The sequence below is a fragment of the Cornus florida genome, unplaced genomic scaffold (genome assembly GCF_030987335.1).
Source record: "Cornus florida cultivar Cherokee Brave unplaced genomic scaffold, ASM3098733v1 CherokeeBrave_3.0.0_Hap2_Chr03, whole genome shotgun sequence".
NCBI lineage: Eukaryota > Viridiplantae > Streptophyta > Magnoliopsida > Cornales > Cornaceae > Cornus > Cornus florida.
This window is the reverse complement of record NW_026775573.1, coordinates 52,958,535-53,030,623: the sequence shown is the minus strand read 5'-3', so window position 1 is coordinate 53,030,623 and position 72,089 is coordinate 52,958,535. Positions and strand designations below refer to the sequence as shown.

At 33.8% G+C, this 72,089-nt stretch overlaps 1 protein-coding gene, 2 long non-coding RNA genes and 1 pseudogene across 5 annotated transcripts; 2 read left to right on the top strand and 2 right to left on the bottom strand.

Annotated features, from left to right (window-relative positions):
* Positions 1-25,167: 25,167 nt before the first annotated feature.
* Positions 25,168-25,623, bottom strand: LOC132301611 (uncharacterized). Its single transcript, XM_059798851.1, has one exon. It carries the CDS (start codon positions 25,621-25,623, stop codon positions 25,168-25,170), a length of 456 nt encoding a protein of 151 aa, XP_059654834.1.
* A 12,700-nt stretch (positions 25,624-38,323) lies between these two features.
* Positions 38,324-56,595, bottom strand: LOC132300538 (uncharacterized). Of its 3 annotated transcripts, XR_009480481.1 has the most exons (4): positions 56,354-56,595; positions 56,018-56,123; positions 43,341-45,407; positions 38,324-39,653 (listed from the first exon to the last, which is right to left on the bottom strand). It is a non-coding gene; the product is annotated as an uncharacterized LOC132300538 (long non-coding RNA). The 3 variants fall into 3 exon arrangements; XR_009480483.1 differs by lacking the exon at positions 43,341-45,407; XR_009480482.1 differs by lacking the exons at positions 38,324-39,653; positions 43,341-45,407 and adding an exon at positions 51,344-51,419.
* Positions 53,753-55,072, top strand: LOC132300539 (uncharacterized). The gene is made up of 3 exons (XR_009480484.1): positions 53,753-53,816; positions 53,910-53,962; positions 55,012-55,072. It is a non-coding gene; the product is annotated as an uncharacterized LOC132300539 (long non-coding RNA).
* A 10,495-nt stretch (positions 56,596-67,090) lies between the features above and the next one.
* LOC132301610 ((R,S)-reticuline 7-O-methyltransferase-like) lies at positions 67,091-68,530 on the top strand (annotated as a pseudogene).
* The last annotated feature ends 3,559 nt before the right edge of the window (positions 68,531-72,089 follow it).

Below are 72,089 nucleotides of genomic sequence, written 5' to 3'. Positions count from 1 at the left end.
ATAAACTCAAAACTCTTATTTTCTTTCAAAAATTTAATCTTTATACATATGAATATATGCATATATATTCCACCACAACTTCATTCATCTCTTCTTCAATAGTATTATTATATATCTATATAAACTTTATTCATTTATTATTAATTATCTAATATATATACACTTCAGGACGTTACAGTGGAAACTCTAGAAAAGGGTTTCCTAATTAACGTGTTTCGAAAAAGGATTGCCCACCTTGCTTGTCTCTATACTGGAAGCTTTTCAAGAGCTGGGCCTTGACGTCCTCGATGCTAGGGTTTCTTGTTCAGACAATTTTCGTCTAGAAGCTGTTGGAGGAGGAGATGTAATTTCTTTTTCTTTTTCTTGTATTGTTATTTATTGATCAGTTAATTAATTTATTTGTCCTTCTTGTTTTTTTGGGTTAATTTCACTGACACCCTGTTCAAATATCATCTTAAAACAACTTTCAATCATGTTATAAATGTTTGTAATTGTCACCTCTAAATCCTTAACACCATGTAAAATGACTTAAATACTCTTTCACTTTGCCAAAAAAAAAAAAAAAATTGAATATACTAAAAGACTAAAGTATTTCTAAATGTTTTACAAATTTACGATTAATTATATATATACATATATATATATATATGTATGTATATATATATTTATGAGCATATATTTGATAGAGCAGCATAGGAAGTGTCCATAGAAAAAAAAAAATGAAACAAACAAACATCTTCCTCTGAACGTCAGTTGTCACGTTGGGTTCAAGAAAGGGAAGTGCAAGAGGTTAGACTTAGCACTGTGGCTGCTATCAATCAGCTTTAGGAGGCCACACATCCATCCATGTCTTTCATTACTTGTATAGCATATTTCCATTAGGTGAAGCATTCCAAAGGCATTGAACAAAGCTGTGATGACGAATTGAAGAAACCAATTGAGATGCCACAAGAAATCCAGAGAATTGAAGAAACCAATTGAGATGCCACATCGACGACTCCGCTTGGGTTCTAAATTGAAAATTGAATTTTCTGAACATATCTATATATGTAAATTGGGTTCTAAACATATGTAAATTGGGTTCTAAAGGAATATGTATATGTGTGTGTGTATATATATATATATATGTATAGAATTCTATTTTCTCTCTAGACTACCTTCAACAAACATGGAACTTATTGTATAGTCTGCAAAGGTTTCTCTAATTTTCCTTTTCTTTCCAAATTCTTGTAAGGAAAATAAAAGAAACCAAAAGAGCTGTTTATGGAATAAATAAAATAATTAAAATAAAATAAAATAAACCATTGATGATGAAAGGCAAGGCAATGGTGGTGTGGTGGTGGGAGGTTGCCGGCCGGTGTTGAAGAGAGAGAATGAGTGACTGGTGAGGGGATGGGGTAATTTTGTCATTATATAATTATGATGTCTTAAATTAAAACGTATTAAAAAATAAAGTAAAAATATCTTTTCACACCTATTTTGACGGTGTTATTGATAGAAAAGTGATTTGAAGTGTGAATAATAATATTTTTCAAAAGTTATTTTAAAATGATATTTCCCAAGCTTAAAGAGTAACTAGTGAAATCAATACAAAAGAAGGAAAACTGCACGGGATGACAAAAAAAGACGAATAGAATAGACATCCCCTTTAGATGTCTATATGTATCCTTTAGAATCTCCCGATTCTTTTTTATTTCGTTCTATTTGCTCTCTCTAAAAAAAATGGAGAGAGAAAGAGCAGCCTCCTTCGTACCCTATATTGAACACTCATTCCTATTTATTGATAGAAAGATCTTCATCAAATACCGGAACCCTTGGTTTTTTTAGTTTCTTAAATCTCTAATCTCATCTATTACTTGTAACATCACGTGTGACTTGTACAAATCAGCGTTATAAGTTTTGTACCACTCATTTCGGATTTTTGATTCTGTGTACTGACAAATTGATGAGTGGCTACTATTATGATATATATATATATATATATATGACACGTCTTTAGACTTTAATTACCGATTCCCCTTTCAAATATAATGTAGTTGGGTCACATTACAACTCTTAAAAAAAATAAAAAAGCTACATTTTTTATGCTAATCCATGCATTTTTTATATTAATTATTGATGTGTGAGTATATATGTATAAACTATATTTGTTTTAGTAATTGAATTGAAAACTGATTGATTCAGGAGTTCATTATTAAATTTTTTATTTTCTTTATTTCTCAGAATCAAGGAAAACACGATAGCATAGATGCTCAAGTGATCAAACAATCCGTGTTGCAAGCTATCAGGAACTGGAGCCAAAGTAGTGAGCAGAAATAACCTAGCTAGCTAATGTCTCCATCCCTTTTTTCTCTCTTAATTAATTTCCACTTTCTTTATTTACTTCAATCTCTATCTTAATTTTCTTTTTCCTTGTAGCCCATGAAAGTAATATATATAAAAGGAAGTACTAAATATTAAAAGGAAGTACTAAATTTTATATCTAATCAAAACTAAAATATCTAAGGCAGAAAGAAAATGTTTTTTTGGTTTCATGCATAATAGCTAGGGCTGCAAATGAACCGAGCCAAGCCGAGCTTGGGTCTACTCGGGTTCGGCTCATTTGTTTACGGGGTTTGCTCAGGTTCGGGCTTGGCTCGTGACGAGCTCAGAAAATTGAGCTCGGGCTCAGACTCATCTTAATTTTAAAAGCTCGGACTCGACTCGTGATATTTTTTTTTTCTTTTCAAAATTAATTAATATTCCACAAAAAAATCAATGATTTCATGCTCCATCATTGTAATTATAATAAATCAATGCTAAAAACTTTCAAATACCATCATTGTAATTATAAAAAATCAATGATTTCATGCTCCATAATAAATCAATGCTAAAAACTTTCAAATACCTAATTATAAAAAATCAATGATTTCATGCTTCATTATTGTAATTATAATTAATCAATGCTAAAAACTTTCAAATACCATCATTGTAATTATAAAAAACCTGGCGAGGACAGCAGATAGAGAGGATGGACGATGACAAAAAACGGTGAGGACAGCAGACAGTGATGACAGAGAACGGCGAGGACAACAATATGTTGGACCCTACCTCTATTATTTAACCCAATTAAAGTTATAAAAAGAAAATAAGAAATATATTTTATAATAAAAACAAAATTGTGTTGTTTAGCTTTAGATCAACGTGATAATGATTCTCCAATATTAGTTTATTTGATATTATTCTTGTGGTATTTAGCTTTTAATATGTAAATTATTAATTTAAAATAATTATCATTTCTACCGATAATACTTAAAAAAATTGTAGTATAGTTATTGATTCTGTTAAAATTGTCTTTGATAATCTATTTAGTATATGTATATTAGTATATATTAATCAATGTTGTACTTTGAAGACACAAAGTGGATTAGTGGTAGCCTGGTAGGAGTGTTAGGAGTTAAATTCTTTCATGCCCAAGTCTTGAGTTCGAGTTATGTTTTTTAAAATAATTATCATTTCTACCGATAATGCTTAAAAAAATTATAGTATAGTTATTGATTCTGTTAAAATTGTCTTTGATAATCTATTTAGTATATATTAATCAATGTTGTACTTTGAAGACACAAAATGGATTAGTGATAGCCTGGTAGGAGTGTTAGGAGTTAAATTTTTTCATGCCCAAGTCTTGAGTTCGAGTTATGTTTTTTAATGGAGCGGGTTCAGGCCCAAAGCGGACAATATCATACCATGTGGTGGAACGGGTCGTTACAAATGGTATCAGAGCCTGACCCAGCCGAAAGTGTGCCGACTGGGATGTCGGGCCTCCAAGGGGGGTGGATTGTGATGACCTTGTGGGCGGGTGTGCCGTGGGCTGGTGCGAGAGATACTGATAGGCTACCACATTGGCGAGTTACGGGTGTACAGTCCCACATCGCCTGGGTAGAGAAAAGGTGAAGTGCTTATATGTAAGTGTGTTATCTCCAATTAGTATGAGGCCTTTTGGGGTGATGCCCAAGAGCAAAACCGTACGGGCTCAGGCCTAAAGCGGACAATATCATACAATGTGGTGGAGTGGGTCGTTACAAATGGTATCAGAGCTTGGCCTAGCCGGAAGTGTGTCGACGGGGACGTTAGGCCTCCAAGGGGGGTGGATTGTGATAACCTTGTGGGCAGGTGTGCCGTGGGCGGGTGCGAGAGACACTGACAGACTACCACACTAGCGAGCTACGGGTGTACAGTTCCACATCGCCTGGGTAGAGGAAAGGTGAAATGCTTATATGTAAGTGTGTCATCTCAAATTACCTTGTGGGCGAGTGTGTCGTGGACAGGTGCAAGAGATACTGACAGGCTACCACATTGGAGAGTTACGGGTGCACAGTCCTACATCGCCTAGGTAAAGGAAAGGTGAAGTGCTTATATGTAAGTGTGTCATCTCCAATTGGTATGAGGGCTTTTGGGATAAAAGCTCAAGAGTAAAACCGTGCGGGTTCAGGTCCAAAGCGAACAATATCATACCATGTGGTGGAGCGGGTCGTTACAACCCGGCTCATTATATGTACGGAACTATGAAAGAAATTAAGTTGAGATAATATTCTAAGTAACCACAAAATTAATCACACGAAGCATGGTTGTGACTTGTGAGTAATTCCTTGTATTGATTAATTATACTAATGACTTGGTAACAATTGTTGTAACGAAAAATATTTTCATAATGTGGATCCTATATATATATATATATATATATATATATATATATGTGGAACAAAACTGTGCAAAGAGAGGCCACTAAGCCCAACAAAAAGTTGCCCGTGGCTCAACTAACCTGGAATAAGGCAACCAAAGAAGGGCCCAAGCCCAATCTGAGACGCTATTGATATGAATGAAGTTCAGTTTCATTTCATAAACCAGCTTCAGATCAGTCCAGTTCTTCCATGAACTAGTCCATCTATTTTAGACTAATACAACAAATAGTAATGAAAATCTTTGTGCATAGACTAGATTTGTTGACGATTAAGCGGAAATAGTGAACAAATAAATAATAGGTTTAAAAAGAAAAATGTTTGGCTTTAGAGGTAAATGCCATACTTGTTTATATATATATATATATATATGGTAAATAAATTTTGAAATGAATAAAATTATCCACATTGTTTTTTATTTCTTAATTTTTCGGCAATTAAAAGAACAAAAGGTAATTATCCATATTGTTATGATATTATCAAAGAGAGTACCGTTTACTCCACGCCATCCATCACACCCGACTTGAAATCATTTCTTATTAAATGGGCATGGAAACCAAAACCCAATTATAGCGTGACAAATATGCATTTTGTAAGCTTGCACTGGTGCCAACAATGGCTTGGCATGATCATGTGGATGCTTCTCGACTTTTGTTGATCTAAATGTTTTTTTTTTTAAATAAGGATTCTCTCGGTGAGGTCCTGCACAAAATTCAGTAGTTGAAATTTAATTGATAAATGTAATTCATTAGTGATGATTTAATATCAACCACTAAATTCAATGCAGAACCTCTATATCACTGGAGAGGATCCTTGTCTATTTTTTGGTCATTGAGTTTTTTGGTAAGACCCTAAGTTTTTATCATTTGGTGTTCTTAATGTATTTTTCCGTTGAATAATTATGGGGAAAAAATTAATGGAAGTGTCTAGTCAAGCTGTTTGTGTAAACTTTAATTACTTGTGCAAATTGTTAATTACAAAAAAAACATGAATTCCAAATCTTAGAATTTTATTATTCTCACATGCCTATAATGCACAAATAAATAGTTAGATATAAATACCTCGATTTGTAATTGCAAATATCATAGATATCAAGGCAAACGTCGAGATCTTTTATGCGGAACGAACAACGTGACAAACTGCAAGTCAAAGTGTGGAAACTAATTTCTCTCTCTTGACTTTTTGCACACATAAACATTATACGTGTTATTTCATTAGCGTACATAACTGATGGGAATATGCACTCTTATAAAAGCAGAGAGAGAACTAGTTTTCCTTTTATTAACTTTTCATTCCATTTTTCATCAAAATAAGGAATAAATGGGAAAACAATTCTCCAATAATTAATTATCAAAAGGTAATTTATAAGTTGATCAAATAATATAATATTAATCTGAAATCTATTTTATTTAACTACCAAATAATAGAAGTAAATCACGTGTCCAAATCATGTGGGCCACAAATATAAGAAAATATCTTACAGTCTCCCACTTGGTCATATGATAACTTCTGTACTGGTTTAATAAAATAGTCATTAGTATGCACCAAAATCAGATTAACTTATTAAGTTGGTCATCATAAATACCATGGTAAATAAACTACCAATGCGAGTCATGGCGGTTATATGTCCCTAAATGACACAGTCCCTTCCATGTACCACAACACTAGTAACCTATTCAATATAGTTTATAAATGAGAAGTATCAATAATGATCTAACAATAATGTCTTTCTAATACTATTCATATTACCATTTATTAAAACAATACGTACATGTACATTAATTAATAGGAAATATCATAAACACATTTAATCTGTAATATTTCTGAATTTTGCCATTTTTCAGGAATTTTTCGTTCATGCAAGGGCATTATCTTCTTTTTTCGTTTTGTGTGCCAGACACCGTTGAATGTGTCGGTTGTGTCCGAGAGTTGGTTGGGGTGTTTCATTGAGTTCAGGACTCTTTGAAATGCAAAGGTGGTTGTTTTTGCATTTTTCCGTTTTTTGGACCGGACGGTCCCGTGTGGGACATGCTACTGGAATTGTTGTGTACGGGGATTTTAGTTAGGTTAATTTGCATCTCATGCATTTTATTTAATGTGTTGTATGAAGTTGTGAATTATTAAATGTGTACATATAGATATATGGTGTAAAAAAAGAATGAAAATAAAGGGAAAAAAAATTAATTTTGGTGGTAGGACCCACCACCACCTTTTAAGGTCAAGAGGCCATTTAGAATCACACATTTCCTCTCTCTTTTCCTCTTTCCCGTAACCCACTCTCTCCCCCATTTCTCACTTCATTTTTCATTTCTTTTCCAAGTGAGATTTCAATCTTAGATTTCTCCTCCATCTTTTGGAGTTTTTTTATGCCGTCTGCGGCAAATTGACGAGCTCATCAAGATTTACGATTTGATTGGAGCAATTTCTTGTTTGGTGCACCTTGGAATTTCGAGATCTAGGACTTAAATTAAGAGTTTTTGCTTAATTTGAAGTAGGGGTTCTAATCCATAGTCTCTTGGATTTTTGTGAGTCAATTCCTTCTAATTTGTGTTATTACATGATTAATTTGTGTATATTTCATGAAAACCTTGCCATGTGTTATTTATGAGATGTATTTACATGTTAAGTTGATATGTGATGAAGAACTACGTTTAAATGATAATGTTTTCATGCCCATTTTGTTATAAGTGATGAATTTTGTGATTAGAAAGCATATGATATATTTTTGTTTAGAATTTTCTTTTGATGTAAAGCATATATATTCTTGATTGTCATCTTGATGAGTAGGGATTTCCCCATATGCACGGTATTGAAATATATATGAGACATACATGTATGGCATTGGGCAAAGGATTGAGATAGTTGTTTGAAATAAATGAAAGAAAAGGGGATTTTTGGGAAAAAGTGTTGATAAAAGGATTTTATGAAAAACCTGGTCGCCGCGGAGTTACCAAAAGGCCGGTTTGTTAATGTAACCTAGAGAGAACTAGGGGAAACACCCTAGCGTGGTTGAGCTATCTAGGCCCAAATGACGCCGCGAAGGTACCAAGGGTCAGGAACAGTAGCCAATCCTTCTCTCGTGTCACTGCGGAGTCACCAACGGACGGGTTATATTAACAGTTTGAAAAATGACGGATTTGAATTGTGAAAATGGGGTGCGACATACATGGCATTGTCATGGCACAACATTGTTTGTTTGAATTTTTTTTTTTGGAATTGATGTTGTACTTTTTCCAGGTATAGCATGACCCTTGCCCTCTATTCCTATTCATTATTTAGATTCATGGGGTCATAAGAGGTGTGTCTTAGGCACCACCTATTGAGCAATTTGCTCACCCCATTTCATTTAACATTTTTCAGGGCTGGAAAAAAAAGAAGTAGTGGATGCCGACTCGTCATGAGCTTAAAGAGGACTAGAAATCCATTTTTTGTTTTTTTTGCCACTTTTGTATATTGGGACCTATTCTTTTGTAAAGTCTCAAATCCTTATAAAGTAAATTCGTTTTGAAAATCATGGCCATGTATTGTAATTATAACTTTTAATGGTATTTTGATACAATTTGAGACTATGTAATTATTTTAGGATGAATAGGGAATGAAGTGTATCTTGACCAATTAATGATGTTTTTCAATTGTATAATGTCATGCCTTGTTGCTGTGAATTTGGAACTTAATCCCATAATAGGTTCAGAATAAGGTTGGCTTACAGCTAGCACAGTTAGAGGCCATTCCAGAGAGTTAGGGTGTGAGGGGCCTTGTTTCGGCCGGCTGACCCTCACCATCAGTCGACCGAAACTCCAAGTTCGGCCGACCGAACCTTCCCACCAACCTACCAAAACGCCTACAGTAGCAAGTCCCGAGAGCATGCAAGTTTTGGAATCGTTTCAGTCGGCTGACCATGTAGGTCAGCCGACCGATCCAGCCCAGTCAGCTGGCCGACCAAGGCTTTTTAGACGGCTGATTCTTTCCTTTTGAAATGTGCATTTGACCACCTTTGTAAAGCTGTGCCTTTGGAGTATTTTAGACCCTGGATTGACTCGTGTGTCAAGTATTGACTTAAGAAAAATGGTGTTATCCTTAATTAACCTTGGGTTCGGGTAAGGACCCGGTTAACGGTTCGGACCCACGGGTTCGGGTCGTTACAAATTTGGTATCAGAGTGATGGTTCGAATACCTTTAGGCCGACGGGTAGAGGTTTACTTGGGATTTGCATGAGGAAGTTGAATTGCATGATTATGTGCTACGTATTAAAGTGTTTAAATGTTTGAGAAGCATACCTATTTGTTTACTTATTTACCTGTATATTTGCTTATGTGATCACATGCTTATATGTTATATGTGTGTAGCACTGACTTAAATGATCCATGAGTAGGTGTTATGTTTTCAGTATGTAATTGTGATACCCCTGGATTTCCGGATGCGGGTTGGCTAGGCCCACGCCCGATTACCCGGGGATATAAAACCAATTAGCAATAAACGAACACAAAATACAAATAAGGAAACAGGAATAAATAAAAATTTGCTGAAAAGAAACTAGAATGATAATCCAAATATTAAAACCTCAGAATAAAATTAAATTAATAAAGAATTATTCAGATACATCCAAATTATCCATTTCTAATACAACTTGGGAATCCATTTGGTGGACCCCTATAAACTCCAACACTGAAATCATCAACTGAAGAACTCCATTGCTAAAACATGAAGAAGCTCCTACGTCGTTGAAAGAATGAGAAGTCGTCTCTGCTCAGCATGAACAAAATCTAAGACCTGGAACCGTCCGTTACCTGAAAAATAATAGTGAGTCAGGCCCACGAACAAGTTCTATCCTAACTACAATCCAAACAGAGACCCGATACGCAGATACATCCTAGATGTCTCAACCATACCTATATAGTCCGTAATAGATAAATATATATCCACACTACAGGACTCTCACTGAACTATGCTGAAGGCCTCAACCTGAATAGAAGGCAACATGCAATACGCACCTGAGTGGGCATGACTACCTAAGCCTAACAGGGTATACCTCAACCAACATAGCTAGTTACGCATCCTACTGCATATACGCACCCTAACCGTCGACTATGAGACTCAAGCTCAGATCGCGGTACCATAATTTATATATACAAATTCCATCCAAACCAACGTAGTGCCACTCAACAGTTCGTTGCCATGACACGACATAAAATTAGGATTTAAATATTTTAATTAAATCCCTATCCATTCTACTAACAGAAAATATAAACAACCATCCATTATGTCGTTCAACTGTTTTAGTTGACAGGACATGCATCCATGTAGGATTTAACTATTTTAGTTAATCCATTCCGTATATATGATTGGGTTGGAATTAGCGTTTTGATCTAATCCATCCCTCCGTATGTCACCGTCCCATACCAGTACATACATGCAAATGATCCGTAAATGATGCAACATTTTATGCAGTACATCAAACACATCCATATAATCCAAATAGATAATAAACAGAATTTAAATAGTTCATCATCTATAATCCAGAATCCATCCACGTAACTAACAAGACAAAGTTTAATAGTTCATCAAGTTAATTATCCAGCATCCATCCAAGTAATTGATAGAAAATATATATAATTAATTCTTCAATTAATTCTAGGCCAACATCCAATTAGATTAACAGAACCTAAGTATTAGTTCAGTAATCTAAGTCCAAACTATAACCCAAATAATTGCAGAAAGATGTTTAAAGGTTCAGCAATTTAAATCCAAGAGTTAAACCATGTATTGTTTAACAGTTCAACGACTAACATCCAGAGCATGAATAGATCAGTTTTAATAAATTAATAACTCTATCATGCATATAAATAAATTTTAAAATCATAATATTGTCCAAGAAATTGCTAAAATTAATTCTAGCAATTCAGTTCCTTTTATCCATCAATTGCATGCTAGGTTGCATCTTTGCATACTATTTTATTGTTTTAGCACCGAATCATAAACTATCCAATTTGTTAATTAAAAGACTCCCTCATACATCTACAATTTAATTTAGAATCATATTATAGCACCCTAAATTGTCAAATTAAAATTAGACAATTTAACTTTCTTCCAACAGTTAACCGCGCACAAGTTGTTAAATAGCGCACTGTTAATTCCATTAATACAAAGAGGGTATTTTATGCAATACAAGACCTTAATTACATCCTAAATTAATTATTGAAACCCCAATTAAAGTTTTAAAACTGTTCAGAAACCCCAAGAGCCTAAACAGATTATGAAAACTTACAGTACGCATCAAAATGGAAAGAGCCTGCTCTAAAAAAAAATAGAGCAGGCTCAAACCAACATTGAGCCGGCTCCAAAAACTTTTGGAGCAGGCTCAAAGTGTTTGGAGCCGCCTCCAAAAAGGGAAAGCCCACTGTTCCGCTTCCTTCTTCGTTTCCGATGATCTGCTTCGACCCCGGCCACTTTCTACCCTTCAATTGGTTTCTAAAACTGATCCTAAGGGTCTTATTAATACCAAATAGTATCACAATGGTTTGGTTCGACAATTGAAATTTATTATAGTGATTTAAAACCTCTACCGATTCCTTATGCGTTAACATACAACTTGATCTTCGATTTGCAAACATAACTACAGGTAATACTAGAACATATACAAATAATCAAAACTGATCTTAACCATCCTATATATATTCCATGACATCCTAATCCCTTGTTTATAACAATACGAATTAAATCATTCATTAAAACATAACCAATCTGTAAGCTTAAAATAGACCAAACACAAGTCATTCAAGAATTGTTTTAAACAACCATATACATACTGATAATCAACTTGACATATATTTCGCATGCCAGATTAGATTAAAATTCAATTAAAATCCTAGAGACATCTAGGTATGCACAGAACACAGGACAAAGGGATAGAGAGAGAATAGAACTTGCCTGTGATTTCAATTATGAAATCTCGGCGTTGTGTCCACTGTTTCGGCAACACGAACCTCTGTAAAGCCTCCTAGTGCTCTGGAATAGTCCACCAAAATCCCACCTTGGTCCCCTCTGTTCTTCTCTGTTCCTTCTACCCTCTGTTTTTACAGAATTATCTCCCCGTTTTTGTGCTATGAGTTATGAGCGTAAACCCTAGACTACAACATAATGGTTGTATTTATAGACTTAAATTCTAAAATCCTAATCCTTGTAATAATAGAGACAAAGCCCTAATGTTACCCCAAGTCGGCCCATAAATCAACCAAGATGTATCCATGTCGGTTAAACACACTGTCTTCCTAGAGACCCTAGTTAACTAACGTAATAACCAAAAACTAAGTAAAGAAAACAATCTATTTAAATCAACCAATAAAAACCAACAATTAATTAAAATAAAATCAAACAAATAACCAATTTGGCACATAAGCACCTAGCCATAAAAATAAATTAAAATTTCATACAAAATAAAATTTAAATTCCAATTTTATCCTTTAGAAAATTAGGGGTATTACAGTAATTGTTTAGCAGACGCGTTTTTATGTTGTATTAGTTCTGCGAGTTCTCACCTATGACTGGGAAAGGTATTAGTGCTGTGAGCATGGGTGATGTGAATAACACGATCTTTTGAGTCCGGTTTGTTCTGGACGCGTTGTTCCATTAAGAGTCTTTTCCCTAGAGATTGGTAACGGTGGAAGGGTTTGATCTTAGGTGTCTTCCAAGACAGAAGTCCTTATTTTCTTGCACATGCGAGAGTTTGTGCTGTGTTTTCTTGGTGCAGTGAGTGGAAACATGGGATGATGGATTAGTAGGGTATGGTGTGTGAATCATAGGATCCTTTCATGTAAGTAAAGTTGATTAGATGTCATAGGACGTGAGGTGGTATGTAATGTATGACTTGTAAGGTTCAGGTGTTGTACAGGTTGAGCAAGGTTTGTAATTGGATTTTTATTTAGAAGTTCACTGATGTTTAAGGTTACGAATTTGTCTCTTAGATTGCCATTTTGGGAGTAAGAGTAGAAGTTGACTTAGAATTGGTGACGAGATAGGTAGGTTGCACTTTTGTTTTGGTTTCTTGTGAGGAAGGCAGAAGCTTAATGTGATGTTGTTTGGTGACTGTAAAGTGTTGGTCACAGATTGTGTTGAGCCTGGATGAGGAGTGACCTCTTGGGCTTGGTGGCCTGTTCTATTTGATTTCTTTGTTTTGTGGCCTTGCGGGCAGGTGTGCGTGAGCGTGTATAGGTGGCACCAGAAGGCTACCACACTGGGTTAGCTGTGAGCACACAACTCAGATGAAATCGATGTTAACATTCTATTGTGTTGGATGGTCATTATGGTGATTGGTTGGGAAATTATAGTGTCAGGGGCGTAGGAGTTGTATACCCTTTTGTTTGGTCGGATAGGTCGGTTGTAGGTATGGCTTGAGTGTCCAGTTAGATACCAAAGAGAGATCATTGTTTTATAATTGTCGTAGAGCGTAGTTTGTGTGGTTGACCATTTGGCATGGTGTCTGTTGTCCCTCTTAGGGATTGTTCCTGTAGGGTTGCTGCGTAGGATTCTTATTTTCTTGTAGCGTGTGTTGAGCACTTTGGATTTCTATGCTCATTTTTGTTTTGAGGATTTGTCAGCATGGTATTGTCGTATGTTCTTTTCAAGTGGTAAATAGTGGTCGTTGTGGGAAGTACTGAGAGTGGTGCTCATTCTATTGTTATGATAGTATTATGTTAAGGATATTGAAAGAAGAATCGCTTGGTAGTGGCTTGATGGTCTGATGAGATGATAGATTGAAACTGTTGTTTTAAATGAGTGGCAATGAAGGTGTTATGGTGTGATGATTAGTGTTGAGGAGTAGAACGGTTTAAGGTGTTACCCGAATATGGTTTAGGGATTATGAATTATTTGTTATATGTTGTCAGGTAGGTGATGGGGTTGTGCGCTTGTTGAGGTGATTGTGGTTTGCTTAGTCTTTAGAGTCGGTAAGGACGATGTTGCCATATAGGCACATTTTTCTTGTGGCGAGTAGTGAGTTGTTGTGAATAAGCTCACGGGTCTTGTGTGCACGGTGTTCGAGGCAGTGTCACCTTAAATGATGAAAGTGGAATGGGTGGTAAAATGTCATTTTACGGCTTAGAGGTTGTCATTTGGGAGTGACGGTTTCCTGATGGAACGGGACGTGGTGTCTGAAGGGCTGCGATTGTTTCTAGTGTGTGTCGTGAGCGTTGGTACCCTTGTCTTGTTGGTTTTGGTTGGCATGAGTATCGCAGTGTAGCGTATGCGAGGTTCCGTATTAGTAGGGTGTGACGGTCTGTTAGTGGTGAAATCGCCTATAATTGAGGTCGTAGTCCTATATGTGTTTCCAGTTGGTTTTCCTCCTTGTGCGTAGGAAGTTCATTTCATCTCAGATGAAATTGGGTGTCCGTGGTTAGACGATTGGTAAGTAACGTGTGATAGGGTGTTTGGTTCATTCAGGTGCGAGTTGTTAGTCTCTTGTGAGAGCGGGGTTTGTTACCCTTTCCGTTTGTTTTGATCCTGGCGAGGATGTTGTTTGTTGTGTGTCTTGTCCTCCATCTGGGAGTTGTGTGCGTCAGCGGATAGACGGACCTGTATGTGGGTTGTTATTCTGTTAGGGTTCATTGGTAAAGGTTTGGTTGAATGGGTCGACTCACTCCTACGGAGGGAGGTGTAATCTTTGGTTTTTTGTAGTGCTTGTTTTGAGAGTGGTTTTGACAGCACGAGTTACTGAATAGGAATTGTATTTCCAATGTTTAGTACTAGTGGTGATGGCTAGGAAATGTGCCGTGAATTGCAGTTTGAGGATGGTTAGGTAATGTGATGAGAATCATGTACTCGAGTGTTTCTATAGATGTCTGATTTGACCAGTATCTTGAGGATAAGTGTTAGTATTGTTTGGGTGTTATGCAATTAGAAGGTGATTATGGGTTCCATTGAAGTATAATAGGAATGATTGATTTTGGTTATGAAGTCTCAGGTATGAGACGGTCATATTAAGTGTTTTAAAGAGGTAAGAATTGAACTAAGTGATGACATGGAGTTGTTTACCTGGTATGGGTGTTATGAGGAGATTAGGGATCTTTTTTGTTGGTTGATGATTGTGACGTTTGGTGCTGTGTTGTTTTTAGTTTGTTACGAGTTGCATGAAAGAGGGTTATTGAGATTCTTGGAGCTAGTGTGTGACTGTATAGTTGTTGAGGTTTTGTGGAACGGTGGATGGATAGTGAGTGGATCTCTTGGTTGTTTGGTGGACTGTGTGAGACCGTGTTTAAGGTTTGGACCTGAGGTCAGGAACGTCGTTTGTGCTGAGATCGGATTGAGGACGAGAATGGCTTGGCCAACAATTTCTCTTGAATCAGTCCCTCTTTAGCACGATGTTAGGTCAAGGGTCAATAATCGTTTTGATTTGTTAGTGACAATGAGGGCACGGTTTTGCACGCTGTGTTGTTGTGGCAGTGTAGATTCGGATGACTTATCTCGGTGACGAAGGGTGTTAGATGGTATTCAGTGTTTGATAAAGGGTTTGCAGTACAATTATTGATTATTGAAGATTTTGTTTTGAGGATTTGTGTCTTGGGTACAGGATAATACGCTTACTGATTTGGTGACTAATGTTTATGCAGTCATTGGATGACTCATTGTTCAATAATTTTGAAGTTGTTAAGTGTAATGATTGTCGTATAAGTATGATTAGTAGTCGTTGGTACAGTTATGTGGTGGTGTAGCTACGTACTTGATAGTAAGTGTTTGGTTTGTTAGGGACGTGTAGATTAGAGAGTTGAGATTGATTGAGAGATGGACAGGATTCCTTATTTGGGGTTTAGTGTGTCTTTTGAAGGATGTGTCGAGGTTAAATGTTGTCTTTTTCGGTAGTCTGGTGACCATTCTTTTCTCCGGCTTTGGAGCCTTTTGTGACTATGTAAAGTAGACTGATGTCCGTTTTGAGTCGGATATAGTGCAGGGCGTACCAGAGGGTCTAGTGTTATGATGTTGTGAGTGATGAGTACCCTCATAGGCTAGTGAGCAATGGGTTTTTCTGACAACAGTGTGTGATTGCCTATTGGCATCGGGCGTCAAAGGCAACAAGGTTGTTGAGTTCTTAGTCTCGGGGTTTGGTGAGGTGCTTTCGGAAAGTTTATGGCTATGGATTTCCTTCTTTAAGGAGGGTAGATTTCGATGACGAAATCTTTTAAGGAGGGTAGATTGTAATATTTTTGAATTTCATCATTTTCCATTTTTTTGAAATTTTTCGTTCATGCAAGGGCATTCTCGTCTTTTCTCATTTTGTGTGCCAGACACCGTGGAATGTGCCGGTTGTGTCCGAGAGTTGGTTGGGGTGTTTCATTGATGTTGTGATGTTGATCTTTGAAATGCAAGGGTGGTTGTTTTTGCATTTTTTCGTTTTTCGAACAGGAAGGTCCCGTGTGGGACCCGCTATTGGAATTGTTGCGTACGTGAATTTTAGTTGGGTCTATTTGCATCCCATCCATTTTATTTAATGTGTTGTATGAAGTTGTGAATTATTAAATGTGTACATATAGATATATGGTGTAAAAAGAGAATGAAAATAAAGGAAAAATAAATTAATTTTGGTGGTAGGACCCACCACCACCTTTTAAGGCCAAGAGACCATTTAGAGTCACACATTTCCTCTCTCTTTTCCTCTTTCCTGTAACCCACTCTCTCCCCCATTTCTTACTTCATTTTTCTTTTCTTTTCCAAGTGAGATTTCAATCTTAGATTTCTCCTCCATCTTTTGGAGTTTTTTTATGCCGTCTACAGTAAATTGATGAGCTCATCAAAACCTATGATTTTATCGGAGCAATTTCTTATTTGGTGCACCTTGGAATTTTAAGATCTAGGACTTAAATTAGGGGTTTTTGCTTAATTTGGATAGGGGTTTCTAATCTATAATCTCTTGGATTTTTGTGAGTCAATTCCTTATAATTTGTGTTGTTACATGATTAATTTGTGTATATATCATGAAAACCTTGCCATGTGTTATATATGAGATGTATTTACATGCTAAGTTGATATGTGATGAAGAACTATGTTTAAATGATGATATTTTCATAACCATTTTGTTATAAGTGATGAATTTTGTGATTAGAAAGCATGTAATATATTGTTTTTAGAATTTTCTTTTGATGTAAAGTATATATATTCTTGATTGTTATCTTGATGAGTATGGATTTCCCCATTTGAACGGCATTGAAATATATATGAAACATACATGCATGGCATTGGGCAAAGGATTGGGATAGTTGTTTGAAATAAATGAAAGAAAAGGGGATTTTTGGGAAAAAGTGTTGAAAAAAGGATTTTGTGAAAAACCTAGTCACCGCGGAGTCACCAAAGGGTTAGTGTGTTAATGTAACCTAGAGAGAATTAGAGAAAACACCCTAGCGTGGTTGAGCTATATGGGCCCCAAATGACGCCGCGGAGGTACCAAGGGTCAGGGACAGTAGCCAATCCTTCTCTCGTGTCGCTGCGGAGTCACCAACGGACATGTTATATTAACAATTTCAGAAGTGATGGATTTGAATTGTGAAAATGGGGAGCGACATACATGGCATTGCATTTTATGGCACAACATTGTTTATTTGAATTTCTTTTTTGGAATTGATGTTATACTCTTTCCCGGTATAGCATGACCCCTATCCTCTATTCCTATTCATTATTTGGATTCACGGGGTCATAAGAGGTGTGTCTTAAGCACCACCTACTGAGCAATTTGCTCACCCCATTTCATTTAACATTTTTCAAGGCTGGAAAAGAAAGAAGTAGTGGATGCCGACTCGTCATGAGCTTAAAGAGGACTAGAAATTCATTTTTTTTTGGCCACTTTTGTATATTGGGACCTATTCTTTTGTAAAGTCTCAAATCCTTATAAAGTAAATTCGTTTTGAAAATCATGACCTATTCTTTTGTAAAGTCTCAAATCCTTATAACTTTTAATGATATTTTGATACAATTTGAGACTAGGTAATTATTTCAGGATGAATTGGGAATGAAGTGTATCTTGACCAATTAATGATGTTTTTCAATTGTATAATGTCATGCCTTATTGCCGTGAATTTGGAACTTGATCCCATAATAGGTTCAGTATAAAGTTGGCTTACAACTTGCACAGTTAGAGGCCATTCTAGAAAGTTAGGGTATGAGGGGCCCTGTTTCGGCCGGCTGACGCTCACCATCAGTCGACCGACACTCCAGGTTCGGCTGACCGAACCTTCGACCAGCCGACCGAAACGCCTACAGTAGCAAGTCCCGAGAGCATGCAAGTTTTGGAATCGTTTTAGCCGGCCGACCATGTAGGTCAGCCGATCGATCCAGCCTACTCAGCCGGTCGACCAAGGCTTTTTAGCCGGCTGATTCTTCCCCTTTGAAATGTATATTTGACCACCTTTGTAAAGCTGTGCCTTTGAAGTATTTTAGACCCTGGATTGGCTCGTGTGTCAAGTATTGACGTAAGAAAAGATGGTGTTGTCCTTAGTTGATCTCGGGTTCGGGTAAAGACCCGGTTAATGGTTCGGACCCATAGGTTCGGGTCATTACATAATCAGCACAAAATGTCAAATATATATAAGCACTGTTGAGCAATCCACACTTAAAAAAATAATCATCATTGACTACATTCAAGACCCATTCTTTCAACATGTTTCATAAATGTTTTGGGTGGTAATCCATTTGTTAATGGATTGCAATCATAAGTTTTGTGTTTATATGTTTAATAGACATTCGTTGTTTCTAAATATCTTCTTTAATAATAAAGTATTTCAACTTTAGAATACTTATCATTTTTCATACAAGAAGATCAACAATTGTAGTATAAATTTGCAGTAATTTGAAAATGGTACCCTTAACTCCAAGTCCTGAAATAAATTATGCAATAATAAATTGTAGCCTCAAAACATGCTACAAATTAAAAATTCATAATAGATAAAGTAATAATAAATTACTTTACACATTTTCATAATATTGTTCTTCCACCCAAAAGGAACAAATAACCAATTGTGGATTAATTATTATCCACATATTCATAAAAATGTATTCCTAAGTGTGAGCGTATAATCTTTGATCCCTTACCAACTTGTATATACATTAAACTCCACAATATATGCATAAGAATATTTTTCGTTTCTTTACTTTCAAGCTAACTCATTCTTTGGAATTGTATTAGGCTGAATTTATCCCCTTTTATGTATGGAACAATATTGATTGAACAATGTTCCATACTAAATCTTTTTAGAACCCTTTCAATATATACTTTTTGAGACAATCTTAAAAATAAACGTGATCTATTATGGAATATTTCTATTCCTATCACGTAGGATGCCTCATCCATATCTTTCATTTCAAAGTTCTTAGATCATTGCTAATAAACAAAATATTATCAATATATATATAATCAGAAATATAAATTTACTCCCACTAACTTTATAGTATATACACTGATAAACAGTGTTTTTCTTAAAATCAAAAGAAATAATGGTATCATTGAACTTAAAATACAATTATCAGGAAGATTGTTTAAGTTCATATATTGACATTTTAAGTTTATAGACCATATATTCTTTACCCTCTAATGTGAAGCTTTCAGGTTGTTCCATACGCCATTCATAAAAGTTGTATTCACATCCATTTGATGTAACTCTAAATCATAATAAGCTACTAATGCTATGATATTTTTAAGAGAATCATTTTTAAATACTGTAGCGAAAGATTCTTTATAATCTCTTCATTCATGGCACTAATTCATTTAGTAAAATCATTATTGTCAATGGCTTGTGAATATGTAACCGGATCCTTATATATCTTAATATCAAAATCAGATTCTTGCAGATACCATATAGTCACTTGAATAGCAGATTTCCTTTTTGATATTGTCTTAATGTTATTCCTTGTGATTCTTTTACAAACTATTCATTGGTGACAATCTTATCATGGAGTTGTTGATCATTCAATTATTCTTTATTGTTATACGGTTCAACACCTGAAGTAATAATTATTTCTTTAAAAGTTATGGGTAAATAAATTTGTATCCTAATTTCTTGAATGATCACATTTTTATTTTCATTACTCCTATTGATTTCACCATTCTCAATGAATCTGACATTTCCGGTTTCAACAATTCTCGTACTATGTTTAGGATAGCAAAACATGTACCCTTTATATTATGGGTAACATGAAATTACTTAACATACTCCTAACCATATCCATAAGAGTACGATTACGCTTTTTAGCTACACGCTTCTGTTGTGGCATGGTTGACATAGTGTATTGAGCACAAGTGTCATGCATTTCAAGGAGTTTAGCAAACGGTTAGAGTATTAACCCATTTCATCATACTTTTCATAATATTTACTACCTCTATATGACCTTATGATTTTCACTTTTTTATTTAATTATTTTTCAACCTCATTTATTTATACTTTAAGAGTACCCACTGCTTGAGATTTTTCATGCAACAAATAGATATATCCATAACGTGAAAAATCAACTATAAAGGAGATAAAAACTTTTCTTTCACCAAAAGATGGAACATCAGAAGGTCTATAAATGTCTGTATGAATAATTTCAAGAAGCTCTGTATTTCTTATAGCTCATTTCTTTGTGTGTTTGCTTTGTTTACCCTTAATACAATCTACATACACACCAAAATCAGTAAATTTTAGATACAGAAGAATCACATCATTTACTAATTTTTCTAACCTTTCATTGAATATTATCCAGTCTTTTATGTCACAAGATAAATGAATTTTCATTAATTGAGCTATACTTGATTCTAACATTATGATGCAAGGTCAAAAGGGTTTTAATAAATAAACTATCAGGTTTGAATTTATAGAAATCATTAACAATAATACCATAACTCACAAATTAGGATTTCTTGAATAAACATCATTATCAAACTTAAAGAAAAAATCATTAACTAAAATTGAAGAAAAATAAAGAGTTTAAAATAATTTAAATAAAATTCATTGTCTAAGACTAAAAAAATGTCTCAATGATTTCAAAATGGTTTTAATAAAACTTTTTCTTAATTCTTATAAATAAGAAATTCTCATTTGAATTTGTGGTTTAGGCCATAAGAAATCAATACATCTATTAGAAATATAAACATTAGTACTTAAGTCAACCTATCATATATTAAAAGGAATATCAATAAATGATTCGAAATATACAAAAGTTAAAAGATTTATCTTTCTTTTCGAATCATTATTTATGTTTCATGAAATCTTTCTAAAAGTATTCAATACATAAATGATACCTTTACATTATTACATTAATTTCTTTTAGTAGATTGACCTAAATCTTTTAATTTTGGGGTTTGCTCACTTAATGCCCTTTCAGGCTTATTCCCAAATTTCTTTCTAACTTCTTGAGTCACGAGATGAACATAATGATTACCTGTTGCTTAAGCCTTATCTTCTCCTAAATTAACATAATGGTCAATTCTTTCACTTTTCACTTGTCTTAATAGTATTAATTCGAAATGACCCATACTGAGTAGACAAAAAATTGAGAATAAGTTGAATAAGAAAACTCTCATTTACAATCATTCATAAGGTTCTCAATTTTGTAGCAACATTAGTCATCTTAAGAACATATCTATACATGATAAGAATACCAACAAAAATGCATAGTAGTGATATAAATTAATAATTTTCATTTTAGATATTTATCTACAATATGAAAACATTCTTCTAGTCAAATATTTCTTACCACTATCATTATGGGGAACAATTATTCGCATAACCATAATACTTAATCTACTCGATCTCTCCCAAGCTTTATAGAGTATCTTTTCTTCATTGTCTTTATCAATAATAACAGTAGGTTTCTTAATTTAAAATGTTAAATCAAGATTTAGCACACCTAAATTTTGAACTTAATTTACTCATTTCATTATGAGAAGTTAGTCCTATTGAGAATTAGAACAAATGTAGCATGTAAATTAAGGAATACAATAAAACAACCATAATATGATAAAATACTCACAATAATAATGGTTTGAGCTAACAACACGTATATATAACTTAATATATAAATACAATGTATAACTATAATACTCCTTTGGATGTCAACTATAAAATACTACTAATAATACTTACATGTATTTATATGTATACCTTTATTGGTGATGCATTATTTAATTAAACAGACAAGTTACCTTTAGATATCCTATATTTACCCAATTAAAAAATATATACAATCCCTTAATATTCATTTAATCACTTGAAGATCAATTCCTTTTGGGAAAGTATTTCTCATGATTAAATAAACTCAATATTCGTGAATATCACAATAAATCATAAGAATTATAATTCATGAAATATTGCAATTTTGTTTACTACCAAAATTAATATTCATCAACCATTATGGTTGGGCCACTTTGGTAGCTACCAACCTTTATATAATATGAATATTAAACTAGTTACTAGCTAGTAACTAATTCATTATTAGTTATGTCTACTACTAAAATTAATATTCATCAATCATTATAGTTAGGCCACTTTGGTAGTTATTAACCCTCACATAATATGAATATTAAATTAGATAGTGATTGATTCATCATTAAGTTACCCATTTAACATTATACACACATACTCATATTGATCGATCCAAATTTAGGTAGGTTCAATTCCAGAAACTTAATAGTCCAAAAATTAAATAAAATATCATTTTATTTTTATACATAATAAAACATATTATTTTTATTTTCGGACTTGAAGATCATAATTGAATCAATTTAAAATTAATTCTCAAATATGTATGTATGTATAGGCATAAAACAATAATTATTTGCATGTCCAATAACATTAAATTAAATTTTTAGACTCACGTATTATTATAAAAATACAAATTTTTAATAAAATAAATAAATACACATACTTCATGTGTTTCATAATTTATTTTTAATTTTTTAAAAATTAAAAACACGATTCTTTGAAATCATTAGACAAGTTATATACCAATAAGTTTTCTTAAAAAAAAAAAAAATAATAACAAACATGACTTACAACTTTCCAATTTCATGTATCATTCAAATCATACCCAAAAATTGAGAATCTAAAACATATATGTTGTTTGTCTTACCCACATTATGCATCTGTTTTACATATATGGAAACTATCATGTGAACTATGTATCATTATTCAACTTTCATTAATTCATTTAAGTTCGGAAATCGAGGCACACAATTTTGATTAATTGTTTGATGCTAAGAAATTGATCAAAACATATCACGCATAAACAGTTCCATGAGAACACTACTGTATATGTATATATAAATACTGAATCTAATAAGTTAAATTATTTAATTTTAATTTAAACTTATGCAACATTAATGAAAAATAATAAGTTCATAAACCGTATGCTCTGATATCATATGTAAACTTTAATTATTCATCCAAATTATTAAACATGAATCTCAAATCTTAGAACTTCATTATTCTCACATACCTATAATGCATAAATAAAAAGTTAAATATAAATATTTCGATTTGTAATTACAAATATTGTAGATATCAAGGCAAACGTCGAGATCCTTTATGCGAAATGAACAACGTGATAAACTGTAAGTTAAAGTGTGGAAACTGATTTCTCTCTCTTGACCTTTTGCACACATAAACATTATACGTGTTATTTCATTAGCGTACATAACTGATGGGAATATGTACTCTTATAAAGGCAGAGAGATGACCAACTTTTCTTTTAGTAACTTTTAATTTCACTCTCCATTAAAGTAAGGAATAAATGAAAAAATATTTCTCTAATAATTAATTACCAAAAAGCTAATTTATAAGTTGACCAAATAATATAATATTAATTCGATATTTATTCTATTTAATCACTAAATAATAAAAGTAAATTACTTATTCAAATCATATGGGTGACAAATATAAAAAAATCTCTTATAAGTTTGTACTCGTTAATTAAATACTAGAGCTGGGATCCACAATTTCAGTTGCCAATCACATCTCAGTATGCATGCAATAAATTAAATAAAATTAATATATATATATATATATATATATATATATATATATATATAAACTTGCGAGTTATAATTAACCAAAACAATAAAATAAAAAAAAAATTATGTTAGCTTGATTCCACCTACTCTAGGCACTCAATTCGTGGTATAGCCTTTATTTCCCCTAGGCTCTCAATTTTGTTGGATATATAGCCCTTTTGGTTCTTTAGTAGCATGAATTGATTACCCAAAAGATATTAAATATTGAGATAGGAACTTGTACCCGCCAATCCTTTTCGCATTTAACAAGTAATCTGTATATACAAAGCCTGAGATATTCATCTACCTGCACTGTCCTCCACCAATCATCTACATATATATGTGTGTGTATATACACACACACACTTTATGCCATCACAAAACTTTATGCACCCCTAAAATTTATTCGTCTAACATTGTCATCTCTAGCTTGATCAGTTTGAGATCTATGCTGGGGAAATGAATTGCACCGTCTCAAAGTGGTGAATAATTGTATAATTTTTACATATATGCCTAGTTCACTTATCAACATATAGTCTAGGGTGTTTGATGTATATACAACAATAGTAAAGAATTCAGAATGAATCAAATTTTTCTGAGTTGGATTCGAAACTACCATAATAATAATAATAATAATAAATCGGTCTAGTTACAACTTACCACTGAACTATTGAGAAACAATGAGAGATTAAAGATTCGTTTGATTTGTAATTCTAAAAACAGTTTAAAAAAATTTAGAGAACATAAAATAGTTTTTAAATAACAATAAAAGACAGTTATCTGAAAACAAGTCTTTTTATAGTTAAATTTTCATAAAATAGTTTTCAGAAAATTGAACTAAATAGAATTTTTTATATAATTTTTTAAAAACAAAAAATTATCCTATTCTAAATCTTAGAGAGCTCAATTCCCATTTCAGTATAAGCTCGAAACTAACTTCATATCTTCCCCCAAGAAGTTTCTTAGTGGCAGTACCTCCCATGCCTCCTCCATCCTCTCCCAAATAATAATTGTTTGACTAAACTAATTTTGGGAAAAAAGTTTCAATAAGTTGAAAATAAGGTATTTATAATTTAGATCTTAAGAGTATATAAGTGTGTGTGACTCGTGCATTAATAAAAATTCCCATTTGTCAATATATTTTATTTTCAAGTAAAAAAATTAAAAAATTCAAGCCTCTAATTAAGTGAACATACATATAAATGGGAATTAAAATAAAGGAGGGACAGTGGGCAAGTCAATGGTCAAGATATACATATATATAAGAAAATGGTATCAAGATTACAAAAATCTTGATAACCTAAGCTTAATTTCAGATGTTTTGGTTATTAAAAACACACACACACACACATATATGTTTTGGTTATTAAAAACACACACACACACACACATATATATATATGTCCTGCAAGCATACACTTCAATTGCCATTTTTGGTAGCTGAAGTAATTACCAAACAACCCAATTGGCCTCACGACAAAGGTTAGATCTGCAGCTGACCACGGACAACAAAGCTTTCTTCACGATGAACACCGGGAACAAAGTTGAAGATCTCGCGCCAGAAAGCTGGCTTTGACCATGAACCTTGGAGTGTCTCATTGGAACAGACATGGCGGATGAACGCGACGACCACGACGACGATGATGACAGTGATGGTGATGCATGTGACACTGTCACGCGCGCTTTCTTCCTATTAATCCTTAGCCACAAGGCATTCAAGAATTCGGATCTCGAGCTTTTGGTACTGTTTGTGTTAATGTTGTTGAAGTAGTAGGATGGAGGTGGTGTGAGAGGAGGAAGAGAAGTGTCACAAGATGTGTGTTTAGGGGTACCAGGTTGAGACTCCCACATGAATGGGACTGCACCAGACACTCCATAGTAGACTCTAAAAGAAGGGTTGGTCATGGAGCTTTCTTTGGACACAACCCTAGAGAGAGGATTGTCATCTTGTTTGATGTGGATCATGGACTTTTGGGGAAGATGAGAGCTAGTTCTGAGCATGTTGACTTGAAGAAGAGGGGGTAGTTTTAGCCAGTGAAGAGCTCATATAATATGTATATGTATATATATATCTCACAATATTATATATGATGGTACTTTAGTAGTTGACATTAAGATTTGTGTCAAGATGGTATGCCACACTTGAGCTTTTAATGACAGTATCGATTCTCTAAATTAATATCAAGCCCCAATCTCGAGCCTATTTACTTATAGCATGTACAAAAAAGACCATGTGCTTGGTTGGAAGAACAACGAAAATTGAACGCTAAATTCATCTTTTTGAAAATTCAAGACCTTTGAATTCATATGATCGTAAAATAAAGCTTCTAAGTTCATGTATTCATAATATTCCCAAAATTTAGTTTTACTTTTGCGTAAAGATAAATAATTAAGTTCTATAAAATTTTCACAAGACAAAAAAGTGTAACTAATTTTGAGAAATATTTCAACAAAAATATGAAATAGAAAATTTAAAAATAATAAAAAATAATTCATTTAGTAGTCATAATATAATGCTTGAAAAGTATTGGTTGTGTTTTAATATATATGTTATGAGTTTACTATGGTCCATGGAAATTGAATTTGAAATAATTTGTTAAATATTTCAGGAGTACTAATATTGTTAATAGGTTTTTTTTTTTTTTTTTTTTTTTTTTTTTTTTTTTTTTTTTTTAAATAGGCATCAATTACAAAATATTGAAAGTACAAATCATAATTTCTATTTTAGTGAGGAAATTAAATAACAATACTACAATAGTAAGTGTTATACAGCAGATATTATATATAATATTATATATAGAGGTGAAGAGCTAGATGAAATGAATAATGTGCATTAATTATGATGGTTCGGATTGAGTTGGGTGTGTAGGACAATGGATGGTGATCTGGAACAACCAGAAGAGAGGGGAGTACAGTTTTAATGGATGGACCTCAACATGCAAATAAATGAGTGGGAAAGAGTCTGTCACCTATTTGTGTGGTCCATCGCACCATGCATCAAGAATGTTCATGAAGTGGGCTCGTGGAGTATGACGACTCTAGAGAAAATAAATAAATAAAAATATATATATATATATATATATATATATATATATCCTGATTTCTGACACACCACCTCTCGTGGTGGAGAGAGAGTTTGCTTAGTGATGAATGATGATGATGTGTGAGAGGAACTGCGAATGCAGTTCTGTGCATTCAAAACCTGAAAAGGTTGCTACCATGCTGAAAATTAATGGAGAATACAGCAATCGATTTGATTGCAAAATAACTCATCCTAATATATTGTGCGAGTTTTGCATTTTTGACATAACATGTTGTATGGGGGCATTACCCATTGGCTTAATATTTTTTTTTTTCAGAAGAAATTTCGTCACCGAGTGTAAATATTAATGAAAAAAAAATTATATAGAAAATAAGGGAGGGAAAAATTTAGTGGGGTACACGTGCTCCCTGTACTTCCTCGGTCCGCTTATCCCATATTAGATTTAGATGAGAAGTGAAATGAATATATATATAAATAGAGTATTAGTTCCACCTCAGATTCAGATAGAAAGTGAAATAAATATATATTAGCTGAGTGTTAGTTTCATCTAATAATTTATCATTTTAGGTTGAATCGCGAAATACCCTATTCATTACACCTAATTAATTGATCGCCCATCTCTCCGGAGGGGTGTACCAGCCTTGTTCTAGTTCCCCCCTTGTTTTTATTTTTCTTCCCCTCCCCCTAGTTTATGGGTGTCACATTAATATTATTGTATTCTTAATCGAATATGTTGTATTATGGATGTAGTATAGACTCTCAATTCCGTTTCTAATTCTAGATTTAATTTCACTTATTCGTTGGTTTCAAAGTTGATTCAAATTACCCCCATTAAGTTTCTACCTCTCAAAATGTATCTAGTAGAACTGTGAATGAATTAAGTTTTCAAATCCGATTATGAGCATATGAATTGAATAAAAAATTCGATAACTCGATAATAATTCAAATTCGATAATTCATTACTTAAATAAATCAGATACGAATTAATGACAATTCGATCTAATATTAATTCGATTCGATTAAAATTATATATATTATTAAATTATAATAAATATTATATATATATTATTTATTTATCATTAAAGTTATTTATGTGTGTGTGTATATATATATATATATTGATTATCTACCATTAGATTTATTTAGTTACATAGGTATATGATGTACCATACTATATATTAACAATTCTTTACTCCACCTAATTTTATAAATTATAATTCGCTGACTAATGAATTTGATTTTAATCAAAATTTAAAATAATTATGATTTGAATTGAAACATTTAACCTGAGAACCCGTTAGCAAGCCAAATCGATCTAATAATTTGTTAACTAAATAAATTATATATGCTTTCGGTTGATTTGATCCGTTAACTGGCCTAATGTTCACAAAAAAAAAAAAAAAAAAAAAAAATCATTTAAAAAGGCTCACTAAAGCCATTGACCTATGCGTCACTAAAACAACCATATTAGAAAAGTATTTGGTTGTTTTTTTTTTAGAGGCGTGTCAGAATCTTTCGACCCAAGAGGTTGGATAGCCAAACTATCCTTGGTGCTGACCGAATATGAAATCGACCCTTAGTGAATCAGGCGATTGCTAGAAGGCAAGGATGACCCCTTCCTTCAGGTTCTTCAACGCCTCAATAAAAAAGACTTTCAGCACTATATGTAGAATGGATGAAAGGAGTAAAACAAATTACACGAGCATTCATCTATTCCAAGAGACTTAGAAAATAAAAGTTAAGGGGACTGAAGCTAAGCATCGACTTTTATTTCATAAGTAAAATTCCCATACAGAGTACAAGAATTATAAATATAACACTAGAGGCTACTCCTATGAACAGAAGTAAAATACAACTTAAAGGTTGAATGAAATTGTAGAGAATGAAAAACATTGATAAAGAAAATGCGTTGTGTTGGTCAGGACCTTTGTGCAGACTCCTCTTGTCTCTATTTATAGAAAAACCTTGTAGCAGCAGTTTTCTTTTTAAATTCAAATATCATTTGAATTATAAAAACTACCCTTATCTTAATCTTATCCACCATCATTTGAATTATAAAAACTACCATTGTCTTAATCTTATCCACCTTTTGTTTTTTTATGTCTTAAACTTAACCAAATGAATCGTGTTTGTGGAATAAAATTGACGTAAGCAAATTATTGACTTTAGACTCCAATTTTATATATGAGTCCTATTTTAATAACACGATATAAATTTTCTCTTCCAATCAAACAACACCATGTGTCCAATAAAATTAATTTTATGGTGCAAACAAAAAGTATATTTTTGTTTTCCTTTTTTTAAGTTCAATTATAATCCATACCTATGTGTTTCAAATATTATATGTATATATTCAATCCAATCCATACTTTTCTCCACTAATCTAAAGTATATGTGTTGTGTGACTTGTAAAAAAAAACAACAACATACATGTTATTATTATTATTATTTTCTTAATTGGTACCACACACATACTTATACCGAATCTCAAACCATTGATCTCTTTTTGAAAAGTAAGAGCTTAATACCACTACGCCACTAACATGTTAACACACAAAAAAAAAAAAGGCTACAAGAAAGACACTACTACATATATGATCAGTGAGTGAATGTTACTTTTGGGTTGGGTTGGGTTGGATTTGTGTTGGGCTTTGTTGCCCTCCATTGTACAGTTTCTCTTTTCATATAGTTTGGGTATCCCTAGTTTATTGATGAAGTTTACTTTGTATCCAGGTAATGCAATCTCTGAAAATGACTCATAAATTGAATTAAAAAGGATAAATTTATTTTAAAAAAATATTCATAATTAATTTTGACTAAAATATATCACATGAGAGCATTTTATAAAGGACATTTTTATTTAAATTTATTTGACAATAATGTTATTTAAATATTAATTAATATATTATGTATAGACACTAATAACAATGCTGCATGATATTAATGAGTATAATTCATTTGTATGGCATGATTACTGGTTGTGGACACTAAAATTTAGTAGGCTTTGGTTTTAACAAATGGACCCATTAAATATGGGCCTAATGTTTAATTAACTTATTTAATTGGTCTATGCTTGGTCCACTTAAATTATTTAATTAGCCCAGCCCAGATGATTAAATGAAAAGATAATATTCCTAATAAAATATATTTGGAATAATTATTTTTAAGGATAATTATCATAATATAACCGGCCCGGCCCAGTTATGATTTTATCCTTATCAGGAGATGACACGTATCATCATCCTATTAATCCAAGAAGCCTATAAATAGAGGCCTGAAGGAAGGAAAAAGGGATACACAAATTCAGAGTCCAGAAATCCAGAGATTCAGAATTTAGAAGTCCAGAAGTTCAGAGACTCAGAAATCCAGAGACTTAGAAGTCAGAGACACAAATTCAGAATCCAAACCCAAAAACGAAGAACATCAAGCACATTCGACAATGTGCCGTTCTTCATAAAATCCCATGGTGATTAACAACAAGCACATTCAACGACGTGCCGTTCTTCATCAAATTCCAAGGTTATTCAAGAACAAGCTCGTGCAGCCCTTGGATCCAACCAGCCACAAAAAGGAGATTGAATCAGAGGACCATTCTTTTTGTAAAAGATATCACAAAGGATTGTACTCCAAATATTTCTGATTTAATAAATTATTATTTTGCCCATATTTTGTCTTTATTTGCAGAGAACAAAATTTGTGTGTACAAATTTTTGGCACGCCCAGTGGGACCTCCTTTGCCTCTCATCTCTTTCTCCTACCATTAAGTTTCGTCTCTGTCAAATTCTATGGTTCCCCCTAAGACTCCGACAGACAAAAAAGCCCAAAAGAACATCGCTACTGCAAAGGTCGACGCCAAAGCCACCATGAAAAGTGGCACAAAGGCCAAATCAAGTGATGGAAGTACCTTGGCGGACCCTGTGACACGTAGCAAGTCCCAGGCAATCATGTCATCCAAACATCAGCAAGACTTGGTGAAAACCACTCTTGCAAAGCCGGCAAACGTGAAAACCCAACATGTCAAGAACCTTGACGTTATTCCAGAGGAGATTCCGCCACCAGATTCACCTCATTCCATCCATGATGCTCGCTCTAGTGTCGGTTCACCCCCAGAGTCACCACGTCAGACTTCGGAGCATTCAATCACTTCAAGAAACGTTGACTCTTAAGGCCTATCATACTCAGATGTGGTCGCTGTTATGATGACTGGAGCTGCCATGGTGGAGGAACAACTAGCAACTATATCTCGTGCCATTGAGACCCTCACAAAGACTGTTGAAGAGAAGGACTTACAAATCACTACGCTGATGAACAAATTAGAAGTTCAGACCTTCGGTGAATCACCAGTACAATCTGGGCATCCTACATCTTCCATAGCACCGCTAACTGGGAATCGTGCAACTTTCTCACCACCACCGTCTGGGAATCCTACATCTTCCACAGTAATGCCGACGGAGAATCCTAATTTTACCACACAAAGTACTCGCATGGAGGACCCCAAACAAACGCTGGTGATAGAACAGGCGGCTAGTCAAAACCAGATGCCGGTAACAGAACAGGCAGCTAGTCAAACCAAGCATGCTTCTTCAGTCTCTTCATTATCTGTCACATAATTGCAAGATATGATAACGAATACAAACCGAGCCCAATATGGAGGCGTATCACAGAGCAATCTCATGTACTCAAAGCCCTATACAAGGAGAATCGACAGTATGAGGATGCATGTAGGATACCAACCTCTGAAAATTCAGCAATTTGACAGAAAAGGTAACCCCAAGCAACACATTGCCCATTTTGTCGAGACTTGTAACAATGCCGGAACAGAGGGGGACTTACTAGTTAAACAGTTTGTCCGCTCCCTTAAAGGAAACGCGTTCGAGTGGTACACCGACCTAAAGTCAAAGTCAATTGATAGTTGGGACTAAATGGAACGAGAATTCTTGAACAGGTTCTATAGCACTCGTCGTACTGTTAGTATGATAGAGTTGACTAACATGAAGCAATGGAAGGATGAGCTTCTAATTGACTACATTAATCGATGGAGAGCACTCAGTCTTGACTGTAAGGACCGATTGTCAGAAATCTCTGATGTGGAGATGTGTATGCAGGGAATGCATTAGGGCCTTCTTTACATTTTGCAAGGTATAAAACCTCGCATATTTGAAGAATTGGCTACGCGTGCCCATGACATGGAGATCAGTATGAAATCCCATGAAGGCAAAAGTCCCGTAGCCATAGAACCACGCAAGGATAAGAAAGACTGGAAGAAGGGCGATAAGTCGTCAAAGACCGCTGCTAAAGATTCCATGGCTATCTCAACCACCCCAATCAAGATATCTGTTAAAGATGACAAGAAGGATGATAAAAAGCCTCGCCAGTTTTAAGAGAGGGAAAGACAACGTCCTACGCTAAAGGAGTTAGAGAAGAAGGAATACCCCTTCCCCGATTCCGATGTCCTTGGCATCTTGGAATGTTTACTCGAAAGTAAAGTTATAGAACTCCCTGAATGCAAACGCCCTCAAGAGATGGGACGTGTCAACGATCCAAAATACTGCAAATATTATCGTATTGTTAGTCATCCAATTGAGAAGTGTTTTATCTTCAAAGAGGTGGTGATGAATCTGGCAAAGCAAAGAAAAATCTTATTGGACATGGACGAAGTTGTAACTTCAAACCATACTACTGCTACTGTGACAACCTCTGTTGTAGGGAGTGTTCGTTCTCAACCTTCAACTTCTGAGGTATATTGCACAACCATCCAGTTTGGCTGATTAGAACCAATCCCCAACTCTCTTAGCAAAGGGAGTGCACTTGATATTTCAACCTTTGGAAGGGTCTTTCCTTAGGATGATGAAGAAGGATGAACTCTGGTGACAAGAAAGAAACCACGGAAGCAACGAGCTGACATTTTTCAGACTAGTTATTCTGATAGGGGGCAAAGGATGAAGAAACCTCAATATCACTATAAGCAGTCTGGCCATAACAGAAAATGGGTCAAGAAGACACAGTCAACCAAACACACCTCTATAAGCAAAAGGATCCAGAAGCCAATTACTTTACAAGAGTTCTTTCCAGAAGGATATCTAGATGACGAAGTTGTGACAGCTTACATGGTTTCAAAACGAGCCCTGATGGTGAGAATAGCAAGGATCAAGATGAAGCCCAGATTGTGGAGAATCATACAAAGGATGCAGCCATCATTGAAAAGTCCGATGATGATGAAGTAGTCGGAGGTACGCTAGATTCATGTTATGCACCAATTATTTTCACTGACGAAGATCTTCAGTTGGGTTCAAAACCGCATAATTGTCCTCTTTTCGTCTCCGGTTACATAACAGAACAAAAAGTTACTCAAATTCTTGTTGATGGTGGATCAGCGGTGAATCTCATGCCATAATTTACGATGAAAAATCTCGGCATCACAGTCGACGAGTTATCTCGTAACCGTTTGATTATTCAAGGTTTTAACCAAGGAGGACAGAGAGTTATTGGCATGATTCGGGCAAAACTAATTATTGGCGAGCTCCAAGCTGAAACCTTATTCCACGTTATTGATGCAAAGATGTCCTATAATTTGTTGTTGGGAAGCCCTTAGATACATAGTAATGGTGTCATTCCATCGACTCTTCATCAGTGCTTCAAATTCTACAAGAATGGCATACAAACAGTTGTGGCGGACCATAAACTATTTACAGAATCAGAATCTCATTTTGCTGATGCCAAGTTCTATATCGATCATGATACACCTTCAGAAGTGCCCATCCTAAGTCATCCATCTACACAAATAGGTCAATCTACAAAAACAAAAGGAGCGTTAAGTGATCCATTAGATGTTTCAGTGAAAGACATTGTAAAGGTAGCTAAAACGAGAAGGGTCTCGATAAAAACACATCGTACGAAACTTATTTTAAAGTATGTTCCAAAATCTCAACGACAAGAAGGGCAGTCACCTGTCATTGAGATACTTGAAACTAAGGAATTTAAATTGAAGATGTCACAAACCAAAGAAAAAAAAAGATGTGCAAAAGCTGAAAAGAGAGTTAACTCTTCCTCTCACCAAGATTCAAAAGTCTTCACCTTCCAAGCCTCCGTTAAAAGGGTTCATGCAGTCTTCTCAATCTCTGGTCAATCATGGATCACTCCAAAACAAAGGACTGATGAAGGATTCGATCCTAAAGCATACCAACTCATGGCTAAGTCGGGGTATGATTTTACAAATCCTGCAAACCTTGGAAAACTGAATTCAGAGGTCACCAGTGAGAAAATGCATGGCCTCAATGAGACACAGAAAAAGTTGAAAGATCAAGGGCATAAAATCATTCCACCCAAGTTTGGTATCGGTTTCGTACCTTCTGAGCCACTTCGAATTCATATCACAAAAAAGGATAAGAAGTCAAACACTTTTTACATTGGGTTTGAAGAAGTCAAAGATGAACAAGACCAACAGACTATGCATCAAAAATCAGTCTTCGACCGTATAGGAGCTCAATGTGATTGAGCATCTGTATTCAACAGGTTGTCAAGCCAAAAATCAAATGTCTCAAGTTCTCATGTCAACAGTTTGCCTCGTACCTTTGTTTTTAATAGAATGAGCTTTTATGACCAAGGAAGAAAATCTTCACAACCACAATCTCGAAAGTCAGTATTTAATCGGATTTGTACTATTAATGATGCACCACTAAGAAGCAGCAAGAGTGGAAAGTCAGAGAAAACTAACATCGACGTGGTGAACAATAGTAAAGTTCAGAGCTTAGTGCCCTTGCAAATGAAACGTAAGACAGAGGTAGATGTCACCAATGATGTTACATTAAAAGCTCGAAGGCGAACCGTTATATTCACTAATCAAGCAAAAGAAGTGGATAAAACAGAAGACATTGACGAATCATCTTATGTTACTTCATACCACATCACTGTTGAAGAGGAACCTGACTCTGAACAACCAGATAACATCGAGAAAGCTCCACCAACACTAGAAGATGGGGGGCAGGCTACCATTGATCAACTCAAAGAAATCAACTTAGGGATTGATGATCAACCCAGGCCAGTTTTCATTAGTGCATTCCTAAGCCCCTTAGAAGAAAATGATTACTTTCAATTGTTGTCTGAGTACAAGGATGTCTTTACTTGGATATACAAAGAGATGCCCGGTCTTGACCCTAAAATTGCAGTGCATAATCTTGCTATCAAACATGGGACACGTCTGATTAAGCAGTCTCAACGTTTCTTCCGTACAGAGATAATTTCGAGGATAGAATAAGAACTTAACAAATTGATTGAAGTAGGGTTTATTCGTGAGGTTAAATATCCAACATGGATTTCGAGCATTGTTCCAGTGAAGAAAAAAAATGGACAGATTCGAATTTGTGTGGACTTTCATGATTTGAATGAGGCATGCCCAAAAGATGATTTTCCTCTTCCCATCCCCTAACTCACTGTAGATGCAACCATAGGGCATGAAGCTCTCTCGTTCATGGATTGTTACTCCAGGTACAATCAGATAAGAATGACTCCGAAAGATGAAGAACTAATTGCCTTTCGCACTCCTAAAGGCATATATTGTTACAAAGTTATGCCTTTCGGACTAAAAAATGCGGGAGTAACATACTAGCGCGCCATGCAAAGGATCTTTGACGACATACTCCACAAGATTGTTGAATGTTATGTTGATAACTTGGTGGTTAAGACGAAAGAATGAAGGGATCATTTACAAGATCTACGTATAGTTTTTAATCGCTTCCGAAAATTTCAACTTAAGATGAATCCTTTTAAATGTGCATTTGGTGTGACTTCATGGAAATTCCTGAGATACGTTGTACGTCATCGTAGTATTGAGATTGATCCTAATAAAGTGGATGTCATTCAAAAGATGCCGCCACCAAAGAATTTACACGAGCTTCGAAGTTTACAAGGTCAACTTGCGTTCATTCGTAGGTTCATCTCAAATTTGGCTGGCCGTTGTCAGCCTTTTAACCGACTCATGAAGAAAGATGCCCCATTCATCTGGGACCAATCTTGCCAAAATGCTTTTGATAGCATCAAAAAGTATCTTCTCAATTCTCCGGTATTGGGAGCACCTCTACCTGGAAAGCCGCTCATACTTTACATTGTTGCGCAAGAAGAATCGTTGGGTGCCTTACTTGCTCAGAATAATGAAGAATATAAAGAAAAAAGCATTGTATTACTTAAGTTGTAGACTCACCCCGACAGAGTGAAATTATCCTCCAATTGAAAAAACATTCCTCGCACTTGTCTTCGCCTCTAAGAAATTGAGACATTATTTCTTGGCTCATACGATACATCTTGTTGCAAGGGCTGATCCTCTCAAATATGTTATGCCTAAACCAGTCCTTTTCGGACGCTTGGCGAAGTGGTTAATTTTGTTCAACGAATTTGAAATTGTTTATGTGCCACGAAAAGCAGTGACAGGACAAGTCCTGGCAGATTTCTTAGCTAACCATCATATTCCAGTCAATTGGAAAATTTCTAAAGATTTTCCTGATTAAGAAGTCTTCCTTGTGGACATCCTCCCTCCATTGATGATGTTTTTCTATGGGGCAGCACGAGCAGGCGGGGACGGAGCAGGAGTAATGTTTGTCTCTCCAAAAGGACATGTTATTCCATACTCTTTTGCACTCACTGAAAACTGCTCAAATAATGTAGCTGAATATCAAGCCCTGATCATCGGCCTTTAAATGGCAAATGAGATGAAGATCATGGATCTCAAAATATATGGAGACTCTAAGTTGGTGATTAACCAACTTCTTAAAAAATATGAAGTTAAGAAAGATGATCTAGTGTCGTACCATCGTTATGCCTCTCATTTGTTAGAACGGTTTGATAGCGTTATGCTAGAACATATTCTGAGGAAAGAAAATCGGATAGCAGATGCTTTGGCAAATTTAGCTACAACATTGGCGTTAACTGATGAGGACTTGGTTGATGTTCCTGTATGTCAACGATGGGTCTTGCCACAAGTCTTGGAAGATATATTTGAAAGAAGTAATTTGGTTTCTTGCTGGACACAAGAGGAAGAAGATTGGAGGCTCCCTATCATTGATTATCTGGAACATGGAAAGCTTTCCGAAAACCTACGCCATAAGACTGAAATACGAAGACGAGCACCTCATTTTATCTATTACAACGATACGTTGTATGGACGTTCATATGAGGGTCTTTTCCTTCGCTGCCTTGGAAATGATGAGTAACCCATGCAATGAAGGAGGCACATTCTGGGATTTGTAAAGCCCATTAATCCGGTCCAAAGCTTCACTTTCGTGTCAAAAGAATGGGTTATTATTAGCCCACCATGGTCAAGGACTGCATAGAGTATGCGAAGAGGTGTCAAGCCTGTCAATTATATGCTAACTTCATATACTAACCACTTGAACCATTACACCGTACTGTGACGTCATGGCCATTTGATGCATGGAGATTAGATGTAGTTGGTCCTCTAAACAAGTCTTCAAAGGGCCACTTGTATATCTTGGTTGCCACTGATTATTTTTCTAAATGGTCGGAAGCTGTACCCTATAAACATGTGCAAAAGGAAACAGTTGTTGATTTCATCAAGTCTAACATTATTTATCGATATGGTGTCCCTCGATACATCATCACTGATAATGGGACAAATTTCAAAAACAGTTGGATAACTGACCTTTGTGAGAAGTTTGGCTTCAAACAACATAAATCATCCATGTACAATGCCACGCAAATGGTCTCGCGGAAGAATTCAATAAAACTCTTTGTGAGTTATTGAAGAAAATAGTCAACCAGACCAAGAGAGATTAGCATGAGCAAATGGAAGAAGCATTGTGGGCATACCGCACTACGCATCGTACACCTACTCAAGCAACTCCATATTCTCTTGTCTATAGCATGGAAGCGGTTCTTCTATTGGAACAACAGATCCCTTCATTAAGGATAGCCATACAAGAAGGTCTTACAAGTGAAGAAAATGTCATCTTACGTCTTCAAGAACTGGAAGCATTAGATGGAAAGAGATTAGAAGCTTAACAACAACTAGAGTGTTATCAAGCTCGACTTTCGAAAGTATTTAAGAAGAAAGTTCGATCTCGATCATTTCAAGTTCGAGAATTAGTATTAGTTATTCGTAAACTAATTGTTATGAATTGCAAGGGAAATAAATTTGTATCCAAATGGGATGGACCATATGTTGTTCGTGAAGTTTATACTAACGGCGCATATCTTTATTGATGAAGACGGAGTAAGAGTGGAGCCCATTAATGGCAAGTTCCTGAAGTGCTACTACCCATGAAGGCAATACTCCTGATCGTATGAGCTTAAACTGCACTATGCTCCTGATCGTATGAGCTTAAACTACACTATGTTCCTGGCCCGCATGAGCTAAAACTGTGTACGGCCCGAATTAAAAAAAAAGAAGAAGTTATTTTTAACCGAACTATGTCATTGACTTGATCCCTATAAAGGTACGTAGGCATTGGAGGTTTGTTCCAAGTTCAATCATCCATGAAAAAAAAAAAAAAAAAAAAAAAAAAAAATTCTTACTATACTCATGGCCCGCAAGAGTTTAAACTGTGAACGACGGAATAAATAAAACTCTTGATGCTTTTATTAATCGAAATGAAAATTTGTAAGAGTTTACTCAAATACACGAGAATGATAAATATGCTCCTTGATATGAGTCTAAACTATCTTCAAATTAAAAGCCAATCCATGTCAAACTCAAGCTTGAACTACATAAGGCTTCCCAAATCAAAATAGGTAAAGCTCTATCTTCGAGACAGATATGCACAAGCACACTTGCGTAACTCGGTAACTTCTTGTGAAGTTGTTACTGATGTCTGGTGCATGAGTAAACTTGTACACTGAGTCAAATCTTTTGGTGGAGCTTCGGCTTGAAATCATCATCAAACTGATAATGGCAAAAGATACTGGTGGTATGACCTCTTGGAGTTTGTTCTTACTCTCTGAATGGTTTTTGTCTGATCTGTGGCGAATGAAGGCTAATAGACTGCATCTACATCTGTCGTTGCTATCTGGATTGATTTATGGCTGCTGACGACACTGTCTGTGTTGGTCGTATGACCTCTCGAAGTTTGGTCTCGCTCCATCAATGGCTGTTGGATAATCCATGGCTGATGAAGACGTTCTTGCGGCAGGTATTGACAACATTGTCTGAGCTAATGGTAAAACCTCTTTCCATCTACATTTGTCGTTGCTATCGGGATTGATTCATGGCTGCTGACAACACTGTCTGTGCTGGTCGCATGACCTCTCGGAGTTTGGTCTCGCTTTATCAATGGTTATTGGATGATCCATGGTTGATAAAGACGTTCTGGCGGTGGGTGTTGACAACGTTGTCTGAGCTAGTGGTAAAACCTCTCTCCATCTGCATCTGTTGTTGTTATCTAGATTGATTCATGACTGCTGACGACACTATTTGTGCTGATCGCATGACCTCTCGGAGTTTGGTCTCGCTCCATCAATGGCTGTTGGATAATCCATGGTTGATGAAGACGTTCTGGCGGCGGGTGTTGACAACGTTGTCTAAACTAGTGGTAAAACCTCTCTCCACCTGCATCTGTCGTTGCTATCTAGATTGATTCATGGCTGCTGATGACACTATCTGTGCTGGACGCATGACCTCTCGGAGTTTGGCCTCGCTCTATCAATGGCTATTGGATGATCTATGGCTGATGAAGACGCTCTGGCAACGGGTGTTGACAATGTTGTCTAAGCTGTTGGTAAAGCTTCCCTAGGTCTACATATCTCGTTGCTCTCCGAGTTGATTTCGTGGCTGTTGACGACATTGTCTGTGTTGGTGGCATGACCTCTTAGAATCTGTTCTCGCGCCAAAATGGTGATAGTATAGGGCTTGAAACTCTTGAAAAATACCATTGTTGACTAGCAGCCCCTGAAAAAAAGAAAAAAAAAAAAGGTGTTAGCACTTGAAAAATAAAATAAAAATAAATAAATAAATAAATCAAAAGTGTGAATTGGCATGCATGGAAGATTTTGGTTCCGAAGGAACAATGGATCCTTACGGACTCGTTGCGTTCCGAATGAACAATAAGTCCTTACGGACTAAATGCGTTCCGAAGGAACAATGGATCCTTACGGACTAGTTGCGTTCTGAAGGAACAATGGGTCCTAGAGGGACTAACAGAGAAATATATATATAAATAGTAATAAAAAAGGAAATTCTTCCAACAAGCATGAAAAAAATAAAATAAAATAAAAATTCTTTCTCTAACAAGCGTGGAGAGAAAAAATAAAATAAAATAAAAAATTTTGCTCTAGTAAGCGTGGAGAGAGAAGGGGGAAAAAAAAAAAAAAATTCATTCTCCAGTAAGCGTGGAAGAGAGAAAAAAAAAAAAAAAAAGAAAAAAAAAAAAAAAGAAGACAGTCATACCAATTATTTGTTAGAGCAGAGGTCGCAATCCAACACAGTCTTAAAAATTGTGATCTGACAAGTCTTCAAAGATTATTAGAATTGATGTCAAACCATACAATATTGAGGGTATATATAGGCAACAAAATACCTCCAAGTTGTTTTGGGATTTGGATAATTTTGTTCAAATAGAAAAGTAAAATTCCAATCCAAAGTTAGATAGGAAAGCAAAAGAGGAAATCTTACAATCCAAAGTTAGATAGGAAAGTGAAAAAAAAAAAAAAAAAAAGAAGAAGAAGAATAAATCCTATTAATTTTGGAACTCGAAGTGGGGGAGCTTTGTAGACACTAAAATTTAGTGAGTTTTGATTTTAACAAATGGACCCATTAAATATGGGCCTAATGTTTAATTAAGTTATTTAATTGGTGTTGGCTTGATCCACTTAAATTATTTAATTAACACAGCCTAGAAAAAGATAATTATTCCTAATAAAATATATTTAGAATAATTAATTTTAAGGATAATTATCATAATATAACCGGCCCGGTCCAATTATGATTTTTTTTTTTATATTTTTTATTTTTTATCCTGAGATGACAAGTGTCATCATCCTATTAATCTAAGAAGTCTATAAATAGAGGCTTGGAGGAAGAAAAAAGGGGACACAAATTCAGAGTCCAGAAATCCAGAGATTCAGAATTCAGAAGTCCAGAGACTCAGAAATCCAGAAAGTCAGAAGTCAGAGACACAAATTCAGAATCCAAACCTAAAAGCGAAGAACATCAAGCACATCCAACAACGTGCCGTTCTTCATCAAATCCCATGGTGATCAAGAACAAGCACATCCAACGACGTGCCGTTCTTCATTAAATTCCACGGTGATTCAAGAACAAGTTCGTACAGCCCTTAAATCCAACCAACAACAAAAAGGAGATTGAATCAGAGGACCATTCTTTTTGTAAAAGATATTACAAAGAATTATACTCCAAATATTTCTGATTTAATAAATTATTATTTTGCCCATATTTTGTCTTTATTTGCAGAGAACAAAATTTGTGTATACAAATTTCATTCTCCAGCAAGCGTGAAAAAAAAAAAAAAAAAAAAAAAAAAAATGAAGAAGAAGAAAAAAAAGAAGGGAAAAAAAAAATACCAATTATTTGTGTTCAAGCAGAGGCTGCAATCCAACAGTCTTCAAAAGTTGTGATCTGACAAGTCTTTAGAGATTATTGGAATGGATGTCAAACCTTACAATATTGAGGGTATATATAGGCAATAAGATACCTCCAAGTTGTATTGGGATTTGGACAATTCAATTCAAATAGGAAAGTCAAATTCCAATCCAAAATTGATAAAAAAAAAAAAAAAAAAAAAAAAAAAAAAAAAAAAAAAAAATTGGATACTTCAAGTCCCACTTAAAAAATGAGATAAGTCCTGTTAATCTTGAGACTCGAAGTGGGGGCAATTTGTAGATACTAAAATTTAGTGGGCTTTGGTTTTAACAAATGGACCCATTAAATATAGGCCTAATGTTTAATTAAGTTATTTAATTGGTCAAGACTCGGTCCGCTTAAATTATTTAATTAACCCAGCCTAGATGATTAAATGAAAAGATAATATTCCTAATGAAATATATTTGGAATAATTATTTTTAAGAATAATTATCATAATATAACCGGCGCGATCCAATTATAATTTTATCCTTATCAGGAGATGACACATATCATCATCCCATTAATCCAAAAAGCCTATAAATAGAGGCCTGAAAGAAGGAAAAAGGGGTACACAAATTCAGAGGAGACTCAGAAATTCATAGACTTAGAAGTCAGAGACACAAATTCAGAATCTAAACCCAAAAGCGAAGAACATCAAGCATCAAATCCCACATCCCACAGTGATTAACAATAAGCACATCCAACGTCGTGCCGTTCTTCATCAAATTCTAAGGTCATTCACAAAGGATTGTATTCCAAATATTCCTGATTTAATAAATTATTATTTTACCTATATTTTGTCTTTATTTGCAAAGAACAAAATTTGTGTGTGCACTGGTTAATACGGTATGATTATTAGTTATAAACTAATTCAAAAACTCGCAAAGCTAAGTATATATATATAAATAAGATTGAATAATCTATGTAGATTTATGATGAAAACGATGGAGATTGAAGAACTTGTCAAATTGAAGGGCGCACGGCGGGAGGTTATAATTTTATTAGTGGAGATTCAAGGTTATTTAACTGGTTTTTACCTAAAAATAAAAAAATTTCTATGAAAAGGCAACATTTACAAGCTACAATTCCCAGTAAAAAACTATAAATAATTGACAATTTATGGTCAATGAAAAAAAACGCTTTTGCTCAATCAATTCAAATTTGACAAATATCTCAAATCTTTGGAATGATAATTAAAAAAACTGCCCTCGTACAGTAATTACTACTATTCTTCTATTTAATAATCATTTTGTTTTTAAGAATTCAAAAGTGGGCTGGGCTTACATATATATGTTTCACCGAAACGACTTTAATGTGGCCCAAAGGAAAGGATAGCAGCCCAATTTTTATATCCCTAAAATAAAAAATTCTCAATTATAATTATATATATTTTAAAAATATTATCATCTCATCTGCTAAAAAAACAAATCCTTTCAAAATTATTCTTGCTAGTTGCTATCATTGGTCCTTGTCTTCCACCATTGGTTCGGCCGTCACGGCTATTATCAATCATTAATCCTACAAGTTTTTTTTAAGGGGATTATTACTAATACATGGGCTTAAGGCCCAAATGTTACTCTAAAATAGAAACGAGGTCTTGATTTTCACTAAAGGATTGACCTAGAAAATATTTCTTTAAAATAGATTCCACTTTATGCTTTATACCACAAAAGAACTTATATTACTAAAATGACCCAAAGTAATATTTTAATATAATAAAAAGCCTTAGATCATGAAATAAAATTACAGCAATGTTTTTGAACAAAATATTTAATATTTTTTCTTTTCTTTTTAATTTTTTAAGGTAAATTAAAATTATACAGTAACTTAATAAAGACTTATAGACTTCTTTAGACAAAATATCGCATATATAAATTAAATTTAACGAAATAGTATAATTCTGATACCAAAATTGGGATGGATCTAACCGGATAGAAGCATGCAAAATAACATAGAATCAATTTAACAATTAAATCACAGAAATGACTGTCGAACCTGATAATGCTCTGATAACGCCCTGTAGAAACGCCTGAACTCCGGCAAAGAACGGGTCAACAAGCCAACAGTTCGAGTCAACTCACAAAAGAAATTGATAAATTAAAACGAAGACTCCTTGTACTGGTTGGATTCAAGAAAATTCTAGGATCTACACTGTTTTGCTAAATAAAATCTATATATTTGATCTATTTGTCGACAGAAGTCTTTTGCCCGAAGGTACTGAAAATATTAAATAAGGAAAAGAAATTTGTTGAACAGGAGCAAACTGGATTATTTATTTCATGGAAAATATATACATAGATACACACTGTTTATACATGGATACACTCTCACACTATATGTTACAAAGGAAATATATTGAAGGAAGTCACAAAAGAAAACACACTGGAAACTGAAGGCTGGGATGTTTGATGGTTCGAGACTTGTTTGTTCTAAAACTCGATGATCTTTACTTGAGCAGAGAGGCTCCTTTTATAGCAGAAGAGGGGGATGAATCGGTGGTTGAGCTTGAAGATGCTGCATGGATGGTTGAGATTCAAGATGCTTTAGAGATAAGATGACATGAATTATTGCTGAACTGTTGATGGCTTCTTCTGGAGAATTATATCTATTTTTGCTGTTGAGAATTTCCTTTCGGTGGATTTGCTTTTAACTGTACACTGTTAAGGATCTATTTTTGACTAAAATTCTTGCATATTGGACAAATTTCTGTCGGTAGTGTTATCTGTTGGATTGTCAATTCTTGCTCTGGCATGCCTGCGGGCCAGGTATTCATCAATACTGTCTGGTGAGCTGATTTCTTCATTTCTATAAGCAAGATTAAACTGTTCTAATAACATCTTTTCTTCATTTATTATTTATTTAACTTCTGGGGATATTTCAATCTCTAGAGGAGACTTAATGACATGAGGAATTCTTGCTTTAACAAAAATTTACATGTTGATATTATGATCATAGAGTCTGAAACCAGGATTATAGCTTGGGTTAATTTGTCGATAGGCTTTATAGTACACCAGATGGTTAAAGGTAGCTAGTTCTATCTCATTACGAAAGTTATTTACAAAATCAACATGTTGGGTAAGAATTTTGACTTCAGTTGGATCAGAATGAATGTAAATTTGATGTTGTCCCAAAATTATAGCTTCATCCTTTACCCATTCTGGAGAAGTACTATGGATTTGAAGGAGAATTGGACTTTATGGCATAAAATTTTGAGTTAGTTTTTGTTCGAACGCAATGGCTTGGTTTAAACGATTGGGAAAATTACATAAAGAATTTAGATATTCTAAGGGAGTATCCTTGGGTATGATGAAACTATAGATCATTCCTAATTCTAATAACTTGCTTAAGTAACAAATGGTTGATTTGATAGAGAAAAGGGTTTTTCTGGGTACTTCAAAAGGAATAAAGAAAATAGGGTATATATTTAACAAGATAATGGCTATTGGTATGTCAGTGCTTGTTTGTATTAATCGTATGAAAGTATAGTTATAACGGGTGCCTTTGGGTGGACTGTTGTTTCTGAGGTAATTTTGGATATCAACCCATTCCTTGAGCCCATCTGATTTAATTTCTTCAAGAATAAGTTCTTTGATGTTGTCTGGAAAGAGCTCAACTTGTTGTCTCAGGATTCTCTGTAGGTGGGAGAAAACAGGTGTAGTAACTTGGCATACTTGGTTTGTACCAACAGAAATTGAACTTTTTAAAGATTTTCATCTTCATTAGTCCATTGCTCAGAAATAGTTAGTTCTATGAGATTTGCTGTCGTCTTTTGATAAGCTAAATTTAACTTTTTATAATGAGATATAAGCGTCTCATGTTCTTGTTGTAAATTCTGATATGCTTTATTAGATGATACGAAATATTCACTTAAAGTGTTTAGATTTCTAACGAGGGTTCTATCGGGGTTGTTTCTAGAAAACCAAATATTATCTAAAATAAGTTTTTGGTCAGGAAAAAGATCATGTCTAGCGCGGAACTGTTGAGCTGGGTTTTGGATAATTAAAAGAGGATTAGAAGTGCCTGGTATAAGGCTATAGCTATTATTGCTCTTATTCTCCATTCCTGCAAAATTTAACAATCGATTAGTAAACGAGATAGAATATCTGCTAAATAATTATCTTTTCCTCTGACATGTTCAAATATAGGTTTAAAACCTCTTCCAGTAATACAGTCAATAAAGGAAATCCATCTCTTAGCAGACATCCGCTGTTGTTTTGCTTTATTTGCAAATTTAACTATATTATCACAATCTGTTCGTATAAGAAATTCTTTATCATGGAATATCTAAAAATTTTCAATAGAGTTGGTTACCCCTATAATTTCTAGATCTGTTGAGGGTAAAATAGATTGTGCTTTATTAAAAGTTCCACTAGCATGGCGACAAATTTGTTCTTCATCTCGAGAAGATTCTTTTGTTGGTCTTTGAAAAAGTAATCCTGCCCATCCTTGAGCTGATGCATCTGTTTGAATAATTTTATAACTATTTTCAAGTGGGAGTTGTAAAGATTCTAACTGAGAGACTAAAGATTTAATTTTCTTAACTAACTCTATATCTTGGGTATTGAAATACTTTTGACCATGTTTTCTGAGTTTTGAATATAAAGGTCCTACTAGTTGTCCTAATTTTGGAATAAAATTGCGACCATAGTTTAACAATCCTAAAAATGCTTGTAACAACTTAGTTTCTTCTAATTTATCAGGAAAGTCTAGAATCTTTTTGACAATATGGGATTGTAATTCTATTTTTCCATCTTTTATGTATAAACCTAAGAATTCAATATCTTGTTTTTCTAATATTATCTTTTTACTACTTATAATGAGTCCTTGTGTTATAAACTCGTTGAATATAAGTTCAAGATGTTTTCTATGTTCTTCTTTAGTTTGACTGAAGACTAAGATATCGTCGATGTAAACACAACAGAATTTTGAGTGTTTATTAAATATAGTATCCATTTTACGCTGAAATTCTTATGGCGCATTTTTTAATCCAAAAGGCATAACAAACCACTCATAATGTCCTTCAGGACATGTGAACGCTGTCCATTCAATGGATTCATCGGCCATTCGGATTTGCCAAAATCCTGATTTACAGTCAAATTTAGAAAATCATTTTCTATCTTGGATTCGATTTATTAAAAAAAATTTATTAGGGATTTTATAACTATCATCATAGGTATTGTCATTTAATCTTTTATAATTTATAACCATACGAGTCTTTCCTTTTTTTATTTCGGCATGATTTCGAACCATAAAAGCTGGACTCTTATGTCGATTATTACTTTTTCTTATTACTTTTAGTGATAACAGTTCCTTAATTTGTTTTTGGAATTCTTCTTGATCGTCTAAGGTATGAGGATTATCTTGTGTTTTTATAGTTATAAAAGGATTTATTATATTTAATTTTGCTTCAATTTTATTTTTATGCCAGTGTTTCTGGGGGTCTTCACCTAAAATTTCTGTAGTTTCAACTAATCGTATAAGATTATCAATGTTTAGTTTGGGGTTTTTTAATATAGTTTTATTATTAAGAAAAATCTTTGGTTCGTCAAGATGACTAAGAAATATTAAAGCTTCAGAAACGTCTTCTAAAAATTCGTATACATCAAATAAATTTTCTGTCGTTTCTTTTGTCATAGGTAAGGTATTAACATATGTAATGGCTCCTTTATCTTTTTGAGGAATATAAGGATCTCTAGATGGGATAAAGGTTTCTTTCTTAAAAAATTGTAAACCTGTAGGAGTATACATAAATCCTCCCGCAAGTGAGTTTATAAAATTTAATCCTAAGATAAAATCATAGGTGCTAGGAATATTATTAACTACGTAAGTCTAGGGTAAAACAAAATTTTCATTATTAATTAATATAGGAATGTTTTGAACACAATGGGTTATTGGAAGTTTTTCATTATTATACTGGCTCATGTTAACATTATAATTTAACTTTACTAAGGCTTCGTCTGGGACTAAACGTTTTTGAATTATACTTTTAGATGCGCCAGTATCAAGCATAGCTGAGGTTTGAACTAATTTTTTTCTAAATTCTAATGTTACTGGGAATTGAATTGGATTAGATGGTTTATATATTGAGTTTATAGATTCGACTAAAATATTTTCTTGCTTATCTTCATATTTTGTATAGTAATTATGACATAATAAAGTTTTACAATGGTTTTCACAGTAATGACCTTTTTTGATAGATGTATTGCACTGTTTACAATTATAAGAAGAAAATTGAAAACTAACTAAGTTATACTGACATGAGGGATTACTTATAGTGTGAACGAACTCTTCTATTGAATGAAGCCCTTGTTCAAAGTCTTCATCATTATCAAAGTTGCTATATAAGCTCTCGATACTATATATACTTTCATTATCATCGTCAGAGTCATAAATTTTTTCGAGTTCATATAATTCCTCTATTTGTTCTTCAATATCTTCAAGTATGTTGATCTTTTCTTGTATCCTTTTAATAGGATTCTGTTTGTATCTATGAGGGCAATTTGGTCTAATGTGTCCTGGATCTCCACAAATAAAACATTTGTGATGTCTTTCTTTTGTGGGTAAAGTATTTACCTTATTATCCTTGTCTTTGTTATCCTTTTTATCTTTATTTATCTTTTGCTTTTATACTAAGGTCGCTTTCTGAATTGCCTAGGGTTAGTTCTAACATATGGTTTTTTATTACGAAAATTCTTGTAGGTCTTGCTTTTTCGCATATTATATTTTTTAGGTTTATTATGCTTATAATTGTAATTCTTCTAAGGCATACACCCATACTGGGGTGGAAAATCTATTTGTCTACACGTATAATAAAATTGTTTTTTGATTTGTTTAGACTCTTTACGTTGTCGACATTCTGCCTTTAACATGTTCACTACAAGAAAAAATGACTTCTACGATGGGCCAAAAACGCCGTGGAAACCTATTCACGGCGCATTCTAGGCCCTCGTGTATGAGGGTTCCGTAAATAATCAATTTTTTTTACGGGAAAAAATCTATTTCGTAAAAAAATAATAGATTCACCGTAGAAAATGATTTCGTTTATATATATTAAACTTATTTACGGCATGGATATTTTCCCGTTAATAATTAATTTACGAGGCACCCACGCAAGCCGTAGAAAAGTTTTCTACGGCAAATTGTAACTACCGTAAATAATCTTACGAGGTTTCTACGGCGAATCGTAACTGCCTGTAAATAATCTCACGAGGTTCTGACGCGTTGGGTTGATGTAAACGTGACTTGATGTATCCCTAGAATTCTTAGATGACCCCAGAGTTGTATGTTTATCTTCACAGGCTGAAAAAAGGGGGAGACTTGGGTTGCCTCCAGAAGGTCCTGCATCTTTAAAATCTACCACACCTATAATGCAGGAAGAAAAGGTTTGGATATTTGATATCATATTTATTTATTCAAAGATTACAGCAGTCCGATAGAACTTGAATTATTGTAAGTGTTCTCCCATTTTGCAAAACTCGGTGCCAGTTTGGTCTGCTACGTTGCCTTCTATTGCTACAAAAGCAGAGCTCATGAGAGACTGTTTAAGATCTCTCATGCGCAACCACATGGTAAATGATTTTGTTTTGTGTCATGTCATGGTAGCTTGTAGTAGGATAATCATAAGTCTGAAAATATAAACGAATATAGACTGCTTGTTGTTGCTACAGTGACATAGTAGCATAAATTGATATAGAATGATAAAGAGGTAGTCGTAAGTTTTCTGAATATTGAACCTTTTTCTCATTGCAGTATATAATGCTTGTTCTTCTCAGGGAGAGGTTACTTTTGTTGTAACAGTACAACCTTCTTATAACTTTTGTTATGAACATTTTACCTTCATTGCTCATCTGGCATGCTTGTTAGAAATTAAATGGGTGTTCATTTCTATGAATAAATTTAAGCTTATGTGTATACAGAAAATCCTATTTTAGAGGGTGTTAGGATAAAATCACTCAGAATAGGACAATGATCATTAGCAGAAAGGTGCTTTTGATTCAAAGTAAACGTGCAACATCCTTTATTATTTTGCAACTTTGTTTTATATACGTGTTACTTTCTATGAGCCCCCTCCCTCTTTTTTTGTTGGATCTAGGATGATGATGTGAAAGCGAAGAGGGCATTCCAAACTCTTTTGATATATGTCAGAAATGTTGCAAATAATCCTAATGAGGAAAAATTTTGGAAGATCCGACTATATAATCCAGCCTTCAAGGTAAGTCTCTCATTTTATAGATTTTGTTGATAAAAATGATGCAGAAATAATCTGCCCTCTGAAAGGTTCAAATATCCAGTAGGTGGGAAATCTAAGGTTGGTACTAGATGCGAATTTTCTCCAACTTTTTTTCTGACCATTTGGCCAACTCTTAGTTGACAATGTATTTTGGAGTTCCAAAATATAGCAAAAGAAAAAAAAGAGGGATGGATGGATGGATCTCTAATATGGATCTCTAATATGCCCCCAACATTGTGCCTCAATTCAATGGTGAACCCAATATTCCTTCAAGGGAAAGAACAGGGAGGGTCACTAAAATTCTAAAATAATGCATAGATATGGACATATATATGCATGTGTACTGCATATAATTACCATTATCAATAAAAAGTTGTTTCCTTTCTTGGAAAAAATATCACAAAATGTTTCTATTTGTTTAATTTTTTTAAATGCTAAAACCCTGGAAAATATTTTTACATCCAAAAGACCAATAATTGATTTATTTTATCCTAAAAGCTCAATCGTTGAGTTACTGTTAGCATGCACATAAAAAATTTGACAAAAATGTCCCTTCCATGTGTCTACATTTTCAACACATAAGATGCACCATTTAAATGACCCTTTCCTCTTGTGCTGCCTCTGGATACCAATAAAATCTTTAATTTCTAGAAAATCTAATGGGTTTTTCTATTATATGTGTAGATATAACTACACACACGTAAAGATAAACTACCCCACCTGACTAATCCCTTCATTATCTTGTTTTAATCAGTAATAGCTCTGAGAGTCAAACCTACATAGCGTTACCATGCACCAATCGTTGACCCATACATATAAAGGAATACGTATATAACTGCCGACCATCATCCCTAGCTTTTTCCTCAAACCATCATAATTGATGTAGAGTTTGTAAACAGTTTGCTCTCTTAGATTGATAAATTTGAGGATCCATTTAAGCTAATCTAGCTCCTGGCTTGTTCATTATTCATGATGGACAATCAATTGCTTCTGGGACTTTTGGGCAAGTGATTGTTTAATACTTACTGTTGCACCAAGCAGTGACTCTTTACTAAGTTTACGAAGTTCTGCCAAATTAATGGAATTTTCTGTTTCATAACAAACTAATGGATTAATTTGTGTTCTAAATAACAGGAAAGAGTTGGGAAATTGAAAGAAGGTATTGAGTTTCTTGAGCATTGTGGGTTCGAGAGAGATGAAGGAGGTGAATTTTTATTTTTTCCTAGGGACAAGGCTGACATGATGATCTGTGAATTGCCAAGGTGATTACAAATAATCTACCAAAACAAGTGAATTAACAACATATCAACAACTTCTCCTCCACAACAATCAATCAAAACCTCCACATACGATGATCCCATACTCCCATGCCTTCAACATTTTAAAACAAGAAATAAAAAAGGCCTCCACACGGGCCGATGTACCAATAAGGTAATAAAGTTCAAGATACACTGCAAAATTGGTCACTTAAAGGCACGTGACCTCCCTAAGTATGAGTATAAAAAGCATTAAAATTGTGCAATCATAAAAGAAGCATAGTATTTGACCTTTGTTGTAGACTGAAATCATAGAAATTCTGATTCTTCAGCTCCTAATGAACTGGTGATAATCAATCTTGCCAGAAAAAAAAATATTTCAAAAATGTACTTTTATAAGTACACTCCACTACATATAATACTTTGGATCAACTCTATAAAATTAAAGCTTTAACATTTAATTAAACATAATTTTTATGTAGACAATATTAACTTTTATAAGTACACTCCACTACATATAATAACCTGTAAGTCATGTGCATCCATTCTTTATCCATCACTATTTGCTTAATTATTTTGTCTAGTAACCTATCACAAAATATAAAAAAAATTTGCCAAAATTCTAGGAAGAAGAATATATAACTATATTCATGATAATGTGAATAAAGGAAGAATAGGGTCTTTTCAAAGAGTAAGTTGGTAATGAAATAACTCTTCTCTCAGATTGTAGAACAAAAAATTGATATATAGTATAAATCTTATTAGCACTTAACTTTATTAGGTAGTCTATATATGCATTTTGTATTGAAAAGGCAGAAAGGGGTCTTTGCTATGTTTGATCATTCCTGGTAGAAGATATTAAAAATCTGGAGTTCAACAACAATCCCCTATTATACGTTATTAAAGCTTCTCAAATTGCAAGGCAGATTTTTTGAATGTGTCATATTCTCTTGGTGTTCGTTGCAAGACATACTGCAAATGTCTAGTCTTTGAACATTGGCTTGCTAAAGATCATCTGCTTGGTTTAAATGGGAGGGGCTGTTGTGTTTTTCTTCAGCATTTCTATGTGGTTTCGCCTTTCATTTATTATTTCAGCCTATCTTGTCTTTTAACATATTAATAAGCCATGTCTTATTGACGACCAATAATACATCAAGCTTGCATTCAAGCTAGGAAATACTCTAGTCCATATAATTCTATGAAAGAAAATTTTAAATCCTTTTCATGGTCATTGGCCAACTGCGAACATAATTAAAAGACAAGGGCTATAATGATAGAGGAAAAGGAGGAACCAAAAGCAAATCCGGGAAGATAACTTAATTTCTTTTAGCAACAATGATATATATCTCTTGGATGATCCATTCAGCGCTGTTGATGCACACATCGCAAGCAGTTTATTTAATGTAACTACAATCCTCATCTCACCAATTTATACTACAGCCACATTTGTTTTTAAGTTGAAAGCTAATTAATACATGTTATGGTCAGGAATATGTCATGGGAGCTCTGGCAGGAAAGACAGTATTACTTGTGACTAACCAAGCTCACTTCCTTTCTACATTTGATTTTATATTGGTAAGTAATTTAATCATTACCACTCTCCATTATCCTTCTGCAACAGTAATTCTTTTATATTCAAAAGTATAGCAAACTTCCATTTCCTTTATACGTGTTTCCAATAATTTGATACCTAAACCCGTGTCCAGAATCAGTTCTTCTAAGCAAGAATTTGAAAAGAAAATAATATCATTATGTTGAAAGTTGATATCTGAAGGGAAAATCCTGGAAGCGGCTACCTATTATCAGTTGTTGGCTTCTAGTCAAGAATTTCAGAACCTTGTGAATGCTCACATTCACACTGCAAGTTCCAAGAGAAACACTCAATACAGTACTTCTCAAAGGCCTAAAACCCTCAAAGAAGAGATCCAGAAAGTTTACACTCAGGAACAGTTGGACACAATGTAGGAGATCAGTTAATTAAGTAAGAGGAAAGAGAAAAATGAGATACTGGTCTGAAGCCTTACAATATCTGAGACACAACAAGGGATTCTTGTACCTCTCCCTGGCAGTTATAGCCCACATTATATATATTGTTGGACAGTTTGCTCAAAATCTTTGTTTGGCTGCTGAGGTATAGGATCCTAGTACAAGCAGATTGAAGCTAGAAAGTTTCAATCGCTATTTGTTTTCTGCTTCCTTACATCGGGAACTAAGCAAAGGAGTGTGTTGCAATTAAACTTTTGTTTTCTTATATTTTCCTGTTGTTTTAGATGATATTGCATGCGCTTTGATACGCCCAAATATGTCATTATCCAAGATTTCTAGAAAAACCAATTTTTTGCCTTACTTCAACAAAACTCTACATCATGTTCTTTACAAATCAAGGTAATGCACATTCATAAATGTCAATATAGAAATTTCCATTTCAATATGCTTTCAATAATATGTGTGTCTCTATTTAGTACCCATGTGTATATGTATGTGTATGTTATAATTTAAGAGCTTTTTTTGTGTGTATGATATGAGTCTCTATTTACTATCCATGTGTATATATGTACATGTGTATATATGTATGTGTATGTTATAATTTAAGAGCCTTTTTTTGTCTCCTGAATTGGTACATGTAGATGAAACTATTGTTCTTGATGTAGGAACTTAACTGAAGCTCTATGGATGAATTGTAATTCTCTTGGAATTAATAGTACTAGATATGGGATTACAAGACGTGAATTTAGTATGGGGTAGCTTGATAAGCCTGGTCGATATTCATCTTTAAGAACTTGGTGTTTGAGGAGGTCATATTCTTTGCTTGATTTTCAACACCAATATGCTACTCATGCAGCTACTGAAAAGAAATCACAGAAGATGCTTTTGTACCTAACAGGATTGGTATTCGCAATGGTGGGGTGCACTTATGCAGCGGTTCCTCTATATAGGAGGTTCTGCCAAGCTACTGGGTATGGGGGTACTGTTCAATGCCGTGAGGTGAGGCAATCTCTATAAGTTTTGTCATTTTGGTAGTTAATTTCTTTTCCCAACCTTTTTCTGAGCAATAAAACCAAAGCATATTGTTTTTAGAGTGTTGAAGAAAAGATATCTCGGCATACTCAAGATGGAACAATCACCACCAGGTATGTTTTTAAAATTTTACTTCTTAAATAAGACAGTTTTATATTGTTTCCATTATTCAAAGCATGAATTCTCCAGCATTGATTCGAATTAAATCTCTAGACTGAAAATATTTATTTCGGTTTGTTTATGATTATTTTAATGAAAACTTTTGCACTTATGAATCACTGATTTTCAAGGTAGCATATCTCTATTCTTTGGAATGATTCTCTTACAGTAGGTGGAACAAAAGTGCTTTTGATGTTCCAATCAGTGAAAGAGCTTAGTAATTCTGTTTAGGAGGGAAAGTGGAAATAAGTGGAGGGATTCAAGGGAAGAAAAATACAAGCTGGGATTAGAACAATAATCCCTCATTTGGGAGTTCTTTATGGAAAGAAAACAAGAGAAATGGGAGGAAATGAACACCTCTGGCCTATCAATTTTTGTTTTCCCCCATCTCCAAAGATTGGTAGAAATGGAAGGAAAGTAAACTGAATTAGTAATTACCCATTTTATTCCTTGTTCTAGAAGAAGTGAGTTCCTATTTTATCCTTTATTTTAACAAAAGAAAATGTTCTTTTCTTTCTTTTATGTTCTTTTCTTTCTTTTATTTTCTCTTCTTATAAATTCTTAATCAAGGAAATTGATCATCATCTTTTCTTCCTTCTTTTTCTCTTATGAAATTACCAAATAAAGGGAGGGTTATCACCTTCTCATCCCTTCTTAGCTCACGTACAATCGGGAGCTTTTAGAAGTGAATTGAAACAAACAAGACATGAGTACTCTTTGGAAGTCAGTCTCGAGCAGTTGCTCAAAATCTGATACATCAACCATATCACTCCATCATAATCGTACAGTAAAGCTCAAAATTAAGCTCATTTTAAACCAGCAAATTGGAGTGAGGTGACTAGTTTCAGGAGTATGCATTGGTTCTTTATATCCTAGATTATAATTAGTTTGGTTATCCTTCATTTTTAGAAACATCTAACAAGACCTTGATTAAGGTAATGTATTTTGTTGATTCTTCTTGTAGATGTCTTGTTTTGATGTATTCTTGGTATTATTTATACAGGGATATTGTGGTGCAGTTCAATGCTAACGTGGCAGATGGAATGCCTTGGAAGTTTATTCCCACACAATGAGAGGTCCTCTTTCTCCTGTTACACATCTTATTTTAACATATACATATATGTATGTGAGTCTACGCACGCACATATATGTACAGAAAGCTGTAAATGAATGTAGTCATGGTGAATCACAGGATTCTTAAGCTCACCTCAAAAAATTAATGAGCTCAAACTCATAGATAGTCTCAAGGTAGTTTTGATGGAGACAACCCTGGTTCAAGTTCAAGCAGATTGGCTTTTCATTTAGTTTATAGAGTGCTTTTAGCTTACTGAACGTAGCTCAAGTTCATCTCAATAAATTGATTAGCCTTTGGCTGGTTATCTCATGAGTGAATCTAGTTGAGAAGATTATGAGCCAAGCTTGAGTAGTTTGGTTCATCTTACAACCCTTTAAATTTCTGAAAATATATTTATTCATTTATTTATTTATACAAATCCCTCAAGTGCTCTATGTTGTAATAGGCATTGTATTTTAAAACCATTGATTCTATTGTAGGTAAAGGTGAAGCCGGGAGAAAGTGCCCTTGCATTTTATAACTTCCTTTGATTCATAACTTCAGAACAGAACTAATGTGGGCTATAACTTCCTTTCTACATTTGATTCTATTTTGGTAAGTAATTTAATCATTACCACTCTCCATTATCCTTCTGCAATAAAAATAAACAAATGCTCACATGCTGAATCATTTAAAAAATGGAACACAACAACAGCTTAAAAACAAAGAGCTAATCAAGGGACCAGGAGCATTAAAAAAAAAAAAACTATTGCAATGATAAATGAATAAAAATGACAAGAACTTCCACCACCCACTTACAATTTACAATTTGTTTTAATTAGTAAATGGTACTTCAAATTACAATTGATCTTGTTTTTGGTTTTAATATTTTGGTTACGTGTTGGATTAATAAAAAAAATAAAAAATAAATAAATAGATTACAAAAATGTTGTACCTGGCACTTAATGAAGGGGTTGGTTCTCCCTTCTTGTAACAAAAGCTAGTTCAGGCCAATAAATACAGCAACACCCACAAAGGCTACTTCTTTTCTTCCTCAGAGACTGTAAAGAAAACAAAAACCAATCGGATTTCATAAGTTTGCTTCGGAGAGAGAAACTGAGCAAAAAAAGGCAACACTCCTGTTGCATACCAGAATCGGATGTAACTAATATGATTTATTTTCAAAGTGGGAAGGCTCATATGAAAACAAAAACTCGAATAACATTCTGATTCCTGTAGAACGATTGAAAGGATGAAAGTAACAGAGAGGCAAGTCTAACAAGGTACGTACCGTCGTCCATGGTGGCTCTCCTCAACTTCAATTTTTGGTCGCTAGTTGAAAACCCTAACCTCTTCGCTGGTCGGTAACGGAATGATCGACACCGTCGGGAGCCCAATCTGAGAAAGACGAGTTTAGGAAATCAAGCTTTCTTTCCTCAAATTACTGGCATCAACACGGTTGAAATCGATAGATGAGAGATTCGGCTCTCTCTCTTTCCACACTCTGAATCCATAAGTTCTTTTTCTTTTCTTTTCTTTTTTTTTTTTTTTTTTTTTTTTTTTTTTCTGGTATATATAGCTGTTCGATATAACTAAAAAACAAAAAATAAACAAATAAAAATAAAAAATAAACCGGGAAGTGAAAGTTTTCGGTGGGGAGTGAAATATTTTTGGCGGGAAGTGAAAAAAAAATTATTGCTTATCTACGGCACAAAAAAGATGCCTTAAATGTGAAATTTATTCACGGGCTTTTTAATCTACTGCAAAAAAAAACTTAAGTTCACTTTTTCATTTTCCTGTATATATATTTTTTAACTGATTTTATTAATAGTTGCTTATTTAAATTTTTGCGAGGAAGTTAAAAACAATTTTATTGCTTATTTACGGGGCAAAAAAGATGCCTTAAATGTGAAATTTATTCACGGGCTCTTTAATCCACCGTAAAAGAACTTAAGTTCATTATATATATATGTGTTAAGTGATTTTATTAGTTGCTTATTTACAGGGCAAAAAAAATGCCTTAAATGTGAAATTGATTCACGGGGAACTTTTATCCCGTTAAAGATATACAAATAGGCCGTAAATATATCTAAATATTCACGAGCTCTTTAATACGCCGTAAAAATATTTTTCTACGAGGATTCTACTAAATCCTCGTGAAAGCATGTCCTATAATGTAACAATTACGAGGATTCTTTCATAAACTCCGTAAATGATAGTAATCACGAGGCAAAATAAAGAAGCCTCGTAAATACCATGTCGTAGAAGCCCACATTTCTTGTAGTGGTTATACACATGATTAACTCTATCTTCTATGGTTAGCGTATCTTGTTTAGGGTTTTCTACCAATTTTTCCCATATTTTAGTTCCTACGCTTCCGGGTAATTTCTGAAGATATCGATCAAGTAATGTTTTATCACCTGTTTTACCAGTGGCTGCAAAATACTCAAAAAATTTATTGGTATAGTTTTTTATGTATCTAAAATCACATATCTATAGTAATTCTAAATTACGTAAAGCTTCGTTTTGTTTTATTAAGGTGTCATCTAATAATCTATCTTCACCAATTAATACTTTTTTAATGAGCTTGTAAAGCCTTGAATGGTAAAATTATCATGTAAGATGGCATAATCATTTGGATAAATTACTTTATAAGCCTGCCACCAGTCACAATAGGTTAAGGCTTGAGTTCTATTGTCAAAATTGGTCAAAATAGATTACCTAATACAATCTTGTTCCCAATTTTCAATTACCCTTGCCCAGTCTTGGGGATCGTGCCTTGATATGTCTAATATTGTTCTTGATGATTGCGCTGGTATATTTTCATATTGTCTACAATATTGTGTTAAGGTGTACATATCTGGTATATTTCTATTTTCTACATAAGTTTCTCGTGAGGGATTTAATCTTTGTCCAGTAGTAAAGTCATCACTTAAGGTATTACTACCTGAGGTGTTAGTCTTTCTTTGGTCACTCATTTCTTGGTCGATTGAGTGAGATTCTAATGCTTCTGGTGCTTTTCCTTCTCTATGCTCTATTATATATAACTCTTCTTTTACTGTGTTTAATTCTAATGCTATATAGAAGGATTCAAATCCGACACTTATAATATTTTTCTTAATATCATCATTATTTTCTTGTTCTAAATAAATACTCTCGATAAGTTGGTATTTAGGTTCTGGATACTTGTCTTGCAATGATTCTAATTCTATATTATCAAAATCGTACATTATTTTATCTAGAATTTCGTCTTCTAATCTATCATAAAGGACATTTATTTCTTCTGGAGATTCGATCTCTATTAGTGTAGTTAAAAAGTCTTCTTGAGTATCATCAACTAAATTGTCTTGTCTTTTATAATTACTAAACCTTATGCTAGCATCTCCGCTATTTGAAACATGTATCATATTATTTTCGGAAATCTTTTTAGGTGTAGTAGTAAGTTTAGGTAATTTCCATTCTGTTCCTTCATGGGTAATACTGCTTACTTTTCTGGCTTCTATCATCTGGACATATTTGCTGCTAAAAGGTTTAACTATTTCACTAAATTGGGCTTTAAACTTTAAGTTATACTGATTAACTGTCTTTCCTATGAATAAAGTATTAGCCAATAGATTTTCAAATTGTTCGGTCATATTATATCCTTTTATAGATCTACTTATCTTAATATGTTTATTGAATTCTCTAGTAATCATTATATAATTGGGAATACATCCTACTATTGTGGCATTGTCGGCTAAGTCTATTTTGGTGCTGGCTATTTGTGCTTGTTGATGATTATTCCATCGGTCATCATAAAATATAAGCAAGCGCTCTAGTTCCGATTTCTGCTCTGTTTAATCTTACTAATCCTATCATTATGACACCTACATGCATAAGTTCTAAATTATTATTATTTAGTTCTTGGCATGCTTCGGGTGTTATAAGGTCTAAAATTACTTGATTGTTAATTGCACTTATTTTTCTTTGGCTAAAATGATTATATATCTTATTCTGAAAATTTAATAAATTATTAGAATAAAGATTAATTTTATTTTTTACCTTCTTCATTCCTTGTTCTATATATTTTTTAGCATCATGTTCATTATCATATAAATCTTCTACTCTCATTATTTCTTTGGCTTTTCTAAGGATAATGGCCATTGTGGTATTTGCTTATGAGGTTGAAGTTGTAATAAATTTATACGCTTGGCTGTTGTAGGAGAGGATTGGTTATTGACTGACAATTTTATTTCTTTTATTTTATCTGATAATTCAGATAATTCTTTTGAAGATTCTCTGGGAATACTTTCTTGTATTACTTCTAATTTCTCTTCAAGTTTATTAACTTTATCAGATAACTGGAGTAATAACTGAATTAAAAAGTTATTTTGTCTAATATGTATATTAGTTGACTGTACATCTGTCTTAAAGCTAGTAAATCTTATAAATTCTTTATCAATTTTGTAAAGTTCAGCTAACGCGGTTAAATATTTAGGACTACTGGTGCTCATAAAACTATTGTAATAATTTTTGGATATCGGTTTTAAGGGATTTTAAAGAGTCTAGGATTATTTTTTGGTTTTCAGCAATATTCTTAATATCACTATTGATATCTTTAATTGCGACTAATATTATCTTGTTATCTAAATTATTTGGACTAGAATTCTATATTACTTGTTCTTTAATATAATCTAAATTTTCTCCTAATCGTTTTATAGAAGTATTTAAATTATTAAAGTCAAGTCTATTCATAAACTAAAATCGTTGACGTCTAGCTTTTAAAATATCTTGTATTAATATAATTCTAGATCTGAGTTTTTCAATTCTTCTTTGTAGATTACGTGTTGTGTCTTCTAATTCTAGAGTTATGTGGCAGTTCCTAAGTGCTGTTTGACAAAATTCTAATACTTGAACAAGTTGTTCTTTGGGTAAATTGTGCATAAATTAAATTCTTAGGGGTGAAAATATAAATTCTGCTTAATAAAGGGCTAAAATAGAACTTAGTTCATGTACTTGTAAATATGTAAACTACGTTTGGCTATGGGTAATATACCTACACTAAGACCACTTTATTGTAAAAGTCCCTTTTTTTTTAATTTGATTAGATTATATAATTGTAATTAATTTATTAGAGACGTTGGAGTTCAACCTTTCTAAACCAAAAAAAAAAAAAAAAAAATTGAATAATTTTTTATTTTTTAATTGCACAAATTTTTGTCTTCTATTAAACATTATGTATACCACTCCCAAAACGTCTCTAATAAAAATTTTCTTTTCTTTCTAAAAGTATGACAAGAATGTTAAGAAATAGGGGTTATCGGTAGGGGCGGAGTCAATTAGGGCCTAAAAAGGGCACGTGTCCCCTGCCCTTGCTCTAACATACTACTATACATGTATATTTATTTGCTATATATATATGGTAATTTTAAATGGTGCCCCCCTAAAATTTTCAAATTCTTCTAATTTTTATTTATTTATTTATTTTTTAAAAAAGGTGTTACATATATCCCCATTCCTTAAGTATACCATATATTTTTCCTTTTCTAATTGTTCTTTCATTTTCCAAATTTTTCTTTTTTCACTTATGTATAATTATGTATTTTTCTATGTTTTCCACTTCTTTCTTTTTATTAATGACATTTGTGATTGTATTTAATTAAAATATTATTAATTAATATTTTGATTATGTTTTTTTTACCACTTATTTAGCATATTATTTTACAACTATTTTTTTCCTTGTTTACCTTTTAATTTAAAATAAAAAAAATTATATTTGTCATATTTGTTGATTTTTTGTTCTTCAATAAGTGCATTGTCCCCTCTGAAATAAAAAAAAATTATATTTGTCATATTTGTTGATTTTTTGTTCTTCAATAAGTGCATTGTCCCCTCTGAAATAAAATACTGGTCCCGCCCTGGTTATACGGATAGAAAAATGTGAAGATTAGAACACATGAAGCAACCGAACCACTCAGATAACACAATACTTATCACAAATAGTGATATGACATTGAGAATTTAACAAGAGACTCAAATAATAGCTAGCCAATTATTAAATGTGTCTTAAAAATTAAGAAATTATTCTTAATATTGTTGCACAAAATTTTTGTATACTATATACATTTGTATGTCACTACCCACTAAAACAAAAAAAAATTTGAAAGTGTATATATATTTATATATATATTATATTAAACGACTCAAAATGATTTAAATTTCCATGGAAGGATTTTATATGATTCTTGATTTATGTACTATAATATGTACTCATAATTAATTAGTACAGCAAGTTCAAACTGGATGCATTGCTTTAATGCTATGCATCCCATTTTTGTGAAGGAGTGATATTCTGACAATCGAGTGGATCCATAACTATTTCCCGAGCTACCATTAAAAGAACAGCCAGCTCAATGAGTTTGCCGCCCTTGGCAAAATAACGAACTACCTCCTTGAACTCCTCAGTACTATACTAAAGTAACCTATTAGTCTCCAACGCTTCTTTCTGCCACAGGTGTAAAGCAAACAATTCAAGAGTAAGCAACCCTTTCAAAATTGATATGTACATGAACGCACACATAACAGATTCTTGGTGAAGAACAAACCATTTTCGGAAGGCAAAGCGTGATGATCAACTTAAAAATGGATTTTCTAGGAGTCCACTGGGCGAGATGTTCATCATATCTACATAGAGAATGAAAATGAAAGATTAGAAGTGAAACAAAAGGATACAATTAGGAAAAAAGATTCCACCATGGTATGATAACTAAGTTCTACCTCACTCTCTCAAGTGCTACATGCAGTGGGAGCAACCCATTATGTTCCGAGTCAATTGCACTGCATTGGACATCAGCCAGAGCCCTATGGTGGAGGAATAACTCGACTAAGGGGAGAGATAATGATGAAGCTGCTTCATACAGCAGATAAACTCCTTGGTTGATCAGTATGTTAAGATTCAAGATCAGATCTGTCTTTCCTTTAACCTTGTACTATCGTACTTTCTTTCCAATTATTTATGATTCATAACTGAAGAATGAAGCTAGTGATTGTTCACCCACAAAAACGCACTCATTAATTTCTATCTCGATAGCCCTCATTTTCACTCCTACATATGCAATATAACTACAATTCATATAGATCAACACCTTGTACTATCTTACTTTCTTTCTAATTATTTATGATTCTTGATTCATAAATGAAGAATGAAGCTAGTGATTGTCCACTCACAAAATCGCATTCATTAATTTCTATCCCGATAGCCCTCATTTTCACTCCTGCATATGCAATATATAACTGCAATTCATATAGATCCACACCTTGTACTATCGTACTTTCTTTCCAATTATTTATGATTCTTGATTCATAAATGATGAATGAAGCTAGTGATTGTCTACCCACAAAATCGCACTCATTAATTTCTATCCCGATAGCCCTCATTTTCACTCCTGCATATGCAATAACTACAATTCATATAGATCAACACCTTGTACTATCGTACTTTCTTTCCAATTATTTATGATTCTTGATTCATAAATGAAGAATGAAGCTAGTGATTGTCCACCCACAAAATCGCACTAATTGATTTCTATCCCGATAGCCCTCATTTTCACTCCTGCATATGCAATAACTACAATTCATATAGATCAACACCTTGTACTATCGTACTTTCTTTCCAATTATTTATGATTCTTGATTCATAAATGAAGAATGAAGCTAGTGATTGTTCACCCACAAAAGCGCACTCATTAATTTCTATCTCGATAGCCCTCATTTTCACTCCTGCATATGCAATAACTACAATTCATATAGATCAACACCTTGTGTTATCGTACTTTCTTTCCAATTATTTATGATTCTTGATTCGTAAATGAAGAATGAAGCTAGTGATTGTCCACCCACAAAAACGCACTCATTAATTTTTAATTTTATGATATTTTTTTCGAGATAATGCTTAACTACTCACCAGTAAATAGTCACATCTTATTCATCCCTTATGTGTTTCAATAAAAAAATAACACATTAATTTTAATAATAAAATCAATAAAATACTTAAAAAAAGAAGAAGAAGAAGAAAGTCGGATCAACCCGTGGGTAATCACCCTTTCTCTCTTTTTTCTCTCTTAGATTCCCAAACCCACGCCCTCCTCTTTCCAGAATGCTTACGTTCCCATAATATTTTTCACAATCAGATCAAATTGCTTAAGATGCTTCTGTTGCTAATGCTGCCGCTGTTGGGAAACGTGCAAGTTTTAAAAACTTTTCGAGGGATTTTGATTCATAGATCTTGATTCATCACATAGAGACAAGTTTTATGCAAAAATAAAAATATGATGTATCATTCAATTAATGGATTGAATACTTACATCAAAGGTCTGAGTAAACCTTTAAAACTTTCCTCTAAAGTGAATGTTCTCACTTATTGTAGATCCCTTAGCAAGATGCCTTCTTCTTGGATCTCCATCTTCTTGGTAATTGTTTTGCCTTTAGGAATCACTCATAAGCCTCCATGAATGACCTTGGAAAACTAGGCTTGTGGGAGCCTCCATTAGATGAGAACATAAACCCTAATTTTCTAGAGAGAGAAAATTTATTCCTTTTTCCTTCTCATAAAAATCACCCCTAAAATATACATAGACCTTGTATATTTATAGGCAACATAAAGGTAAAGAAAAGGAAACAACTAATCCTTCTCAATCTCTAATTCATATGTCTCAAATCTAATATGATTCCAATATCAAGTTGGGCTATGAGTGAGAATCCATTGGGCCTATTATTTTATTGGCTACAATGAATTAATGATTGGCCCGATCCATGGACCCAACTAAATTAATTCATAAATCAATTTCTACTCCACTAAAAGAAATTAATTGAACTCCAATTAAATAATAAATAACCTCTAAGTCAATGTTGCACTTTGACCCTTCTATGCATAATTAGTTATCGGATAAATAATGCCATCAATCCGACTACTTAATTAATATATTTATTTTGGTACCTTTGATTATTTCTGGCTCGATCACAATAAAACATTTGTTTGACAAAAATAATAATTTAATAAATAAATATATAATAAATCATTTTGTCTAAAATCATACGAAGGCCTTCGAATTTACTTTGTGATCAACCATAATCAATACAAAATAAATACAAGTAGCAATGATGCAAATATTGAAAATATAACCCTCTAACTATTAATTACATAACTACCCGAAGTGTCGGTCTAAGGATCCCGAAGAATCCGCCGAACAAATCAAAGTAATTATTAATTAATAAAAGAGTTTATACTTTTTTCATGCTTAAGAGTCAAGTGCCATGACGGTGATAGGGAGTAATTGCATACGACGGCTCTCGCAATCTATCTCAACCTAACGCGGATCCAGTTCAAATCTTAATTAATTATGAGTCCATCCATAATTACCGACTATGAACAATTTATAATTACTATTTATATATCATGCATTGATTGCCATCACATACATATATATAAATATTTCTTGTAATTACATGGACACTATCAATTTCATAGTGAATCGAAACATAATACATTGAATTCACCAATTATATAAATCATAAATATTTCAGATATGTCAGGAACATATGTCACTATAATCCAGATAGGAATTTGCTATGCCAGGGCATATAAATCCCAACAGCCGCTGCTAACCACCGTAGCAACACCATATGCAGATGCTTCCTTTGTATAGTCATGAGGCCTTTTTCTCTCTATGTGGATAAAGTAATTAAGAATGATGAGATCTAGTTGTCTTTGCTCAGTTTAGAGGAAAGGTCTGAATGTTGTACCATATTTTTCATCTCTCTTTTAGCATATATATATATATAAAGAACAAAGGTTAACTTGATTATCTATTTAATAGAAATATATTTTATTTATTTATTTTTAAATAATTATTTTTAGACAATATGAAATCACCAAAAATGTTAACTCGAGAAAAAAGAGAAAGAGTGATTACTCAATTAAAATGGGACAATCTGACTTATATATATGTTTTTTTAATATTTTATGGATTTTGTTATTAAAGCTAATATGTTATTTTTGTATTGGAACACATAGGAGTGAGTACGGTGTGGCTACTCACCGGTGAGTAGCTAAGCATTATCATTTTTTTTTTTTTTGGGCTAATGCTAATAATAATTTTTTTTTTTTTTTGACTTGACCAAAATTACCTGTAAAAAAAATAAAAAATTTTGTGGGCTAAAAATTTGACAACGTCATTGCTGCAATAGTTAATGGAGTGCTCAATTACTCATAGTATTGCTCATTCACACACACACACACACACACACACACACACACACATAAACAGAACTCTCTCATTGTAAACTCTTCAATTTAACCAAAAAATTAAAAAATTTTATTAAACACATTTGAATTTTTACATATCTCAAAAAATTATTTCAGTGATTAAATATGAAGGACTCATAACTTTCTCACGAGAGAGAACTTTTGAGAGCATTCCTCTATTTTTTTTTATTCTTTCTTCTTACTTTTGCTATCAACATTTTTTTATGAGATAATTACACTGACCTCTCTTAAGGTTTGGTCAACATTATTTGCCCTCTTATTTGTCAAATAACATTGACCTCCCTCGAGGTTTGTATATTGATAACTTGGACCTCTTTTCCATTAACTGAAAATACTGTTACTAACAGAAAAAAGATGATGTCAGCAATTTTTAATTAACAAATTCCCATTCTACCCTTGCAAGCCATGTAAATAAAACAATTAAAATGTCAAAAATACCCCTATAATTATTATTCTCTTTCCCCTATCTATCTGTCTACACTCTCTTTCCTCAGTTGAGCATAATACAGCTATGTGGCTTACCATGAATCTTGAAATTAAAAATTTTGTTTTAGTTATGATGTTTGATGGTGGAATCAGAACACTTCTTGAAAAGGTGGAATCATTGCTTTGCAAATTAGGTTTTCATTATGATGTTTGGTGGTGGAATTTTCGTTCTAATTCATGAATAATTAGATTTCATTACTCAAATAATGATTGTGTTGAAAGTAGAATATAGCATGCACTAAAATAACTGGGCTTAATACTCTGTCCATTTTTTTTTTATAATGAATCAAAATACTATTATTATCCCCCAAAAAATTTACGATTGCAACCAACAGCCCCAAACCCCTGTTCTATCTCTAACTCTATCATCCACTTCTACAATTCGGTGGCCAACCACGAGAGATGCAAACCCATTACTTGCCTAAAACCAGAGATGGCAACTCTCTCTCTGGAATCGGAGCTCAAGAGAGGCAGCAGTGAATTCGTGTGATTCACTTCTCCTTTTTCCTTCCCACAGTACCATAGAAACAGAGAGAAGAGGAAGATGAATTTATTTTTTTCTTATGATTTTCTCTTAAGGTTCACTTAATTTCTAATCGGAGACTCTGCTGGTCTCAAATGCTGCCGCCTCCAACGATGAGGACGACAACGAGTTTGAGTCTCATCCGATAAGAGGAGAGAGAAGACATAAACACTTTCTGTCTCTACTATTATAATACTTGATGATTTATTTTGTTTGTTGAACATGCAGACTTGCCATTTGGCTAAACAAGCTTTTGAAGAGGCAATGGCATAGTTTGACACTCTTGTTGCAGACCCGCAACCATCCTCTCTCAAACTAAAATGGGCTCTCTTCTTGTCCCAAAGATGGGTCTGCAAAAGGTTAGAGAGAGTGGAAAGAGAGTAAAGAAAAACTTTGGGCTTTTTAATCTTTTCAAATTCATTGTATTTATAATAAAATACAATATAAAATAATAAGGGCAAAAAAGTAATTTTGATAGAGCTGTTAATGCAATCCATTCGATAGCTCTGATAGGGGAGGTCATTGTAATTTGACAAATTAAAGAGAATGTCAGTGTAGGTGGTCGAAATCTTATGGGAAGTCAGTGTAATTATTCCTTATTTTATTTGCTTATTTAATATCTTGGACGCAGACACATATTCACAGCTCAACGAGAGCAAAACACACAAAAGCGCAGAGAGAGAATGGAAAATCAAAACCAAATAGATGCAGACGATATGCTGCAAGACCAAGGAGAAATAAGGCAGTACATATATAGCTCTGTAAAATCCATGGCTTTGAACTGGGCTGTAGAACTTGGCATTGCAGACATAATAGCCTCCCACAATTGTCCCATCACTTTGCCCCAAATTGCCAATGACATCGGCTCCCCATCTCTAGACATTCACTACCTCACACGCATCATGAATTTCTTAGTCCACATGAAACTCTTTGACGTAATTAGTCCCCAGCTTGATGGCGGAGAGACTCTACGGTCTCACTCATTCCTCTAGATGGCTCCTACGTGATGCCGAGTTAAGTCTAGCGTCTTTGGTGCTAATGTGAAACCATCCATTGCTAGCAGCCCCTTTGCATTTCCTCAGTCAATGCGTGACATAAGGTGGTACTGCTGTACACACAAATTTTGAAATCTACAAATAAGAAACAAAATTGGGAGCAAATAGATTTTTATTAATGTATAAAGATGGAGTACAATCCTATGAGATATTCGTTACAAAAAGAAAGGTCCTCTGTTTCAATCTCCTTTTTGGTTGGTTGGATTCAAGAGCTGCACGAGTTTGATCTTGAATCACCGTAGAATTTAGATGAAGAACGGCACGATTTGATGTACTTGTTGTTCTTCGTATTCAGAGAGGATTTGTTGAATTTGGTGAAGAACGGCACGACTTTGGATGTGCTCGGTGAAGATTGGATGTGTTTGGTGTTCTTTGACTTCAGGTTTGTCCTTTCTGGACCTTCTGGATTTCTGAGTCTCTAGATTTTTGGACCGAATTTGTGTTACTTCTTTCTTCTTCCAAGCCTCTATTTATAGGTTTCTTAAGTTGATAGGATGATGACACGTGTCATCTATAAAATTATTTTGACTTATTTAATTTTGATGTATAATATACGCTTTTATTATTTAATAGTTTGACTTTTTTAAAACTTATTTATGACACGTGCACCAATTCATCCTGGTGTAGCCCATATTGGAGGTGACATGTTTAAGGCCATTACTAAAGCAGATGCAATTTTCATGAAGGTAAGTAAACACTCTCCCAAAGCATAATTAATTAATCCACACATATCATGGGTTTTATACATGCAAGTATTTTTGTTCATATGTGGTTTGATTATGTATTTTCCAATGCGCGCAGTGGATTATGCACGACTGGAGTGACGAAGATTGTATCAAAATATTGAAAAACTGCCGGAGCGCGATACCAAAGGAAACAGGGAAGGTTATTAGTGTTGATATAGTATTGCAAGCAGAGGGCGAAGGCCAATTTGACAAGACAGGGATGGCATTTGATGTAGTGATGCTTGCGCATTTCTCGGGTGGGAAGGAGAGGACTGAGGCTGAATGGAAAAGGGTATTAGAAGGAGGGGGGTTTGGGAGGTACAAGCTCATCAAAATTCCAGCTTTGCAGTCCATCATTGAGGCCTACCCAGAGTGATTGATTGTGTGTGTGTGTGTTTTCTTGTAATAACGCCTCGTTAATTAGTACTACTTGATGGCTTCATTCTAACCATTACCATCCAACTTAAACTATTTACATTCAAAGCTGAAATTGTTCCAAGAAATGGGGTATGCTTGTTATGTTCTCATAGTACCAATACGAATCTCAAGCACTGTTCAATAAAAATTTTAAACTGATCATAACAAAGAGTATGTGCTTTACATTCAATATATTTTTATTAGTTAATTAAGAAAATCTAAAATTATTCTTTTTATCTCATGTATATCATTTCTGTTCCTCTCTCTCTCTCTCTCTCTCTTTTTTCATTTCAATTTATTAATGATTTATGAACTGTATTTTTATGTTTTTGAATTTTCCGTCATTGATTACAATACAAGTTTCATTCCCTTGAACAACAAAATGGTATTATTATAGAATCAGAAGGTTCCTTTTGTCCTTCACCACAACCATTGACCAACATCTTTCCTGAACAAAAACAAACAATAAGATCAACCAAATCATAAAAACTATTTGCCTTGCTTGTCTGAAGTGCTCACAAAGAAGAGAGAAGCTAATTGATTACTCACAATTTCTATGTTGTACAGAAAATACATCAACTACAATGCAAGAAAGAGCTTGTCTGAAACCCAATGCAAAATTGGAGATGCAGATTCAATTATCATCTATAAATTTGTGGGCAAGTGTGAATTGGGGTCAAATTAAAGAGCCAATCGGATCCATTGACTTTATAGTTATCGAACAATCAACCATGTGAAACTTTCAATTATAATTGTATGTCTATTATAAGCCTTTAGCTTTCAAGAAATGAACATAAGCGTATATTGAAACATCAATAAGGTACATTGATGTAGCATTTTTCAATCAGCCCCTATAGATATTTTGATAAATGAATTCAGTTCATGTACTAAGTTTATAACATGTCATTAACCAACGTGAAGAATCTCTAGATTTAGGAAAGAAAAAAGAAACGTGATTAGACGACTTTGAGTAATCAAAGCCACGATCTAGATACAGTCAAAGACCCATAAATTAAGCAACCTTCACCCATAAATCACTTTTTTAACTGATATAAAATTATTTTGAATAAAAAGCATGCTAAGTGTGTTTAAGGTACGTTAGTAATTTCACAATTAAAGCACTTTTTTTCCGTACCTAAATTATAGAACCTCTACTAAAAAAAACAGTTTTAAAAGTTCTAAATTTTAACTTCATTCAAAAGTAAAATTTTTTTAAATTGTTTTTTTTGGTTGCCAAACACATTTAAAAGCAAAATTTTAATATAAAAGCGCTTTTAAGAAGTTGAATAACAATCCCGAACGGAGTCTATGAATTCATAACCAAACCCAGTATACCACCATCACAGAAACTTGTTTTAAGGAAAACCACCATGATACAAACAGAAGCCATGTCAACAACAGTTCACAATTCATTTTGAAACTTTTCTCCCCCCGATTATTACTTCACATGAAATACAATAATCCAAAAAATGAGAGAATTATGAAATGCAAAAATGATTCTCTGCTACCGACCAAACTTTCCCGTAGAAATACCAAAACGGAGACCTACATGGTATTTATTTAAGTGACAATACTGGCTTCTTCAATATGAGATCGCCATGCTCCTGTGGCTTCTTCAATCCGAGGGAAACCATCTTAGTTCGAGAATGTACTGAACAAACAAAATCTCACAATCAAAACATCATTTATCAATATACACACATATTTGTTTGGGAAATTTTGATTTTTGGAGCCTATATTACAAAGTTGACCGTATTCAAAAGACCTGGTGTACAAAGTCATTTAAGACAAAGACATTTAACTACACAAACAACGAAGAGTAATGTGATGTCCATAAAGGGTAATGCTAGGAAAAGTGAACGACCAAAACTTACAGGGAGTGAGATAATGAGTTAAAAGATAACGGCACCACGAAGTGTCACTATAATTACGGCCTAAATGGAGTGGAACCACAAAACATAAGTTCATGCAGCCAATCCCAAATAGTTGGAAAAAGGCAATGTTGAGCCAAGTTTCTAATAGGCATTTTAGTTGAATCACACACACTGAAGGCACAAATTACCTGACTCATACCTCTGTAAAGATACACTTAGTCCGATCAAATGCCACAAAAGTAACTTTATCCATTTGATAGTGACAGTTAAGAACTGTTTATCAACATATTTATTAAGAGATACTCCAATTCCTAATGGTTTCCCAAACAGCACCAACAATGCAGCGCAACGTTTCCTCCCCCTTCACATTTTCTTCTAAATTTAAACAAATGCAAGCGATTCTTCTGTGATTTCTGGTGAGTATTTGGTTAGGAATTATTGGGGGGAAATGCAAATAAGCAGGCCGCAGGCTTGCAAGGTTCTTTTTCTATGTGAGTGTTTGGAAGGAGAGGAACCATATGATCGTTGACAAACAGAGGTTCCAATTTCATAATAGCTGAAGAGATGGTGCTAGCCTCATCAAGGAAAAAGCAAACACTAGTTTTCAAATGATTCGAGCATTCTGTGAAAATATGGGGTGTCCCTTAGATGATTTTACAGCTAATGAATATATTATACTAGTTACCAAAAAAGTTCTCGAATCACTTATAACTGTGAAAGTTAACGCGGGTTGCGAAAGCTGTTAGTTGATTAAATTGTGATCAACTCCTTTAATGACCTAGATGAGATTAGTAGGTCAACTTGCTCAATTTTTGTTACTAATGGTGAGTGTTCTTTTTCTATGTGAGTGTTTGGAAGGAGAGGAACCATATGATCGTGACAAACAGAGGTTCCAATTACATAGCTGAAGAGAATGGTGCTAGCCTCATCAAAGAAAAAGCAAACACTAGTTTTCAAATGATTCTAGCATTCTGTGAAAATATGGGGGTGTCCCTTAGATGCTTTTACAGCTAAATATATATATATATATACTAAACTCGAATCACTTATAACCGATAAAGTACTTGGGAAGCCCCAACACCAATACTCAAGGATTTTTTATTTTTAATTTTTTTGGTAAAGAAAATACCTGAGGATATGTAAAAACAACTTTTATATCCATGGGATCTCATAGCCATATCCTCAAAGGACCATCTATTCCTTTCCTTTCAAACAAACCACATGGGACACAAAGATGAGCTTTCTTGCATGCTATCGATCACACCATTTCTGCTATGGGGCAATGCTCCTCTATGGCCTAGCACAAAATTTTGTTGTGCTTCTGGATCATATTTGGATGGAAAGAAATAAGAGATCCCTTCAACAGTTGCATTGAGGCATCTCAGAGGATTATGCTTCCAAAAGTATCAAACCCTAACTGGCAGTAGCCTAGTAGCATCTATAAAAAAACATGTTACGGGTTTCCAGATGGATAATAAACAACAAAAGTATAATATAATCACTTCCTAATTCATGACGTATCTAAGCCCATCAATTATGAGTTCTAGCAGCATTTTACCCAATAAAAATAAAAGACATCCAAAATCAACATTATGCCACATCCAAAGAGTATAATCAGGTGTTGGAAAAAGCTAAAATAGGAAG

Excerpts from the sequence above, each read along its gene's own strand:
- LOC132301611 (XM_059798851.1), bottom strand. The coding sequence starts at position 25,623 with ATGACCAACCCTTCTTTTAGAGTCTACTATGGAGTGTCTGGTGCAGTC.